The sequence below is a fragment of the Gossypium arboreum genome, chromosome 4 (assembly GCF_025698485.1).
Source record: "Gossypium arboreum isolate Shixiya-1 chromosome 4, ASM2569848v2, whole genome shotgun sequence".
Taxonomy (NCBI): domain Eukaryota; kingdom Viridiplantae; phylum Streptophyta; class Magnoliopsida; order Malvales; family Malvaceae; genus Gossypium; species Gossypium arboreum.
In genome coordinates this window covers 100,631,058-100,703,146 of record NC_069073.1, presented here as the reverse complement: position 1 = coordinate 100,703,146, position 72,089 = coordinate 100,631,058, and the positions used below count along the sequence as shown (strand labels likewise).

Below are 72,089 nucleotides of genomic sequence, written 5' to 3'. Positions count from 1 at the left end.
CTAATATATATATATTATGTACATTTTTTATTTCTATTTTATTTTTATTTGTCAATATTAATTATTATTATTCTAATATTTTGATATTTTAATATTTTATATTTTATATATTTTATTATTTACATCATTATTCGCATTTTTTTGACAATAATATTCTTGGATTTTTTTTACTATCATTTTAAAAACTTTTTACATTTTAATTTTAAGAATAAGGCAATGTACCGATTTTAACATTAAGTCATCGATTTCATCGCTATGTTGGGTGAAATTAATCTACCGTGTTAAAAACAGGACGTCCTTCTAAAAACCAAAAAAACTTGCAACTTCTCATTTCCTTCAATCGGATCACACTTAAATGTCAAATTGAATTCGTATTTTTGAAAATCAAGACAACATGTGTTTAATAAGATACCAATTTTGGGCGTCGCGGGTGCTAATACCTTCCTCATGGAATCAACTCCGAACCCTAAATTTTCTCTGGATTTTAACGTAGACCTAAACTTAGCCTTTTATTTGTTTTAATAAGAGATCTAATAGGTGTCCGATCACACCTAGGAAAAAGGATCGGTGGCGACTCCCTGTTTATTTCAAAAATCAAACGTCAAATTTCAAACTTTTTTTCAATAAATCGCCACAATTAGCGACCAAGCTAAGCTAAAATTTTTACGTCGCTACACTGATCAATTCATCACATCCTAAATCACATGTATATAAATGCACTTTTAGCTAATATTTTACCTTTTTACCATACAATCATAAACCAAATCACCCCTCAATCATATAAGGCAAATAAGTGACTAATTTTAACAAAACACATATAGGCCAACATTGACCAGAATACCTATACATGCCCTTATAACCAAAATCAAAACATCTGAAAGTACCGATAGAATTGATGGATAGTGTGATATATCTCCAACAAGCTTCCAACCTAATCGAGCTTCCAATAATCTGGAAAGTAAAGGAAAACAACTACGTAAGCAATAAATGCTTAGTAAGCTCGTATAAACTTTAATCATATCAATTCATTTCAAATATGAAATTTATTCATATTTTGAATAATCTAATAATGATACTACAATATTCATGAACCTATATTCATCGACTCACAAGATGAATAAATCCACAGTATTACTTTTACATGTTATCCTAGTATAGTAGGATGTTAAACAACTTTAAACTCTTCTAAATTTCTTTATCTTCATTTGCATTTCTTTACTTTTCACACTTATTCCATGTGCATAACACACAAGTCATAAGCATAATATTCAACCATAGCCACAAGTTAGTGCATTTAACGTAGCCTTTCTTGAATTAATCCCATGATAAGTAGTTTCATAAATAATTGCACAATTTAAACCTTACCACTCTTTCATGAGCACTTATATATTTTCTCTTGAGTACTTACCATTTCAATGCATCATGTAAATAAACATATTACCATTCAATCAATAGTTCGGCACTTGCATAAGCATCAACAACAACACTTGTTAGCGTACTTTCACATATTCCATATAAATCAACATTGATAAATTTATTTTCTCTACGTGTCACACTTGAGGTTATTATTCGTCTCAATTTACATAATTTCCTTGTATCAACATCTAAAAGATATTCACAAATGTACATATCATGATGCATATCATTCTCTTACTGTTTCTTTATGAATATATATGTCATTCTTTTCTTTATTTCAATTACCATGTACCACCATTTCCATGTATTTTGTATCCATATATATTCTAGTAATAGTTTGTAATTACTAATATACTTAGTCATCAGGCAAGTTTCATGCACATGTATCTTCTATCTCATATTTCAACATGTCATGTAATATCAGTTTCATGTATTTCAAGTATATACGAGTAATAATTCATTTCGTACTCATATTTTCTCATGTCAGAATTCTGCCCGTTGAATCATTTAAAACATCGATAGATACATGGGTAGTACACACAAAGTCTACAAATCTATAATTCGTCAATTCATATTCGGGAATGCTCAAACGAGCACATAAACAGGAAGCTCATATGAGCCATGTAACAGAAAGCTTATCCAGCTGTATAACGGGAAGTTTATAAAGCCATAATAAGGAATTTCATGCAAGCCAATAATGGGTAGCTCCGAAGAGCCATTAATCAAGAAGCTCCGGATAGCCATATATCGAGAATTTCAAGCGAGCCAATATCGGGAAGCTCTAGAGAGCCATTAATCAGGAAGCTTACAAAGAGCCTTTAATCAGGAAGCTCACGAAGAGCCATATATCAGGATGCTCATAAAAGTTGTGGTGTGTCTACAACCCATGCAGAATCACAACCAATCGGGATGCTCTGAAGAGCTATTAACAGGAAGCTCACAAGAACCATATAACGGGAAGCTCGAGAGAGCCATATATTGGGATGCTCATGAGAGCTAATAATAGGACGCTCTTTCGAGTTGTGGTGTGTCCGCAACATATGCAGGACCACAACCAGTTCGGAACCCTATATCTATCGAATTTTATTTATTCAAACGTGACTTAATACTTGTCGGGCATTATCAAATATGTGACCAATTTTCATATATGGAAATTACACAACTCACATACACAACATTCAATTCAAAACATATGAATATACAATTTAATTACACGAACTTACCTGGTTAAATTGCAGAAATACCAAAGTTCAGGGGTATTTTAGAAATTTTCTATTTTCTTAGATTTTCCATTTAATCTTGATTTAAATTAATAATTTCATTCAATATGTTAATTTATATGACAAAATAATTTATTTCATACAATTTGGTCATTTTTTGACATTTTTACAAAATTTTCCCTTAAGTTTTACTTTTATTCAATTTAGTCCCTAAACCCAAAACATGAAAATTAACCATTTTTAATGCAAAATCATGCTAGCTGAATATTCATGGCATTCAATACAACCCATTTTTGCAATAATTTCATAACAAACCCTTGTATTTTTACTATCTTAACAAATTAATCCTTAATAAAAAATTCATCAAAATCACTTAACAGAATACTTTTAATTAACAACTAATATCTCAAATTCATCATTTAACATCAAAAATCATATAGATTCATCAATGGAAACATCCAAAATCTTTAACAAAATAAAAAACAAAGGTGATGTTTAGTTGGACCTAATTGTAACAATATTAAAAACATAAAAATTACAAGAAAAAAAGGACTAAATTGACTAACCAATTGAACTTGGAACTTTGTAACACCTAATAAAGGGTATAAATTGTAATTTCAAGAATTAAATGGTATATATTGTGAGATAAAATAAAATTGAAATGAATGCTAATTAATGAATGATTTTGCAATTATAGATCAAGAAATTGAAGTGAATTGTGGAAAAGGAGAAAATAGTCGAATAATTTTCTCGAACTTCTACAACTATTGTAAATTAGCCCAGGTAAGTTCATGTGGCTAAATTTTAGTGATCATTGTTATTTTTATGAATTTTATAATGAGTTATACTATACAATTATGATAAAACCATGAACAATGTAAAAATATGAAATTGAGGAAGTGATCAAATTGAATGAAACATCAGATTGAGTACTTCTGTCCAGTGGCAAACGATGAATTGATGGAAAAGACCATGGTTGGACTATGGCAACAAGTGATAAGTGATATCCGTATAAGACCATAACTAGGCTATGGCATCGAAAAACAAGTGATAAGTGATTCCCGTATAAGACCATGGCCAGGCTATGGCTTCAGATTAAAGTGATACAAGTGATCCGTATAAGACCATAGCTGGGCTATGGCATCAGAGAAAAGTGATAAGTGCTCCCGTGTAAGACTGTATCCGGGATATGGCATCGGTATGATATATGATTCGTATAAGACCATGACTGGGCCATGGCTTCGGAAAGCGAAACATGATCATGTGCAAGTCCATAGTTTTACTATGGCAAAGTGAAATGAAGTACTCAATTCTGTATAGTTTCTTAATTTGAAAAGAAATGATAAGCGATAAATGGGCCCAAAAGAATGAAGTTTAAGTGTGAATAATATTAAGTGAAATTGACTTGGTTTGTGAATGATAGGAAAAATTAGTGAATTGTATAATATACGAATGTTTTACCATATTTGGTAAGTTTACGTTCTAAGCCTATGAACTTACTAAGCTTTCACAAGCTTACTTGAATGTGAATGTTATGTCTTGTAGATTAATGTGGAGACGGACGATCGGATCATCACCAAGAATCACACCATCCAGACGTTCTCCGGTAGCTTTTGGGATAATATCTTTTGATTTATATGGCATGTATAAGTATTTGGTTGGATAAAGTTATAGATGGTTAAAGTATGTAAAAGGGTTGACATATGTGTATGAAACTTAGTTTAATGGTTAAATAGTAGTGTGTTAATATAAAATGCGTATTATGGGCATAAATTGGTTGGTTGGTTGGTTGTAATTTGTATATAATTGTGTTTAAGTGTAGGTAATGGATGAAAGGGTGAGAAAAGTGGCCTAAAATGGCCTATTTTTGTCCACATGGTTAGACACACTAGCTTGTATCTAGGCCGTGTGTGACACACGGTAAGCCCACGGGCATGTGATTTGACCGTGTGTCCCCTACATCCTTAAATATGAAGTCAGGATAGTACACGGGCTAAAGTCACGGCGTGTGTCTTAGTCGTGTGAAGGACACGGGTTTTTAGCATGGCCGTGCGTTAAAATCGTGTAAAAATGGCTTAAAAATGGTGAAAAATTAGTTTACCACACAGCCTAGCCACATGGGCGTGTGCCCAGGCCATGTGCCCCTTTGATGCTCAAGAAATTGCAAGTCAGAATTACCCACGGGCTGGCCACACGGCCATGGGAGACACACGGGCTAGCCACACGAGCATGTGCCCCTAACTTCAAGAATTTTTTTTAATGTTTTCCAAAGTTACCAGTTTAGTTCTAAATCACTTCTAAAGCATGTATTGGGCCACGTAAGCCCATATTAGGGTCCTTATGGTGAAATTTGAAAAATTTTGATTTGGAATGCAAATTTATGACTCGATTTTGTACAAATGCTAAAGTATTAGTTCGATGATGCCTCGTAACCCTATTCCAGTGACGTATACGGGTTAGGGGTGTTACATTTAGTAGTATCAGATCTAGATTTAGTCGATTCTCAAAATGATCGTGTTATGTAAAGTGATTAGAAATACATGCCATATAAATTTGTGATAGTGTGATGTGTATGATCCGATCTAACTCCTGTTATTTTTATAGATAACTCTTAATTATAAAGATATCAGATAAACTAGAACGTATAGAACAAGAAGAAGAAGTAAATAGTAGATTACAGACTTCTGAACATGGGACCAGTAGTGAAGTTTCGATTTCTTTGATGAGGGAACGAGAACTTAAAGATATAATTTATGGAATTATGAATCAATGGTACAATGAAACAATGTAAGAAAGAAACTCGGCTCGACAACCCTCTCCCCCTACTGCACCATCCGTAGTGCCCCCGGTTGTCCCTCCACCTCCTTCGACAACTGAATCTAGTAAATGTACTCCGTTGGAAAAGCTCAGAAAACTCAGAGCTGAAGAATTCCGGGGAAGATCAGATGATGATCCGGTTAAAGCAAAATATTGGTTACAGAGTTTGATAAGTTTTTTTAAAGAAATGGCATATTCACCAGATGATTATTTGAGATGTGCTGTGTCGCTACTGAAAGAAGAAGAGTATAATTGGTGGGAAACAATCGAGGCAGTGGTACCAATAGAGAAAATCACGTGAGAATTCTTTCAAAATGAGTTCAAAAATAAATATGTGGGCAAACTGTATCTGGATAAAAAAAGCGAGAATTTCTAGATCTACGACAGGGAAGTAAATCATCAGCTGAATATGAAAGAGAATTTGTTTAACTTAGTAAATATGTCCGGGATATTATGCCTATAGAGGAGGAAATGTGTATCAGATTTGAAGAAGGGTTGAATGATGATATTAGAATGATGATAGGAGGTAATGAATTACGAAAGTTTGTTGTTTTATCAGATTATGCTCAGAAACTTGAGGAAGTGTATAATCGAAAGATGCAACGAGATAAAAAGAGCAAAGAATCATTTAAAAGAGGTGCATCCAAGTCATTTTCGGCTTTACCAGTGAAGAAATCCAGAGAAGAATTTAGTCGGGCCACTTCAATGCCGAAAATATCGGGAAAGAGTAGATCAAGACAATTTGATTCCAGGACATTTGATATACTTGTAGCTAGTATGAGTAGAGTTCAAAATGCCCTTCGACCTAAGTGTTAGTATTGTGGAAGAAATTACCTTGGTGAGTGCCGGAGCAAGACAAGAGCTTGTTATAGGTGTGGATCTACTGTTTATTTCATTCAAGATTGTCCCCAACTACAAAGAGATAAAGTAGAATAGAAAGAGAAACAAAAAGTTACTCTTCAACGAAGTAAACGTTCGGGGCAGAGTAGTGCTACAGGGGCTATCCGTTCGGGTATGAGAGAATCAGCTAGTCGATCAGATGTTAGAACACCTGCACGTACCTACACTATTCGAGCGAGAGAAGAAGCGACAGCTCTGGATGTAATTGCTGGTACTTTTTATCTTTATGATGATACTGTGTATGCATTAGTAGACCCTGGGTCTACACATATTTGCACCATGTTAGCATCTGAAAAGAATTTATCTGTTGAGCCTACTGATTTCGATGTTCAAGTTACTAATCCCTTAGTCCAGTGTGTGATAGTTAATTTAATATGTCGTAATTGTCCACGGAGAATAAAGGGATGTGAGTTCCCTATTGATTCGATGTTGCTACCCTTTCAGGAATTTGATATTATTTTAGGAATGGATTGGTTAATGAAGCATGATACAATAGTGAACTGTCGTTAAATACAGATCAGTTTGAAATGCCAAACAAGGGATATGATTTCAGTTGGGTCTGAAAATTTGGATGATACTGTTAGTATTATTTCAGCCTTCTCTGCTCAGAGATTGTTACGTAAAGGAAACGAGGCATTCTTGGCCTATATTCTTGATACTCTGGGTTCCAATTCAAAGTTAGAACAAATGTCGGTAGTTAATGAATTCCCCGATGTGTTTCCTAAGGAGTTGCCAGGTTTACCACCTGATAGAGAAGTAGAATTTGGGATAGATGTGATCCCGAGAATAGCTCCTATTTCAGTGACACTGTATAGAATGGCCCCAGCTGAATTAAAAGAGTTGAAGACACAGTTATAAGAGTTGTTAGATAAAGGATTCATCAGGCTGAGTATGTCACCTTGGGGAGCATCTGTTTTATTTGTGAAGAAGAAAGATGGTTCTTTAAGGTTATGTATTGATTACAGGCAGTTGAATAAAGTAACGGTAAAGAATATGTATCCCCTGCCTCATATTGATGATTTATTTTATCAGTTGAAAGGTGTAGCAGTATTTTAAAAGATAGAACTCCAATCCAGGTATTATCAATTGAAAGTAAAAGAGTGCGATGTGCCGAAGACTGCTTTTTGAACTCGGTATAGACATTATGAATTTTTGGTAATGCCATTTGGATTAACCAATGCCCCTGCTGCATTTATGGACTTAATGAATTGGATCTTCCAACCCTATTTGGATAGATTCGTGGTTGTGTTTATTGATGATATATTTATTTATTCAAAGACGGAGTTGCAAGATGAAGGCCCGAAATTAGTGTTGAAATTACAAATGGTCTTGGATAAGTTGAGCTTGGAGTATTCCATGGATGATAGTGGTATGTTATACTATCGAAATAGAATTTATGTTCCAAATAATCCAAATTTGAATAATGATATTTTATCAGAAGCTCATAGTAGCATATGTTCTATTCACCCGGGTAGTACGAAAATGTATTGCGATTTGAAGAAAATGTATTGGTGGCCCAGTATGAAACAGGAAATTTGTGAATATGTAGCAAACCGTCGATCATCAGTGAAAGTGAACATCGTGCAAACCGGTTTATTGCAACCCATTATGATTCTGGAATGGAAATGGGAACATGTCACGATGGATTTTGTGTCCGAGTTACCGGCAACACCGAAAAAGAAAAATTCAATATGGGTGATTGTTAATCAGTTAACTAAATCAGCACATTTTATTCCAGTCAGGGCAAACTATCCAATTGAAAAGTTGGTAGAAATATATGTTTTAGAGATAGTGAGATTACATGGGGTGCCGACATCTACTATTTCTAATTGAGATTCGAGGTTTACCTCAAGATTTTGGGGTAAATTATGAGAAGCTTTAGGCACCAGGTTAAACTTCAGCACAACTTTTCATCCCCAAATAGATGGGCAATCAGAACAGGTAATTCAGATATTATAAGATATGTTGAGGTGCTGTGTACTTGAATTGGGCGGCAGCTGGGAAAGGTATTTACCTTTAGCTAAATTTGCTTATAACAATAGTTATCAGACTAGTATCAAAATGACCCCGTTTGAAGCTTTATATGGAAGGAAATGTAAAACTCCATTGTATTGGACTGAATTGAGTGAATCAAAGTTAGTGGGAGTAGATTTGATTCGAGAAACAAAAGAAAAAGTTTGTATTATACGAGACAGATTAAAAGCTACTTCCGATCGTCAGAAGTTATATGCATATTTAAAAAGATGAGATGAGAGTTTAATGTGGGCGACTGAGTATTTTTAAAAGTGTCACCGTGGAAGAAAGTTTTGCGGTTCGGCAAAAAGGGAAAACTGAGTCCACGATTTATCGGGCTATACAAAATCACTGAAAGAATCTGTCCGGTAGCATACAGATTGACTTTGCCTCCGGAACTTGAAAATATTCATGATGTGTTTCATGTGTCTATGCTAAGACTGTACAGATCAGATCCATCACATGTAATTCCTCATACGAAGATAGAGCTTTAATCGAATATGACTTATTCTGAGGAACCAGTGAAAAATTTAGTACTGGAGATTAAAGAATTAAGAAATAAATGGGTACCGTTAGTTAAAGTATTGTGGAATCGTCATGGGTCAAAGGAGGCCACCTGGGAAACGGAGGAATTAATGAAATCTTAACATCCACACTTATTCCCAGGTATGAAATTTCGAGGACGAAATTTCCTAAAGGAGGAGAGTTGTAACGGCCCAAATTCCAGTGGTGTCGGAACAGTAATTCGAGATCACTAAATCCAAAAAATGAGTAGAAAATATTATTAATTTAATGAAAATAAGTTAGATGTGAAGTTAAGAAAATGATTGAAATAGCGAATAGTATTTTATAATAAATACTAAATAATTTGGAAGTGAAAACGAGGTATCGAGACCTCATACTATTAAACCGAGCCATAAATATTTTTATAAATATTTATGGAGTGTTAGTAAGTTAGTATTAAAGTTTCATCAGGAAATTTTAAGGTTTCGGTAGTCAATTGGGTAAAAAGGACTAAATTGAATTAAGTGTAAAATTGTGAAATGTGATTAAATAACTCGAGTAATAATTAAAGGAGGACTAAATAGGCAATTAAACACCAATTATTGGGCTGGATAGCATGTGTGTGCAGGAAATATTGAAATTAGGTGTGAACTAGGGGTAAAATTGGAAAACAAGTAAAAATTGAATAGTTAAAAATGGGATGTAATTGGAAATCTAAAGATTTCTTCAATTTTCTTCATCCTCTTCAGCTAAAAGTAGCCATTGAAGAAACCTTAGAGCTGGTCTTTCATATTTTTACTGCAAGTTCAAATCTTTATTATTTCTTCAAATTTTTTTTTGTGTTTTTGGGACTTTTACAACTACGTCCTATCATCTAATTAATTAGTTTTTGATTTCATGGTTGATTTTGAAAGTTTCCATGACTAAGTACTGGAATTTTATGCTGATTTAGCATGGAATTAAAGCTTAAATTTGTTTATATGCTGATTTTATTGAAAGAATTATATAGAAAGTGAATATTTAGGGACCTAAATGTAAAAGAGCTTGAAATTAGGGTTTTATGTGGAAATTATAAATTTCAATGATTTTAAAGTAATTTAAAATGTCTAAGGAAAGTTTTAATTGAGAAGAAAAGGTTCTATTGATGAGTTAATTGGTCAGGGACCAAATTCTGAAAATTGTGAAATTTAGGGTAAAAGTGTAATTTTAAGAATTAAAGGGTATAAATTGTGAGATAAAATAAAATTGAAATGAATGCTAATTTATGAATGATTTTGCAATTATAGATCAAGAAATTGAATTGAATCGTGGAAAAGGAGAAAATAGTCGAATAATTTTCTCGAACTTCTACAACTATTGCAAATTAGCCTAGGTAAGTTCATGTGGCTAAATTTTAGTGATCATTGTTATTTTTATGAATTTTATAATGAGTTATACTATATGATTATGATAAAACCATGAACAATGTAAAAACATGAAATTGAGGAAATGATCAAATTGAATGAAACATCGGATTGAGTACTTCTGTCCAGTGAAAAACGATGAATTTACAGAAAAAGACCATGCTTGGACCATGGTAACAAGAGATAAGCTATATCCGTATAAGACCATAGCTGGGCTATGGCATCGAAAAACAAGTGATAAGTGATTTTCGTATAAGATCATAGCTGGGTTATGGCTTCGGATTAAAGTGATACAAGTGATCCATATAAGACCATAGCTGGGCTATGGCATCGGAGAAAAGTGATAAGTGCTCCCGTGTAAGACCACATCCAAGATATGGCATCGATATAATATATGACTCGTATAAGACCATGACTAGGCCATGGCTTCGGAAAGTGAAACGTGATTATGTGCAAGTCCATAGTTTTACTATGCCAAAGTGAAGACGAAGTACTCAATTCCGTATAGTTTCTTAATTTGAAAACAGATGGTAAGCGATAAATGGGCCCAAAAGAATGAAGTTTAAGTGTGAATAATATTAAGTGAAATTGACTTGGTTTGTGAATGACAGGAGAAATTAGTGAATTGTATAATATACGAATGCTTTACCATATTTGGTAAGTTTACGTTCTAAGCCTATGAACTTACTAAGCTTTCACAAGCTTACTTGAATGTGAATGTTACATCCTGTAGATTAACGTGGAGACGACGATTGGATCATCACCAAGAATCACACTGTCCAGACGTTCTCCGGTAGTTTTTGGGTTAATATCTTTTGATTTATATGGCATGTATAAGTATTTGGTTGGATAAAGTTATAGATGGTTAAAGTATGTAAAAGGGATGGCATATGTGTATGAAACTTAGTTTAATGGTTAAGTTGTAGTGTGTTAATATAAAATGCATATTATGGGCATAAATTGGTTGGTTGGTTGGTTGGTTGTAATTTGTATATAATTGTGTTTAAGTGTAGGTAATGGATGAAAGGGTGGGAAAAGTGGCCGAAAACGGCTTGTTTTCGTCCACGTGGTTAGACACATGGGCGTGTGTCTAGGCCGTGTGTGACACACGGTAAGCCCACAGGCGTGTGATATGACCGTGTGTCCCCTGCATCCTTAAATGTGAAGTCAGGATAGTACACAGTCTTAAGACGCGGCCGTGTGAAGGACACGGGTTTCAAGCGTGGTCGTGTGTCAAAATCGTGTGAAAATGGCTTAAAAATGGTGAAAAATCAGTTTACCACACGGCTTAGCCACATGGGCGTGTGCCCAGGCCATGTGCCCCTTTGATGCTTAAGAAATTGCAAGTCAAAATTGCCAATAGGCTTGCCACATAGCCATGGGAGCCACACGGGCTAGCCACAAAGGCATGTGCCCCTAACTTCAAGAAATTTTTTTTAAAGTTTTCCAAAGTTACCGGTTTAGTTCCAAATCACTTCTAAAGCATGTATAGTGCCCCGTAAGACCATATTAGAGACTTTATGGTGAAATTTGAAAAGTTTTGATTTGGAATGCAAATTTATGACTCGGTTTTGTACAAATGCTAATGTATAAGTTCGGTAATGCCTCGTAACCCTATTTCGATGACGGATACGGGTTAGAGGTGTTACACACAATGAGACTTGGAAAAGGTCCTCCCTCTTCTCCAATTAATGGAACACAAGTAAGTGGTTGTTAAAAGTCCAAAGGCTATCCTGAATAACTCGTACAATATCCACTTCAGCATAAAACTGAAAAAGAAATCTTTTCTCGCCAAAATTAGAAATGGAAATTCTCCCAATCGGGTGCCATAAATTGGTCCGAAACCAAGCTTCATCTTCATCATCCTGAAGAGTGATACCAACAATGTTTCTTCCATACTTAGACCAGAAGCACAAAAAACAAACCAAAATTGCAGAAAATCGCTCAAAACACAAACTTCAATAGAGAAAATGACAATACGTGCCAAGAGAAAAAAAAAACGAAGTCATATATATTTTTAAAATTATAACTATGTGAAAATTTTAAAATAAATCATAACGTTATTTAAAAAAAAATCTAAAAGCCGCCTAAAATTTCAAAAGAATCAAAATGAGAGATGCATCAATTATCACAACTCAATCCAATCAAATAATGCCTTTTTCCCTTTATTTCTCGTTTAGTATGCAGTTACAATTAATAAATAATAAATGCAAACATCATTGAAGGGTTAAAATATGTAATAGAAATTTAGTTTTTATGTTTTTATTGTTAAAATTTTAGTTTTTTTAAGATTTTAAGATTTAAGTTTAATTATTAACACATTAATTTTTTTTAAAATTTGCTGATTAAATTTATTGGTATGACATTTAAAAAAACTTACTTTTATTACAACTTTTTCTTTTTAATTTTTAAAAATAAAATTTTAAGTTATTAATATAAAAATTATATGTAAATTGAATTTTATTGAAAAGTAATTAATTATTTAAATTTTTGTTTAAAAATGTAATAGTATAACTTAAAAATGTAATAATATCGATATATTATATTTTACTAATTATAAAAATTAAATAATTTTTAAAAATAAAAATATCTCACAAGGCAACTATTCAAATCATGGTTGGACGCACACAAGTCCTTTAAATTTATCATTTAACAATTTTTTTAAAACCCTTTTTCGCAAGGAATCAAATTGGGACCGTAAATCAACATGAAATAAATGTGTATACTTTTTTAAAAATATGTAATTTAAAAATAATATAATTAATAAAACTATGTATTTAATCAAAATATATTTTTTAATTAATAAATAAACATAAGTGATGGCATAAGAAAAATACCTACAATGGAATTTAAAAAAAATGAGTAAGACACCAATATATGAATATATTAAAATATATATAAAAAATATCAATGCATAGAAAATTTGCATATACTTATAAAAATAAAATTATAGTACTTTAAATCTAAAAAGTAGTACAAAATCAAACACAAACTCATCTATTTTTCCCTTTATTTCCTTTCTCCACTCTTATTTTTCCCTTCATTTCTTTTCATCCCTTTTTCCATTAAAAAAACATAATGATTTATTTAGCACTCTAACTCTATAAAAAGTTATTTTGGTCATTTATTTAATTTTTCCCCTCTTTAGGCCCTTAGACTTACATGATTTGTCAAATTACTCCAAAATTGATGGAAAAATTAACTTCTATTACCTTTGCTGACATGGCATACATTAATTAATTTTGAAATTTTAAATTATTAAAAATATTTTTATATTTTTAAATTTTACAAAATTAATTAATTGTTGACATGCCATCCACATGTTTTCCATTCATTTTGGAGTAATTTGACAAACATCACAAGTTTAAGGATTAAAAGAGACAAAAAATTAAATGAATGACTAAAATGAATTTTTTTTCAAATTGGAGGGTCAAATAACTCATTATGCTAAGAAAAAAAAAAACTAACTCCTACCATGTTTTAAAGGCATCACTACTATAGTGCTAAATGTTTTTTTTTTTTTTTTGATAATTGAGAATAAGGGTGGAGTTATTAGGGATTAGATCTAAATTCTTGTACAACATACATATTTTTATACCACTAAGTCAAGGGGTTATTAGCAAATATATTTAATTTTATAATGTTTATAGATGATAATAATATTTGTTCTAAAACTTTAAACACCTACACTCATTATATTTCTTTTTAACAATGAATGTCATAAAAGAGAGAAAAAACTGGAAAGATAGTGAAGAGGTTATCGTATGATTTTTTTACTTATTATTTATTATTTATTTTTTTTAATGAAAAGAAAATGAATAAAATCAACTACATAAGACAACCATTGTCTTTATCTTCCTGTAGCAAATCTATTATTTACTTGGGAGCCTCATTAAAAACTTGTAAACTTGATTTCCAATCCAGGTTAAGTTTAGCAAGATGATCTGCCACCAAATTCTGGTTTCTTGGAATATGTTTAACCTTCCAAAACCCTTTCGCCCTTATGATGCATTAAGTCCTTCTGAGTATAGTAATCCCGAAATCTTCCAAATCCAAGTTAGACAAGATTTGGGCAACTTCAGGTCTATCAGTCAATATAATGGTTCACCTATATCCCTTATTTAGCAAAATAAGAATTCCATCAAGGATACCCCAAGACTTCAGCCTCAAACGGAGAACAAACTCCTAAAAAATGAGTAAATCCCATTATCCAATGGTCTCTGGCCAACCTCTTGTAGCAGCATATCCAGAATCTCTGGCCACAGCTCCATCCATGGATAAAAAAACCAAAAGTATCCTCCGAAAAATTTGCAGAGTTTGAACTGTGATTATTTGTTTTACTGCTCCTAATACGTAATTCGTATTGTCGAGCCCAGTAGCTAGAGGTTTTACTATTAAATTTAATTTTTTAAATATAAGAAAATGAATCTACCAAACACAAATAAATTTCCTGCTAAATTTTAGAAATTCCCTCTCAATTGTGACAATAAAGTTATTTGGCAAACAATTCTCTTTTCTTTTTTTCTCATTAACTACTAAAACTCAAGTACTAACAAATCTATCGTGAGATACTCATAGTATTAAGGATGATAATGGAATGTGATAGGACCGAATATTTTTAAATTTATTGTCTCTTCATAATTGTCATGTTCTACTTCATCACCCGTCCATTCTCATTCCACCCCATCCCAACCCACTCTACTTCATTATGGATGTATAATTTTAAAAATCACTATCACTTCCATGGGATGTTGGTGCATCCATTCTAACCCCACCCCACTCCACTTTACTATGGATATATAATTTTGAAAACTACTACCATTTCCATGGGATGTTGGTGCATCCATTCTTACCCCACCCCACCTTGCTCCACCTCAATTTAATTTTTGCTACTTATTGTTTTAATTTAATTTTTGTTACTCATCTTTAATGTTTTCGATATTTTAAATAAAAATAAATATTAAATACAATTCTTAAAAAAATTGAATATAAAACAAATGATTTTTTCTATAACACATTATTACAATTTTACAATTTTAATAACACATATATATAATGATAAAATGATAATTTCATATAGTGCAGCGGGGCAGTGTAGGGTAAGGCAAGTAATTATCATAATCGCTCTATATATCCAAAAATAATTCCACCCCAATTTGCTCCATTTCCACTTTTCAAAATAAAAGCATCCACTTGATTCAAAATGTATCAATTCAAAATCCATCAAGCAATTCAGGTTTTGCCATCCTTACCTAGTATCAGTTAATATGCATTTTGACTCTTGTGTAGAAATTTGACAACTAGAAGATGTTAATATCCTCATTTTCACCTATTGAAATATGTTAATAGGCTTTTTTAAAGATAAGCTAAAGAAATTGTCTCACTCTTTGTGGTGCTTTAAAGCTTCATACCTCAAGCAAATTGTCATCAATAGTAGTCATATATGTTTGGCAAGCTATTTGTAGATTTTAGAGGACCCCTTAAATGATCAAGTGGGTGGTGGTTCTTGGAACGAAGGGTCTTATGGTGCTTTATAAAGTAAGTTATTTAATAATAGAAAGATAGAGGAATTTTCAAATGATTATGGTTTTCAAAGGAGGATTAGCGTACGAATGTGCTTGCAAATCAAAGAAACTCGAAAGAGGAATGGTCATAGGGTAAATGAAGACATAAGAAGGGAACAACAGCATATTAAAACCACTACAACTAAGGTTCAAGAGAATTCTACAATTTTTTTTGAGAAAGTTGTGGTTGATTTGTCCTCTCGTGAAATTAAAAGGAATAGAGAAGAAGATGTGGATGATGCAATTTGGAGTTTGAGTCTCTAATTAGGGTCACAAGAAGAAAGGTCTGTTGGATCTAGTGCCCTAAGTGTAGTATATTCATTTGTAAACTTGTAATTTTTTCAAAGAGATTGGTTAATAAAATAATTCATGGATTACATTAATATACTTTGCATAATGTCCTCATGCAATGCGAAGCAAAATAGAAGCAAATATTGACTCATTAGTTGTCTAATGTTTAAACTAATACTAAGCAATATTTGTGGCCGGATCATCATACGAAAAGACAACTTATATTAGTAGATGAACCTAAACATGTCCTTAGTTTAATAAAAAAAATGAGCAAATCAATTGAAAGACTAATATGTCGCTTATAAAGTCCAATTGGAGAGATATCTTATCTTGGGTATCAAAGCATATGACTCATAGAAGATAGAGGCATATATATGATTGATTGGACTAACAGTACATCAGCTTGGACCCAAAAAAAATAGATCTTAAATCCGTTATAGATTTATTCACTTGTGACTTTCAAATTTTGGCATACCTTAATTCTGATAGGATAGTGGATTATATATGCATGACTTGTATACTTTGATGTAAGTAAAAGCCTGAGTTCAAACAGATAAGGAACCGGAAGCTGGTGCATTAGGTATTCGACTTCTACAGTATGTAACATCATTCACAATGGTGAAATTCATAGCCTCAGAAATGGGTAAATGGTATCCTCTCAAGATATATGTTTCGCAATAGGGTTGGTGAATTGATATCAGGTGAATCCAGGACTAAGACACTAGCAAGCAATTGAGCATAATACTCAAGTTTTTACGGAGAACGAGAGATTATAAGCTTCTGTATTCTGGAGGAGATCTTACTCCTATCGGGTATACTGATTCTGACTTCCAAACATGTCGAGATTCAAGGAAATTAACATCGGCTTGTATTTTTGCCCTAAGCGACGGGTCCATTTTGTAGAAAGTGTAAATCAGAGCTGCATTGTTGAATCCACTATGAAGGTCAAATATGCGATTGCTTCTGAGGCTACAAACGAAGCAAAATGACTTTAAAAGTTCCTTTCGGATCTTGAAGTCGTTACTAGTGTGGAAAAAGTTATTACACTGTATTGTGATAACAGTACGAAAATAGCAAATACCAAGGAAACCAAAAACCACAAGAGGATAAAACATATTGATAGAAAGTATCATATCAAAATGGAGATGGTTGTAGAAAAAATATTTGATGTAGTTAAAGTTGCGTCCGAGGACAATCTTTCAGACTTGTTTACCAAGACTATACTAGCTAAGAGTTTTGAGAAACACATGGACAACATGGGAATGCTGAATATGATTAATCTACTTCACTAGGGCAAGTGGGTGACTGTTGGATTTGGTGCCCTAAGTGTAGTATATTCGTTTGTAAACTTGTAATTTTTTCAAATAGATTGGTTATTAAAAATTATGTTGGATTAACATTAATATTCTTTGTATAACGTCTTTATGTGGTTTTTAGATGCAAAGCAAAATAGAAGCAAATATTAGCTCACTGGTTGTCTAATGTTTAACTAATACTAAGCGGTATTACGTGGTCAGATCGTAATACATAAAAATAGCTTATATTAGTAAATGAACCTAAACATGTCCTTAATCTAAAAGAAAATGAACAAACTGGTTGAAAAACTAATATGCCTTCTATCAAGTTCAATTGGAGAGATGTTTTATCTTGGGCATCAGAATGGATAACTCCTAGAAGATAAAATTACAAAAGAATAAACTAATAACACATCAGACTGGAGTCAAGAAGAATAGATCCTGAATCTGTTTATGGATTTATTCACTTGTGGCGATCATAGTGTGACATACATTAATATTGAGTGGATGATGGACTATGTATGCGTAACTCATATACTTTGATGTAAGTAAAAGCTTGAGTTTGAAGATAAGGAACTGAAAGCTAGTATGTTGGGTAAACAACTTTTGTAGTATGTAGCATTATTCAAAACAGTGAAATTCATAGCCCAAGACATGAGTAAATGATATCATCTCTTTGGCATTACATGGTTAATGAAAAGTAAACGTGATCACAGGTCGTTTGTCTTTGTGATGAATGACTTAATTACTATTTGATAGTAGTTGACTTTTCATGAAGGAAGATGTAATGATTACTAAGAGATAAAATAATATCATATTGGGAGAAAAATTTTATCCTAAAGAGAATAAAGATATCTCGAGGGTAACAAACTTATGAAAAGGTCATTGGACAAGCATTGGTCGAGTAGCTTTCGTAATGGTATGTAATTGGGGAGAGCTCAATCACGATACTATAGTGGAATGACTTTGTGACTAAATGAGTTTATAATTAGTATGCGAAAAGTTAGAACTTAATTATAAATTATTTGAGCCCTAATCACATATGTCCAATCAACCCCTTTCACTAGCTCGTTGAAACAAAAAATGAATTGAATGATTAATCAAATGAACAAAATGACTAAAAGTGATAAAGTTAGGGAAATAAGTTACATTTAGAAATGGATGTGGTTTCTCACTTAGTAGGGAAATGACATGAGATTTAATTTAATTTTTTCAAATTATTATTTGATTAAATAATCAAGTTCAAAATGAAATTAAATTAATTAATCATTATGAAATTCATTTAATGTAGAAATTAAATATATTTCCTTATAGATTCTTTTACGGTAAAGTTGTCATGATTTTAATAAAATTAGAATTGGGTTGAAAAATTATTTATTTGGAAATTAATAAACTTAAATTAATTTAATAAATAATGTCCATTTTGAGAAATAGAAAAGTATTGTAACGCCCCCACGCCCGAGACCATCGCCAGAGTCGAGTATGAGGTGTTACTAAGCTTAATTTAACATTTTTAGAACTTTGGATTATTTGTTTCTACATTCACAGCTTTTAAGCTACTTGCGTCACAGTCACAAGAAAAATCATATCTCGAGTTACGAAACTCAAAATCAAGATCCATAAATTTTCCCTGAATCTAGACTCATATACCTATCTACTAATTTTTTTTATAAAATTTTTGGTTGGGCCAATTAGTATAGTTTATTAGTTAAAGTTACCCCTGTTTCAGGACTTGACTGGTCTGACCTCTGTTTACTACGAACCACATTTCTCTCTGTAAAAAATTCATATGACTATGAGGTTTATTTATCCTAAAACTAGACTCAATAAGGATTCTTAGGATATAAAACAAACCACCTAATTATATCTTTACAATTTATGGTGAATTTATAAATTAGGAACAGGGGATTCAGAAACTGCTATGACTCTGTTTCACTAAAATTCAAATATCTTCTAACTTATACTTCCTTTACTTGTTTCATTTGTTTCATGTGAAACTAGACATAATAAGATTAAATTTGATATATAGTTCACCACCAAATTCAATTTCTATGATTTTTAGTAAATTTTCAAACTCGCATTAGTGTTGTTGCGGTATTCTGTTTATGGTAAATTTCATCCTTTTTATGAGTTTTTATGCACTAAGTATCTTAATAGTTTTCCTTAACATCAAACATAATCTAAACTAACCATTTTCATAATTTATCATTATCAAATATTTTCTCAACCATTCTGTCACCATATCATAAAATCATTTACACAAAATAAGTATATTGCTATACATGCCATACTTAAATTTACAAGCCATTTACCAAAAATCTTCCTGATAGTGTGACTGAGCCTTCGGCCTATCCCGACTCCTGAACTGGCTTGTCCAAAACTAAAATGAGTAAGAAGGAGGGAGTAAGCATAAATGCTTAGTAAGTTCATATGTAAATAATAAATAACATAACAAACAATCAAACTAATCAACATTAGCATATATCATCAACACACTTATCACATTTTTTAATCATTTTTCATCGTCTTATTACCTTATCGTGGTTGTAATCAACACTCAACCCGACATACCTGTCCAAAATATCCATTTCTCATCACTTACCAATACGTCTCTTTTCATCTCGAGTATTCCTCCATTTGAGTAAAACTTTACCCGTTGAACACATCGGAATATAATTTGGATACATGGATAATTTGCATATAAGTGCCACATATTCAATCAAGCAATCATGTAACCCGCCCATAAGCGAACTCGGACTCAACTTAATGAGCTCGGGCGTTCGCATCCATAAGTGAACTCGGACTCAACTCAATGAGTTCGGATGCCTAGTTACATCTCACGAACTCGGACTCAACTCAACGAGTTTGGACATTCGCATCCATAAGTGAACTCGGACTCAACTCAACGAGTTCGGATGCTCAACCATCCTAGTGACATGTCACTTGTATCCTAATCTATTCCTAAGGTTCAAACGGGATTTTTCTCGAACATTTATCCTTGCCGTCTTCCGTAGAATGCCGAAATCAATACTCGGTAACAATTATATTTAACAAGTAGCTCACATAATTTACATATTATTTGAAATTAACCACAAAGCATACATTTCATAATGAAATTCAGCATAACACATAATTAATATCAATAACTTAAAAATAAAAATTATGCTACATTATTTACACATGAACTTACCTTGGTACCAAAATACAAAGATTTTGCAATTTAGTCCACAATCTTTTCTTTTCCTCGATTGAGGTCGATTCCATGTCTTTCTTGATCTAAAATAACACATTTAGCTTATTTAATACTCACATTATCAAATTAATCCTTAACTCAAATTTTGGCAAAATTACAATTTTGCCCCTAAACTTTTGCATAATTACACTTTTGCCCCTAGGCTCGGGAATTAAACTTTATTCCTTATTCTTATGTTTTATAACATGCTGATCACTTTTCTCTTCTATGGCAACATCAAATTCTCACTCTAACATGTACTTGTGACTATTAGGTATTTTTACCGATTAAGCCCTTTTACTCGTTTTTGCTTAAAATCGAGTAGTACAAGTTGTCTAACATAATTTAAAAATTCATATTCTATCATAAAACATCAAAATACACAAATTTCACCTATGGGTATTTTTCCAAATATAAACCCTAGGTTAAATTATTGCTAACATAAGCTTTATCGAGTTAAGGGATCTCAAAACGTAAAGAACATTAAAAGCGGGCTTGGAATCACTTGCTATGGAGCTTGGAAGCTTGAAACAAACCCTAGCTATGGAGAACCCTTGAAATTTTGGCCTAATGAAGAAGATGGACAAAAATTGGCTTTTAATTTTGTTTTTAATTCATTTTAATAACTAAATGACCAAAATACCCTTACTACTAAACTTTCCAAAAATTCCTTCCATGTCCAAATTTTTTCCATGAACTTAAAATTGGTCAAATTGCTATTTAAGACCTCCTCATTAATATTCCAAAAAAATTTCATACTAAAAACTTCTAGAATGCAAGTTTTGCAACTTATTCGATTTAGTCCCTACTTTCAATTTAAGCACTTTAGGCATAGAATTTCATCACGAAATTTTCACACAATCATGCAATCATATCATAATCATCAAAATAATTATAAAATAATTATTTCTATCTCAGATTTGTGGTCACGAAACCACTATTCCGATTAGGCCCTAATTCGGGATATTACAAGTATACTTGGGTGAATTAAATTATAAAGTGTTGGGTTAAAAATCCATGAAGCACATATAATTAGATCCAATACAGGAGAGACTCGAATCCCCATTATAATACATATGAGGGGAGACACACCCTATTAGTCACCCCTCTCTCCTAAGACAACTAGGGGATTGGTTTTTTCTATTAAATATGTATTAAATTCATTCTACTAATTCAACTAAGGTTTCACTTCCCCTCCCTATAAATAGATGGCACCAAAAGGGCTAAAAATACGATAAGTTACACATAGCTTTTGAGATATTGTTATTCTACTTGAAAATAGTGAGAATTTATTTCTAAGTATAAATTCTATTTTCCAAGAATACCAATTCTATCGATTTCTATAAGTGAGATTTACTTTCCTACTGAAAATAAGAAAATTATTTTTGGTTTAGTGTTTGATTCACAATGGTTCGAGTCCACACTTGAAACAATTCGTAGTACAAAAATAGCAGAGAAGATCATTTGGTTGAAAACTAGGAACATCTAGGATCCGTCTCGCTCAAACACATGTATTATTTAGGGAAAAAGTTTATTGCTATAAATATAACAAACAAGCTCTGTTTTCAAAATTCTTAATTTTTTTTTTGCTATGCAAGAAAATATTTTTCAAACTAGATTTTGTTCCAACAAAATGAAGTGTTTATCAAGTGGGTTGCTCTAACAACCACAATGAGCTTCGGATCCAATCAGATTTTCAAATTGAATTATGAGGTGTTACAAATACATGAAACACTTTTATAATATAAATTCAATAATCCTAAATTTTAATATTTAATTTTCAAAATTTAAAAAGAGGTTGAGAAGGAACCTGTCTGTATATTTATACTGGCACCTTTCGATGTTTTAAGGCTATTGAATAAATAAGAATATAAGGTAGTCAAGATAGTCCTTGCATGTGATTGGTTATGGTGTGTGCCATTGTTTTTAGGTTGATTGTTATTACTTGGGTACCAGCAAGACATTTGTTAGTTTAGGGAAGTGTTCTTAGCATATAAAAGTTATAGATTTTTTATTTACTTTTAAATTTATTATTTTAGAAATATTTATAAAAAATATTTTGAAAATTTACCAAGTAATATCCGAAAGAAATAAAATAAAGCTTATTTTATTAAAAAACCTAAAATAAAAAAATTTAATATGAAAATATTGGGAACCAAATTGAATCAAATTATGATAAATGATTCAAGAAATTTAAAAATCTAATCGAACTAAACCAACCACACCGCAGGTATAACAAATACCATATGCTCATGACTTACAGATATATTTAAATATTCATGATTTGGATTGAAGCACGTGTCATATTTGAAAAGAATTATTATTCTAGAACAAGACTTAATCAAAAGTTTATTTTATTATACATATATTTAAAATACTAAAAAATATATGTTAATTTTTTATATTTTATAGTTAAATTTCAATCGATGTTATTAATTAATATTTTAATATTAAAAATAAAATATATAATATTTTTTGATAGAAAATACAATTATTAAATATTAAACTTGTAGGGTGTGCCTCGTATTTATTAGAAAGTTTGTAGGTACTTAAGACAACAATCAACCAACAACTGAAGGAAAGCCAAAATAGGCCCTGTGTCATGACAAGCAGGTAGGGCTCATCGGGACGATGCAATGTAAATCCTAGGCAAATGTGACATCGACGTTGTGACAAGGAGAGCCGGCACGTCACGACATGTTGTCCTATTTGGTAGCCACGTTTTAGACTTCAAGCAGAACTTCTTCTCCCAGTTAAACTCTGATTACTCCAAGTATATTTTAGTATGATGAGAACTCTAATATTAACCTATTTAAATGGGTCATTGTATTCTTGTTTTGATATGTCAATCAGAAAGGGCTTTTCTTGAGGGTGTATGAGTTTGGGTGTGAGTTTCATGATAACTATGGAGTGAATTTTGTTCCCAAGTTAAGACTTCTTTTTCGAGGTTTAGGTTTATATGTTTAGAACATTTAGGTTTATTTTCTCCATATTGTACTCTTGTTTTTTTACTTATTTAGTTAAAAGCCGAAACCTTCTTTGCTTGTGGTTTTTCCCTCTTTGAGGTTTTTCCACGTAAAATACTTGTGTTCATTATTTTCCACTTTTAATATTTCGTTGTTTATATAGGTCGATCCCCAATAAATTGGTATTAGAGCTACAATTTAACCTTTACAAATTGACGCATTTGGTGACACAACAACATTTTTGGATATCAAAAAGTTTGACGGATCACAAAATTCAATTTCTAGTAGTTTCAGATAATTACAAAGGTAGTTGATGTGGCCGAGGACAAGGTTGATGATTTGTTGCTCTCCACATAATCTAGTTGAAGGTGGAGTCGTATCGAATGTCAAGCATGTGCTTGATTTAGAGAAAAATCTCATCCCCATTTTTTGTCTTTAGGACTTGAATGGTTCAAAGAGTGTTTGAGGCAATATTGGTCACAGAGGGTTACAATCAAGTGGAGAGAGTTGATGCTTTCTCTCATGTTCAGGTATTACTGACCATTGTTTCATTATACAACTTTGATTTGAAGACTAAAAGTCTTTTACTTTCCAAGTTCAAGCATAGTTTAGACTTGGTTAACATTATACAAAACCTGCGTTTGTCACGTGACAGGGCAAAGAAAAGGAGGCGTGATAAATATGAGTCAAGGCAGAGATTATAGGTGTGACTTGCATTTACTAGAAAGTTTGTAGGCACTTAAGATAACAATCAACAAAAAATCGAATAAGGGCCAAAACAAGTCTGGAATCGTGACAAGCAGGTAGGCTCGTCGAGATGATGTAATGTAAACCCTAGCCAAATGTGGCATCGATGTCATGATAAGGAGAGCTAACACGTCACGACGTGTTCTCCTATTTGGCAGTCGCATTTTAGACTTCATGTAACATCTTGATTTTGGGCTTAGTCGAAATAGTGGTTTCGAGACCACAAATCTGAAGTAGAAATATTTGTTTTATGATTGTTTTGAGGTCCATGACATGTTTGCATGTTGTGTAAAGGTTTCATGAAGAAATTTTTTGAATAAGTGTCCAATTTAACTTTTAGGACTAAATTGCTAAAGTTGCAAAATATGAGTTCTAGAAGCTTTAAGTATGAAATAGTTTTGGATTATTAATTAGAGGTCCTTAAATAGAAATTTTCCTACTTTCTAATTTTATGCCCAAAAATGGGCATGCATGGATAAAATTTGAAAGTTTTAGTAAAAATTGCATTTTAATTATTTGGTTAATAAAAGATTAAAAAGGGAAAAATCAAGCAAAATTTGCTTATCTTTCTCATGTGGGTCCCGAAATTTCTAAGGAGCCGTAGTTAGGGTTTCTTCACTTTCCAAGCTTGATAGTAAGTGCATTCTAGCCCCGTTTCTAATATTTTTTTGTATTTTTGAAGTTGTCATCAACCGATCTAGCTATTTCCACCATTATTTTGAGCTAGGGTTCATGTTCAAAAACTTATCCATGTGTGACATGTATGTATTTTGATGTTTAATGGAGGAATATGAAAGTTTGATGTGTGATAAACATCTTTTACAAAGAGATTTTTCATGAAAACACCTAAAAATGACCTTTTTGTAAAACTTGTAAAATAAGTGGTAAAAATTTGATTTGAAAGAAAATCTGGGCTAGTATAAGTATGATATAGGTTTAGCTAGGCATGAATAACAAAGAAAATAAGTACATTTCATTTTATAAGCCTAGGGACTAATTTGTAAATATGTAAAAGTTTAGGGGTAAAACTATAATTTTTCCAGAGTATGATATATGGGATATTTTGAACAATGTGGTAATTAAATAAGTGAAATTTACTATTATAAATCAAGAAAAACAGAGTCCGAATCTAAACCGAAGGAAGAACAAAGTTGTGGACTAAATCGAATAGTTAGCCATATTTTGGTACCGAGGTAAGTTCGTGTGTAAATAATTCAACATCATGTTATTATGTATCTAATGTTTTGATATTGCATGAAATGTATATTTGTCTCTATGGATTTGGTTAATGATGACTCGATGACGATTCGACGAAGATTTGGTACTTCAAAATCCCGGTTGAACCTTAGGAATAGATAGGATACAAATGTCATAACATTAGGGTTATTTAGATTCTATATAAGACCATATCTGGGATATGGCATCGGCATGTAATTTCGTGTAAGACCACGTCTGGGACATGGCTTTAAAAATAAAACTTTGTATAAGATCATATCTGGGATATGACATAGATATGAGACATCGTGTAAGACCATAGCTGGGCTATTGGCATCGATATATGATCCCATGTAAGACCATATTTGGGATATGAAATTTGCATCTTACTATGTGTATAAGATTTCTCAGGTATCCTTCAGTATTCCAAGTGGTTCAACGGGTAATCCAAAGATTATGTCAAGAAAATGACAATGTACGATCATGTTGGAATGGTACATCTATGTACACAAAGCTCATAAATATTGAGATTATGAATCGATGAGACCTCGGTAAGAAGTGAATGAATGAATCATGATCATGATTTTTATTGTACACTATGTAAATGACATGATTTAAGATGTATCTATGATACTCGATGACATTGTGATAAATTATATTATGTTATGTGTATAATAATGCATGACTAATGTTCTTAATTATTTACATGCTAACTTACTAAGCTTAAAGCTTACCCCCTTTCTTTTTATCCCTTATAGTGACGTCAAGCTAGCTCGTGGATTGGAAGTCATCAGAGCATCAATCACACTATCAACATGGTCATTTGGGTATAATTGGTTTTGATACTTTGAATATGGCATGTATAGGGCACTTGGACTTTTTGTTTATGTGTCATATTAATTTGTCTAAGTGTGTTGGCTTATAATGATTTGATGATTCATTTTGTTTATGGCCATGAGATATGGTCTATATTGATTATTAGGTTATAAGGCTAGTCATATACACATGCATGTGCCAAGGTAATACATGATGTGGCTAAAATATTTTGGCATGGTTGAATTATGGATATGATTATGGATGTTTGATGATGGATTTGTGAGTATATGGCATGATGACAACTAAGATATGAATGTATAAAAATGGAGTAAATTGAGGTTACATATTGCATGTGATATGGTAAGCTTGGATTAATAAGGTTATGGTAACCTGAGCACGTATAAGTTAATATAATGTTGCCAGGAACATGGCTTATTTGATTATGTTTAAGTACTTAATTATCTCATGTTAAGTGCCCTTGATGTCTTGTATGTGTTGGTGCAAATAAGGGTGGCAATTGGCTTGGAAAATAGACTCAAAGTTTTCCAAACGGGTAGACACACGGGCATGTGTCTAGGCTGTGTATGAAACACGGTCTGCCCCATGGGCGTGTGATCTAGCTGTGTGTCTCTTGCATCTTAGTTTTAAGAAATAGAATGTCCAGTAGTAAACATACGGACACGAGACATGGTCGTGTGTCTCAACCATGTGAGGGACACTGCCTTAGGACATGGGTGTGTGCTCTAGCTGTGTGAAGTCTACACCTTATTCATGAAAATTCATGAAAATTTAATTCGCCACACGGCCTAGCACATGGGCCTGTGACTTGGCCGTGTGACCCTATTATGTTGATGACGTCATAAACAGAGAGTTACACGGGATGAGGACACCGGTGTGTCCTAAGCTACACGGGTGTGTGTGTGACCACACGGCCTACCCACACGGGCGTGTGACCCTCCAAATCAAGAAAATTTTTTTAAGTGTTGTAAAAGTTCTGAAAGTTCTCAGTTTAGCCTTGAGCCACACCCAATGTAAGTTTTAGGCTTCGTAGGCTCGTATAAGGGGACAATATGCATGTTAATGAATGGTTTTAATTTGGACCGAATTTTATAGCTCTGTTTTATATGAATGTTTATGTTTTAGTCTGGTAATGCCTCAAACCCTGTCTCGGCGTCGGATACAAGTAAGGGGTGTTACATTTAGTTGTATCAGAGCTACAGTTTAGTTAATTCTCAGACTAATGTAGCGTGTATACGACTCTAGCTATACATACCATGAATGAATTATGATAGTGTGATGACTCTTGACCTTTTTAAATTGTGTTTTCATATGATAATGGATCTCGATCGAGCTATGGTGGATGAAGTCAAAAGTAATGAGCCGGCTCCCGCTCAAGGGGCAGCACTGTCTGATAGTAGACCCTCTACAGTTAGTCAATGAGAATGAGGCAGGGAAGCCTTTCTCCACATAATAAACGCATGGTATACGAAGTTCGTTCGAATAAACCCCAAAGCTCAACCCTCTCCACCCTCACCTATTCCTTAACCCAACCCTATAGTACCCAAGGTATGGACTTCATGAGATTGAGTAGACCTTCAATTGATAAGATTTGAAAACAAAGAGCCGAAGAGTTCCGAGCGGGTATAGATGATGATCCTGAAAGGGCAGAGTTTTGGCTTGAGAATACCATAAGGGTATTTGATGAATTATCATTCACACTAGAAGAATGTATGAAATGTGTTGTGTCACTCCTGAAAGACTCGGCTTATCAGTGGTAGAACATCCTTGTGTCGGTTGCACCAAAGGAGAGAGTTAATTGGGAATTTTTCCAAGAAGAGTTTCATAAGAAATACATTACCCAAAGGTTTATTGACCAGAAACAAAAGGAATTCTTTGAGTTAAAACAAGGTCGGATGATAATAACTGAGTATGAGCGTGAGTATGTGAGACTGAGCAAATACGCTTGAGAATATGTTTCTACCAATTCCGTCATGTGTAAAAGATTTGAAGATGGTTTATACGAAGACATCCGATTGTTGGTTGGCATTCTTGAACTGAAAGAATTTTTTGTGCTCGTTGAGAGAGCTTGCAAGGCAGAGGAATTGGCTAAAGAGAAAAGAAAAACTAAGTTTGAGTCTCGAGACTCGAAAAAGAGGCAGATGGGTAAGTTACTTCAGTCCTCATCTAAGAAACAAAGAGAGTTTAATACTCAATCAAGTGCTTCAGTTGGGTTTTCCAATAGAAACCATGGGAAGCAGTATTCAGGTTATAAGGCTCAGACTACTTCGATAGGGAGTGTGGGTAATGCTCAACCTAGTAGACCTAAATGTCCACATTATGGTAGACGTCACCCCGGTAAGTGTCGGGTGAATGATCAAACTTGTTTCAAGTGTGGTTCCTAAGATCACTTCATTAGAGATTGCCTCGAGATGGTTAAAAAAGGGAAATTTTAGAGTGCAAGATCGGGTAATATTACTTCTAGAGGGAGGCCACAGAGAAACTCGGAGAATAGAGTAAGTAGCAAGAGTGCACCCAGCGATCCAGCTGTGAGCTCTGAGGGTAGAGCACCTGTGAAGACTTATGCCATTCGTGCTCGAGAAGAGGCTTTATCTCCTGATGTGATTATGGGTACTTTTTCTCTCTATGATACTCATGATGTTGCTTTGATTGATCTGGGATCAACCTATTCGTATGTTTGTATGAAATTGCTATCTAGTATGAATATCCTGTTAAGTCTACAGAATTTGTGATAAAAGCGTCGAACCCTCTAGGTAAGTATGTGTTAGCCGATAAAGTATGTAAGATTTGTCCTTTGATGATTAAAGGTCACTGTTTTTCGGCTAATCTTATGCTTTTACCATTTGATTAATTTGATATAATTCTTGGTATGGATTGGTTGACCGTTCATAGTGTGGTAGTAAATTTTGGAAGAAAAATTATTGAGTTGAAATGTGAAAGTGGTGAAAGTGGTGATATTCTTCGGATTGAACCAAATGAGTTGGATTACTTGGCTGTAGTAATTTCTTCTATGTCTACTCAGAAATCTATAAGAAAGGGTTATAAAGCTTATCTTGCCTTTGTACTGAATAAAAAAGAGTCTGAGTTGAAAATTGAATTAGTACCGGTAGTATGTGAGTATCCAGATGTGTTTCCGGAAGAGTTGCCCGGATTGCCTCTTATTAGAGAAGTTGAATTTGGTATTGATTTGATTCCTGGTACTGCACCTATTTCGATTGCTCCGTATAGGATGGCTTCGACAGAATTAAAAAAGTTGAAAGTTCAGTTACAAGAGTTAACGGATAAAGGTTTTGTGAGACCTAGTTATCCTTCGTAGGGTGCACCGATACTATTTGTGTAAAAGAAAGACAGTTCAATGAGATTGTGTATAGACTATCGGCAGCTCAATAAGGTAACCATAAAGAACAAGTATCCCTTGCCAAGGATCGATGATTTGTTTGACCAATTGAAGAGAGCCACAATGCTTTCAAAGATAAACTTGAGGTTCGGTTACTAACAGTTGAGAGTTCAGGAGCCAGATGTGCTGAAAACTAAATTTCAGACGAGTTATGGTCATTATGAATTTCTTGTCATGCCTTTTGGTTTAACGAATGCTCCTGCTATATTTATGGATTTGATTAACTGTATTTTTCAACTGTATAAATTTTTTGTTGTTTTTATTGATGATATACTGATTTATTCTCGTGATGAGACAGAGCATGCCAACCACTTAAGAATTGTTTTGTAAACTTTGAGAGACAAGCAGTTGTATGCTAAGTTTAGTAAAAGTGAATTTTGGCTTAGAGAAGTTGGATTTTTGGGCCACATTGTTTCGGGCGATGGTATTAGAGTTGACTTGAGTAAGATTTCGGCTATTATTGAATGGAAACCGTCGAGGAATGTCTCAGAGGTTAGAAGCTTTCTAAGCTTAGCCGGTTATTATAGACGATTTGTTAAATGATTTTTCATGATTGCTACTTTAATGACGAGGTTGTTACAGAAAGATGTCAACTTTAAATGGACAAAAAATTCCAACAAATTTTTCAGAAACTAAAGGCATTGTTGACTGAGGCTCCAGTTTTAGTACAGCCTGAACTGGGAAAAGAATTTGCAGTTCATATTGATGTATCCTTGAATGGATTATAGGTAATAGCTTATTCCTTGAGGCAGCTGAAACCACATGAGAAGAATTATCCGACACATGATTTGGAACTAACCGTCATTGTGTTTGCGTTGAAGATTTGGAAACATCATTTGTATGGTGAGACATGTCATGTTTATATTGATCATAAAAGTTTAAAGTACTTAATGACTCAAAAGGATTTGAATTTACGACAAAGGAGATGGTTGAAATTGTTAAAAAATTATGAGTTAGTGATTAACTACCATCCGAGAAAGGCGAACGTGGTCGTTGATGCCTTGAGTAGGAAATCCTTGTTTGCATTGAGGGCTATGAATACACGGTTGGCTTTATCAGATAATGGTTCTATTCTAGCTGAGTTAAGAGCTAGACCGATGTTTCTCCAAGAGATTTATGAAGCTCAGAAAAGTGACAGTGATTTGCAAGACAGGAGAGTTCAGTGTGAGTTGGGTATTGAATCAGATTTTCAGATTGATTCCAATGGTTTCTTGATGTTTCGAGATAGGATTTGTGTTCTTAAAAATACTGAGTTGATTCAGAAGATTTTGTATGAGGCACATAGTGGTTGTTTGTCTATTCATCCGGGTAGTATGAAAATGTACAATGACTTGAAGAAATTGTATTAGTGGCCGAGTATGAAAAGATATACTTCCGAGTTTGTATCGAGATGCCTGATTTGTCAGCAAGTAAAAAGCTGAACACCAAGTACCTTCCGGTTTACTTCAATCTGTGATGGTTCCGGAGTGGAAATGGGATAGAATTACTATAGACTTTGTGACGATTTTACCCTTGACTCCCAAAAAGAAAGATTCCATTGGGTTGTGGTTGATAGGCTAACGAAGTCGGCTCATTTTATTTCGGTACATACCGACTACTCACTTGATAAGTTAACTGACTTGTATGTCTTTGAAATTGTGAGATTGCACGGAGTGCCTTTATTGATTATTTCGGATAGAGATTCGAGGTTCACTTCGAGGTTTTGGAAAAAGTTGCAAAAAGCTTTAGGTACAAAGTTAAACTTTAGTACTGCTTTCACCCATAGACTGACGGTCAATCTGAGAGAGTAATTCAGATTCTTGAAGATATGCAGCGGTGTTGTATTCTTGAATTCGAGGGTAGTTGGGAAAAATATCTACCATTGGTAGAATTTCCCTAAAATAATAGTTTTCAGTCGAGTTTGAAAATGACACTTTATTAGGCTTTATACGGTCATAAATGTCAGACACCATTGTATTGGACCCAACTCAGAGAGAATTAAATTCATGGGGTCGATTTAGTTAGAGAAATCGACGAAAAAGTAAAGACAATTTGTGATTGTTTGAAAGCAGCTTTGGATAGGCAGACATCCTACGCGGATTTGAAACGGAAAGAGATTGAGTTTCAGGTCGGTGATAAGGTATTTCTGAAAGTGTCTCCGTAGAATAAAGTTCTTAGATTTGGCCGGAAGGGCAAGTTGAGTCCGTGTCTTATCGGACTGTATGAGATTACCGAAAGGATAGGGCCGGTAGCATATCGGTTGGCCTTGCCATTTGAACTGGAAAGGATTCATGATGTGTTCCATGTGTCTATGTTGCGTTGATACCTATTAGACCCTTCACATGTGATTTCACCGACAGAAGTTGAGATTCGACCGGATATGACTTATGACGAAGAACCAGTTAAGATTTTGGCTCGAGAAGTCAAACAATTGAGAAACAAAAGTATTTCTCTTGTGAAAGTGTTATGGAAAAAACACGGGGTTGAAGAGGCTAGATGGGAGCCTGAGGAGGCCATGAGAAAGCAATACCCAAACCTTTTTACCGGTAAGATTTTCAGGGACGAAAATCCCTAAGGGGGGAGAGTTGTAACATCTCGATTTTGGGCCTAGTCTGAATAGTGGTTTTGAAACCACAAATCCAAAGTAGAAATATTTGTTTTATGATTGTTTTGAGGTCCATAACATGTTTGCATGATTGTGTGAAGGTTTCATGAAGAAATGTTGTGAATAAGTGTCCAATTTAACTTTAGGACTAAATTGAAAAAGTTCCAAAATATGAGACTCTAGAAGCTTTAAGTATGAAATAGCTTTGTATTATTAATTAGAGGTCCTTAAATAGTAATTTTCCTAATTTTTTATTTTATGGACAAAATGAGCATGCATAGATAAAATTTGAAAGTTTAGTAACAAGGGCATTTTGGTCATTTGGTTAATAAAAGATTAAAAAGGGAAACATCAAGCAAAATTTGCTCATCTTTCTCATGTGGGTGCCGAAATTTCTTAAGAACCATAGCTAAGGTTTCCTCACTTTTCAAGCTTGATAGTAAGTGCATCATAGCCCTGTTTTTTTTTTTTTTTTTACATTTTTGAAGTTGTCATCAACCGATCTAGCTATTTCTACCATTATTTTGAGCTAGGGTTCATGTTCAAAAACTTATCCATGTGTGACATGTATGTATTTTGATGTTTAATGGAGTAATATAAAAGTTTGATGTGTGATAAACATCTTTTACAAAGAGATTTTTCACTAAAACACCTAAAAATGACCTTTTTGTAAAACTTGTAAAATAACTGGTAAAAATCTTATTTGAAAGAAAATGTGGGCTGTTATAAGTATGATATAGGTTCGGCTAGGCTAGGTAACAAAGAAAATGAGTACATTTCATTTTACGAGCCTAGGGATTAATTTGTAAATATGTGAAAGTTTGGGGGTAAAATAGTAATTTTACCATAGTATGATTTATGAATTGTTTTGAACAATGTGATAATTAAATAAGTGAAATTTTTTATTATAGATCAAGAAAAACAGAGTCCGGATCTAAACCGAGAGAAGAACAATGTTGTGGACTAAATCGAATAGTTAGCCATATTTTGTTACCGAGGTAAGTTCGTGTGTAAATAATTCAACATTATGTTATTATGTATCTAATACTCTGATATTGCATGAAATGTATATTTGTCTCTATGGATTTGGTTAATGATGACTTGATGACGATCCGACGAAGATTTAGTACTTCGAAATCCCGATTGAACCTTAGGAATAGATAGGATACAAATGTCATGACATTAGGATTATTGAGATTCCATATAAGACCATATTTGGGATATGGCATCGGCATGCAATTTCGTGTAAGACCACGTCTGGGACATGGCTTCGAAAATGAGACTTTGTATAAGACCATATCTAGGATATGGCATCGATATGAGACATCGTGTAAGACCATAGCTGAGCTATTGGCATTGATATGTGATCCCATGTAAGACCATATCTGGGATATGGCATTGAGATCTTACTATGTGAATAAGATTTCTCAAGTATCCTTCACTATTCCAAGTGATTCAATGGGTAATCCAAAGATTATGTCAAGGAAATGACAATGTATGATTATGTTGGAAGGGTACAGGTATGTACACAAAGCTCATAAATATTGAGATTATGAATCGATGAGACCTCGGTAAGAAGTGAATTAATGAATCATGATCATGAGTTTTATTATGCACTATGTAAATGACATGATTTAAGATGTATCTATGATACTTGATGACATTGTGATAAATTATATTATGTTATGTGTATAATAATGCATGACTAATGTTCTTAATTATTTACATGCTAACTCACTAAGCTTAAAGCTTTCCCCTTTTCTTTTCATCCCTTATAGTGACACCAAGCTAGCTCGTGGATCGAAAGTCGTCGGAGCATCGATCACACTATCAACTTGGTCATATGGGTATAATTTGTTTTGATACTTTAAATATGGCATGTATAGGGGACTTGGTCTTTATGTTTACGTGTCATATTAATTTGGTCAAATGTGTTGGCTTATAATGATTTGATGATTCATTTTGTATTTGACCATGAGATATGGCCTATATTGATTATTAGGTTGTAAGCCTATTCATATACGCATGCATATGCCAAAGTAATACATGATGTGGTTAAATTTTTTTTGCATGGTTGAATTGTGGATATGATCATGGATGTTTCATGATGGAACTATAAGTATATGGCATGATGACAACTAAGATATGAATGTGTAAAAATGGAGTAAATTGAGGTTACATATTACATGTGATATGGTAAGCTTGGATTAATAAGGTATGGTAACTTGAGCACGTATAAGTTGATATAGTGTTGCCAGGAACATGGCTTATTTGATGATGTTTAAGTACTTAATTATGCCATGTTAAGTGCCTTTGAAGTCTTGTATGTGTTGGTGCGAATAAGGGTGGCAATTGGCCTAGAAAATAGCCTCAAAGTTGTCCAAATGGGTAGACACACAGGCATGTGTTTTGGCCTTGTGTGAGACACAGTCTACCCCATGGGCGTGTAATATGCCCGTGTGTCTCCTGCATCTTAGTTTTAAGAAACATAATGCCCAGTAGTAAACACAAGGGCACGAGACATGGCCATGTGTGTAACAGCCCAATTTCAGTGAAATTGGAATAGTGGTTTCGGGACCACAAATCCGAGTCCAAAAAATGAAATTATTTAAATTTCATAAAATGATAGGTATTATGATAGGAATATTGCATGAAAATTTTTATTGAAAAATTTTATCAATTATGTGTCTAATTGCAAAAAGGACTAAATTGAATAAAATGTCAAAGTTGAATTCTAGTAGTTATAAGGATTAAATAGCTATAGAATTAAAAATGAGAAGTCTTTATATGGCAATTAGACCATTGATGAAAAATATGTAGATATTTTTAATGAGTCATCCATGGAAAAATTGAAAAAGGTTAAGGACTAAATTGGAAATTGAATTAAACAAAGTATGATAAATGATTAAATAGAATTAAATCCATTTTATATCATATTCTTCTTCATAAAATACATGGAAACCCTAGGAGAGAGAAATAAAATTTCTCAAGCTTGATTTGGTAAGTTCTATGTCCCGTTATTAGTGATTTTTATATTTTTGAGATCAAGACAGCTTAATTTCTTTATTTAGGTGATTAAATTGAAAGAAAATCAAAGTTTAGAAAATTACCCATGGATGAATATGCTGTAAATTGAAAGTTTTTTTATAGGAAATGAAAGATTATTGATAGATAAATCACTTTTACAAGGTGATTTTTAGTAAAAACAAGTGTAGGGACTAAATTGCAAGAAATTCTTGGAAAAATTCTGAAAATTATGAAATGCATGTGCTGTAAAAGTTATATTGAAATTTTGAATAAGCTTGGAATAAGGAGTAAATTGCATGAATTTCAATTTTCGAGCCTAGGGACAAAATTAGAATTAATCAAAAGTTTAGGGGCAAAATGGTACTTTTTCCTAAAATGTGAAGTGGGCTTGATTGAATGTAAAAATTATAGAATTGATGATCAAATTTATTTATATAGATCCGAAAGTGTCGAACAAAGAAAAAGATCGAGGGAAAGAAAAAGTTTCAGATTCGTAGATACAATCAATTGTCGAGGTAAGTTCGTATAACTAAATTAAGCATGTAAATATGTTGAATTGATTGTTGAATATTGTGCATTATGATTTTTAATTGGTATGTACATGTAATAAATCAATCTTGATTTGTGATTTACATGTAAATGATGAAATATTACATGAATCCGTTTGAATATTGATTTCTGATTGGACAGGTGATTACTGTGTATATGAGATCCTGCATATGTTGCAGTAAAGATTGTGTAGCACCCCAAACCCGGCCCAGACGTTATGACCGGATCCGACATGCCACATCGAAGCGTTCAAAACATTTTATACTGTTGATCCAGAAAAAACTTACTTAGTGTTTTAAAAGATAATTTCATTATAGGTTAAAGTGAATGGAAGCTGTGCACCAGGTAGGAAACCGAAAAAGGGGTGGTGAGTCCATCGGACTGCTTAAGTACCAAGCTCCCTTTGGATCCAATCCTAGACATGCATACCGCCATTGCCACACCTTAACATCATAGATATTTCTAGGAAACCGATTTGATTAAGTCATTTTTAGGAAAAGTGATTAATTTTGGAAAATACTTTCATTGCGGAAGCTTTGCTTGTTGTCGTGTTATTTTGAAATCAATTGTTGTTTTTGAAAACGTGCCCTAAAGCTATCCAATTTCAATAGTTAAAATAAGTAATACCTATCCTAGTAATACATATTAAAACCATCAAAAATAATTAAGCGGCCTTATTACATTTAAAAACCCAAAACTTCAAGCGTAAATAAAAGGATGTCCAGTTCACCAGAAGAAAATCAAAATTTCAGAACGGGTGGCCACTCCGAATTCCCTCACAGCTCCAAGCCCACTATGGTTGGGGATTACCTGCGTGGATGAAAATAAAAGTGGTGAGTTTGCGGAAACTCAGTGTGTAAATTAACCCAACCATAGCCTATATCACTCAAACCACGAAAATAGAATAAGTTGGCCTTAGCCTAGAATGAATTCGAATAAAGCCCATAGGCCCATAACGAGCGTAATGATATTACATGTTTATGCGAAACCCAACCCAGATTCATCCATAACACCCCGCACCAGCCTTACACCATGTGGGAGACTACTCGACCCACCCAACCACTACACACCACGTAAATCGCAATGCGAGGTGCCGGATATTGTGACGAAGTCACCAGATCTGAATATTGTAGCAGAGCCACCGAGCAGATATATGTGGCGAGCCACCAGATCGAGATAATTGTGGCATAGCCACCAGAGCGATATATGTGGCGAGCCACCAAATCAAATAATTGTGGCATAGCCACCGGGCGCTTCCTCCATAGTATAACCCAAGTCCCCATGCAATGATATATAATCATGGCATACATCATACGTAATCGATCGTCATGCTTTTCACAAAAGTAACCCTAGGGGTATAATGGTAATTTTGCATACATAGGGGTATTCAAGTAATTTAACTATTCTTAAGGTTTTCATACATAACATAGCCATTTACGTCGATCGAAACACTTACCGCTTTTTCTTACCAATTTGGGCCGTTGGCCCATTATCCGTTTTGGCCCATTAAGCCCAAAAATATCGAAATGCACGAACCGCGCACTCTGCAGTCTTATCACTTTAATTTACCATATACATCAAACTATTAATCTCATGAGCATTCACACACTCGCAAGATCTCAAAATACCGGCTTTTCGGCTTGTGCCGATCTAGTCTATAAGAGGGTGTTAGTTACACACTTGTTTGCGACGATATGCTGACAAGATCCACACACGAACCGCCTACAATTGGATTACTAACACGTTAATCTAACTATTCAAATACGAACTACGTATTAACCCCTTACAATATTCGGCCAACCACACCTACAGATCAGAGTAAGCTTATAAGAAATCAATAAGCAACTCATTAACAAATTTTTGTCAGTGTTCACCACATAATCATAATTTCACTGCAAGCTGTCTTCCTGAGCAACAGTCACTAAATCATTTATAACTGGAGCTACGAAACTCCAAATCAAGTGCCATTAATTTTCCCTGAAAATAGACTCATATATCTTCTATCCATAAAATTTTCAAAATTTTTGGTTTAGCCAATCAATACCAGATTTTTCTCAAAATTTCCCATGTTTCACTGTTTGACTAATCTGACCACTCTTTATTACGAATCAAATTTCTCATTGTAAAGAATTCAAAATATGTTCTTGTTTATTTCATTTGAAACTAGACTCAATAAGCTTTAATTACATAATTTATTCAGCTTCTAATTCATCTCCCACAATTTATGGTGATTTTCCAAAGTCACGTTACTGCTGCTGTCCCAAGCAGATTTATTACCAAATCACTCTTTCACACATACCTTGCATGCATGTTATTTAAACATGTATATCACCAATCAATCATCACATATCTATGATTTTACTTAAGTATAATCTCCATTTCATCATTTTAAAGCACAACATGTTAGCCAATTTTTCTCTTTAGCATCTAAGGCACATGCATGCTCATTTGTTTGGCTCAACTTCACCTATCTTTCATTTTTCATCAAAAGAACATGAAACAACAACCATTTCCTTCATTTTAATTCATGACTAAATGCTCACAACACAACTAAAAACCAAAATATGCTTCAAGAGTTAAGGTAGAATCAAGAAGAACTCATGAACATCAAGATAGAAGCAAACTACCATGAACTTACCTTCAATTTTCTTCCCCAAGTGACCGAACATTCAAGAGCTTTCTCCTCTCCTTTCTCTTCTCTAACTTTAGGCTATGATGAACAAAGATGGACAAAACTTTGTTCTTTTCACCCCTTTTTATTTTAATAAAATTTCATATTTTATCCATTTAATTCTTTAATACAAAAGACATGAAATGCCCATCATGGAACATTTACCTAACCCATTATCATGGAACATTTACCTAACCCATTATCATGGAATATTTACCTAACCCATTATCAATTTTTATCAATTTGTGCCATAAACTATGGATATCAAGTGCACATATTGTCTACAACAACATGATGACCGGCCACTTCTTGTAAAATGGGAGGTTTGACATGCAAATCCTCCTATTTTGCACTACTATTTATTTGGCCATTACAAATTAGCCTATAGCATTTTTAAACATTTTCACATAGGTTCTATTTCATAATTTCACTCACAAATGACAAAAATCAAAGCATGAAATTTTGCCAACATTCACAGAATTACCGAAAATCGGGGCGTTACAGGTTGTTCCGAAAGGGATAATCTTTTGATCTCATTATGAAAAGGAATGTAACCCGAAAGGGTGATACTTGAAAATGATTTATGTATTCAAATGGTACAACTTGAAAAGGTTATGTACACTTTGTGTATACACTTGAAAAGGAAAGGTATACTTTTTGTATGCCATATGAAAAGGAAAGGTATACTTTGTATATACCACTTGAAAAGGAAAGGTACACTATATGTGTACACTTGAAAAAGTTATGTGCATTTTGAGTGTACAAATTGAAAAGGGTATGTACACTTCGTGTGTACCACTTGAAAAAGGAATGTGCACCTCGAATATACAATGAAAAAAAGAAAAGTCCATCAAAAATTCAAAAATTCAATGGAAACGTATTAACAAGTGAAATAAGAAGAAATGTCATGATGAGCTCATCTATGCATAATAATATTTTTGTACTAACCAATTTTGGTTGAATGATTGTGTATAGGTCATATTTGCTAGTTTGCTAAATTGATGGATAAATTGCTTTATGTGTGATTTACTTGTTATATATGAGTGGCAAGTGTAGTTTGGTTATATGAACTTACTAAGCATATAATGCTTACTAGGTTTATTTTTCCCTGTTTTATAGTGCTCGAACCTCGTAAAGGTTGGATCGGGTCGGAGTATCATCACACTATCAACTTCTTAATATTTGTATAAACGATAAACTCATTTTGATATAATGGCATGTATAGGCTAATGAGGCCAAATGATGATGTAATATATTTGTTTACAACTTAGCCATTGGAATGGCTAGTAATATGTATTTTGTTGTAATGTGGTATGTTCATGTTCAACAAGATACAAATCACCTGTCATAAAACTTGATTTACAAACCAATGTAAAGGTAAGATTTAAAGTATGTTTAAAGGTTGGAAATGTTAGATTGAATGATGGAAATTGGTTGAAATGGATGGTATATATTTATAAGTTTTCATGCAGGAAAATGGTTAAGCTTGGGTGAGAAATAGGGCTAAGAAATGGCCTTATTTCATCCATGCGAGTAAGGCACACGGACGTGTGTCTAAACCGTGTGTGACACACAGACAGCCCACGGGCGTGTGAAATGGCCGTGTGTCCCCTGCATCTTTAAATATGAAGTCAGGATAGTACACGGGCAGAAGACACGGTCGTGTGTCTAGTTCGTATGAATGACACGGGTTTCAAGCATGGTCGTGTGTCAAAATCGTGTAAAAATGGCTTAAAATGGTGAAAAATCAGTGTACCACACGACCTAGCCGCATGGGCGTGTGCCTAGGCCGTGTGCCCCTTTGATACTTAAGAAATAGCAAGTCAGAATTCCACACGGGCGTGTGCCCCTATCTTCAAGGAAAAATTTTCCAAGTTGTCGGTTTAGTCCCGAACCATTTCCAAAGCATGTATTGGGCCCTGTAGGCCCATATTAGGGACTTTAAGTTTAATATTTGAAAAGAATTTATTTGAAATGCATATTTATAACTCGGTTTTGTATAAATGTTAGTGTATAAATCTAATAATGCCTCGTAACCCTATTCTGATGACGGATACGGGTTAGGGGTGTTACAGTGTGTCTCGACCGTGTAAGGGACACGGCGTTGGGACATGGGTGTATACCCTGGCCATGTGAAGTCTGCACCTTATTCATGAAAATTCATGAAAATTAAATTCACCACACGGCCTAGCACACGGGCGTGTGACTTGGCCGTGTGACCCTATTATGTTGATGATGTCATAAATAAAGAGTAACACGGGCGTGTCCTAAGCTACATGGGCGTGTGTGTGACCACACAGTTTACCCACACAGGCGTGTGACCCTCCAAATCAAGAAAATTTTTCTAAGTGTTGTAAAAGTTTCGAAAGTTCTTGGTTTAGCCTCGAGCCACATCCAATGTAAGTTTTGGGCCTCGTAGGCCCGTATAAGGGGACAATATGCATGTTAATGAATAATTTGGATGAAATTTTATGGCTCGATTTTGTATGAACGTTTATGTTTCGGATGAAACAAGGTTGACATTAGGATGGGGAAGAGCTGACGACATGAAATCGACGTCACGATGAGAAGATTTGCCGCGTCTCGATGACATGATGAAGGACATCCCGACGAAGCAACATGCCACGTTGCGACAAGGCGACGTGTTCCCTATTCAACCGGGTTTCTTCTTCCAGTTAAACTTGGTTATTTTTTCCCAATTAAACTCTGATTATTCTAGGGATATTTTAGTCATATTTGTACACAAAATTCAGCCTATAAATAGGCCTCTTAGCAACCCTAAATAGTTAAGAATAACAGCAACAAAATTAAAAGTGTTTGTGGGAATTTCAAGAAAACTTTGTATTTCTGGTTCGAGTTTATTTGTTTCTTCATCTTGTACTCCAATTTTCAGCTTTTTACCGTTTTAGTGAAGTTTTCTCTGCTCATAATTTTTTATCCTATTTGGAGGAGTTTTTCCATATAAATATTTATGTTAATTTTCTTTTTAATTTTCATTTATGTTCGTTTCATAATTCAAGTTCGACTCAAAAAAGTACGATTATTCTGTGTGTAATAACATTGTTAAAATCATCCATAATTAGTCGATTAAGTTTCGATGGAGTTTGTGCAAATTTGTCAACTCCAATTACTTGTGAAAACTCCAAGTGTGAATTTGAAGAATTCAAAATTAGTAGATTTAAAAAATTCAAATTTAACGTATGAGATAAAAATTCAAAATCAAAAAAATTATTGTATTCGTTATATTGCAATTCTAGAAACGAAAATTATTGAAAGTTGGATGAATAATATATGGACCAATCGTTAAACAGGTTTACCGACAAATAAGTTATATCGTGTAATTAGGGTGAGGAGGTGGAGACTTGCTGGGCCCATTCTTGGCCCATATTTTGCCTTAGGACGTTACAATTACTTACGGGTAAACTAAAGATATCAAAGTAAAAATAAATTAATAGTCGAGTTTGGATAGGTGGGACAGTACGGTGTGTTGCGTTTAATTTAATTTTTGTCCAATACTATAGTATTGTTACAATATTTAATTTTATAATTACCGTTGTTTTTACAATAACTATAGATAAACGCACCACTCACCTTTAGTTTAATTGGCATCGTCAGGGTTGGGGGGACTATAAATAATACTAGGTATTGTATAAAAAATGACAGAAATGATAATAAAAAAAAACTATAATGAAATTAATGTAAAAAACACAAACTAATGGTCTAATTTTGGTTTTAGTCCATATTCTAGGTCAAAATTTGAAATTTATTCTTTTGGTTTTAATTTGATTCTTTCGACTTTATATTATACTAGTTTTATTTTAGTAGGAGAGGCGGAAGGGGATTTCAAAATTTGAAGTTGAATGAACCCAAGTTTTTAATGATTACACATAGTAGGTTAAAATTAATGATAATTATAGTGTATGCAAATTATTATTACTAAAATTGGATCATAAAATTAAGGACAATGTAATGTAAAACTAATACTAAATTTTTACATTCACCCAATGCTTTTGGCTTTTCAAATTATTACTTTAATTGGCTATGAGTTTGGATTTTATAAAAATAGAGACCAATTAAAAATGAATGACTAAATCTGGAATTTTAACATAATCCAGGGACTACAACTAACTTCACGCCCATTGGTCCTTATAACAAAGACCAAAACCTTTTTTCTTACGTTTTCCCTAACAAGTTTTAGATCCATTTCTTGGAATCCAAAAGAAATGGCCAACAACAACAATCTAGAGGAATCGAGCCCTCTTTTGAGCAAACATGTTGGTGTTGAAGAAGATGAGAAGAAGAATCTAAATGTTAACAACTCAACCGACGTGGCAGCTTCGCCGGAAGCTAGGACCGGAGCTGGGTTTGGTTGGACCGCAGATGGTCTGCCCTTGGTCCACGGGAGTGTCGTTGGAGAACCAATGGGCCGGTCTCAGTGGGATTCCTCCCTCCTCGCTTGTCTTGGTCGTAACGATGAGTTTTGCAGCAGTGACGTTGAAGTTTGTAAGTTTTTATATAGTTTTATTTGAGAAATTCCTAATTCGATCTGTTCAATTTGGAATTTTCCTGCATTTAGAAGCCAAATCATAATTGCTAGGCTTAACTTAAATCTTTAATTCTGCTTTCTTTGTCTTTTTTTTTTTTTTTCCTGAAAAAATCCACCTTTGGAATGAGAGGGGAAAAAGAAGAAAAGAAAAGGAAAATCAATAGGTCATTTATGATTATGCACGAATTGGGTTGCAACGATTAAAAGAATGGGTAGGAATTGTAATGTTGTTCATTGTTTTTAAATCCATGATCAATTAATTTCTGGTTAATGTTATCTTTTTATACAATCTCATAAGATTTGTTAATCTGACTACTGTTTTTTAATATTCAAGTCTGACATATATATCTTTTTAGGTACATAAATATGATCATATGATTCTTCAAACACCATAATATTTGTATCACACAAAAAATTTCATGTAATTCGAATAACATGTACGAAGCTTGAAAGTTAGCACATTTTCTTGGTCATTTGTTTCTAAAAGAATGTAGAATAAAATGTTCTTGATTTGAAATTATGATATTTTGGTCAGGTCTACTAGGAAGCGTGGCCCCTTGTGTGCTGTATGGAAGCAATGTTGAAAGACTTGGATCTGCACCTGGGACCTTTGCAAATCATTGCTTGCCTTATTCTGGTCTTTACCTGATTGGAAATTCCTTTTTTGGCTGGAATTGTCTTGCTCCATGGTTTTCATACTCTACCCGAACTGCAATTCGGCGCAAGTTTAATCTGGAGGCAAGTGAATCTTATTGAGACCATTTTTTAACCAGCTCATTAAGCATATATTATGGATAACTTTGGGTTTCAGTTTTTCGTATACCCTTGTTTGATGTGGTTTTCAGAAGTTTCTGACATTCTGTGATGTTTTTGCTGGGGAAGTCCAATGTTCTATTTTATCCTCATTTTCATACGCATTGTTGACCTACAATGGACTGCTGAGTTTGTTGATCTCTAGAGTTAATTTGTGTTTTTGTTATGCATAGAATCAACTATGGAAGAGCTTTCAATTGCAAAGATTTATTTGTTGTGATTTTCTTTGCAAAAAACAGGGTACCTGTGAGGCACTTAACAGGTCAGGTGGATACTGTAGAAGCTGTTTGGAAGATGAAGTGCAACGTGAACAGTGCGAGTCCACCTGTGACTTTGCAACACATGTTTTCTGCCATGCATGTGCTCTTTGCCAGGAAGGCCGTGAGCTTCGTCGAAGGTTGCCTCACCCAGGGTTCAATGCTCAGCCTGTGCTGGTCATGATCCCTCCTGGCGAGCAGACCATGGGCCGTGGTGACTGAGTTCATGCTGGTCACGTGCTGAATTCGAATAGCTTGTTGCCGCCTTGTCCATGTTTTTGTCAGCGTGATGTCATGCGATAAAATAGTGTTGAAGGTTATCTACGTTGTTCAAATTCTTAAGTACCCACTGAAGTATGATCGCTAGTTGTGGTCAAGCACAATAACATATTGACGGACATATGGTTTTTACGTATTTTGTGTATAATATAGTAAATATTACACTTCTTTTCTATCTCATTTTTCTTAAAAGGAAATTGGTGCTTTCACAATTCACAGTTAATACTTTTTTTCTCTCTTTTTCACTTCTCCTAGTTCTTGAATGAACTCATGTTGGATTCATAGGGTTGAATTTAACTGATAGAATCCATGTTACTCATCTAATGCAAGTATACTTAATATATTGTTTTCAGGTTTCTCGTATATATATATAAAAGGATTATATCTTAGTTCGAACATGTATAGGAAGAGAGTCCTTTCTGTATAAGAACACACAAGTAGGCATTGTTTGGGGTGATTTGTTCCTACGATTAGTTCACATGGAAAATGAAAAGGAAATAAAGAGGGCAATAGAAATGAGACAAATAAACTGCAATTAATGAAACAGATCAGTATTTTACTTCCTAGTCTACCAAATATGAGATTAAGATGTTTGTTCAACCAAGACAACTCTCTGGAAACAAAACAGGAAGAAAATTGTAAACAAACCATTTTGATATACAGATCAGAGGAAACGAGGCCTCGAAATCCTCATTCTCCTGGTGCAGAAACTCCTTGCTTCAGCCTCTCTTTCTTCATCTTCTTCTTTGATATTGGCTTCTTTTTCTAGGTGGAAGAGTCTTCTGTGCATACGAGTAAAGTACATAGTTCCCAACAAGAAATGTCAGCAGTAGCCCCCCAACAACCAGCAGAACTATCAAGCCAGGATTGAATCCTTTGCCCTCAGTTTCATAAATAATCTTGTTTCCCTATTGCATTAGCAGAAACTAAAATCATCACGCATGTAATTTTATACTAAACACAACTAGCTGCTCAATACTTGTCTTCAGCCTGTTAATCTTTTCAAAAGGCCATAGAGAGCAAATAGGAAAACTTAGCCCTACTACAAAAGATCCTTGCTACATGAAAGATTCTATAAAGTATACGTGCATACAAACATTTCTGCAAAACATATACATCTATCATCAAGATTTTAAGAGATCACACAAGGTTTACATTGAGACCCCAGAAATTTATCCATGGATACTGATGACTCATATACCTATGTCTGTGTTTTAAGTAGATTGTTGACGAAATTATAGGATGTATCGCAAACTGAGTGAAGATTTTTCAGGCAGTCAACTAAAGCTTTCATCTTTCACTGTTCCTTTATGTTTTTTCAGTCAGAATTATGGAGAGGTATGGATGAACAAAAAGAACCCAACCAAATTGACTGATCAAATCCCACATAAAGATGGTGTTAATAGTTTCAATGATGCTGCAGCTTTATTTCAATCAAAATATCGAGAAGAAGAAGAAAAAAAAAAGAGGATAGTTTGATAAGTTTGCATGCAAAAATAAACAAGTAACAGTATCTTAATTAAGCATGAGAAAGAGCAAGAAAAAGTCTAAAAAAATTGGAATTAATTTGAAAAAGCACCACTGCACTAGATCGGAACTGTAACAAGTAATAAGCAAAGGAAACAAAACCAGATCTCTAAATTTGAACTGATTTAGCACGGATCTCAGTGAAAAGCCATTGAAATTTAAGGGGAGAAAAACCAAGCGATCAAAGGAGAGATGGACCTTATCGGCGAACTCGAACTCGTCTGACATTACTGCCAAGTCCAAGTGCGAACTCGTTTAAAGGAGAGATAGAAACATTGCCCAGTGAATTGGGTAAAATCCAGTGAGTTTTATGGGACTTGGAGGGTTACTTTTACTTTTATTGTTTTTAGGATTATTTATCATGGCAGAGTACCTATTACAAATAAAAGGATGTTTATTTAATCAAACATAATAATTTTCTAAACCCACACATTTACAAAATTATTTTATAATTATTTTATTTAATTAAGTTCATCTTACTGTTTCAATTATTCTAGTAATATATAAATTATTGCTTTTACATCAAAATATCTCATCGTTATTTTAAGCCATAATGATCTTATTTTATAAAAAATTATTTTAAATTTCTATTTTTTCGTATTTTTAGCTCTTAAAACTTGACAACCCAAAATTATGAAAAAGTTGATGTTTGTGCATTATGCTAATGTGGCATATGCCACCTACGCATTCAATTGATTTTTTTAAATTTTAAAAATTATATTTTTACACTTTTTAAATAAATATTTTAAAATTTAAAATTTAATTAAATGCTAATGTGTCGTCCACTTAATAATTTATGTGTATGTCATGTCAGTAAAATAAAAATGTTTAATTTTTTATTTATTGTAAGGTGATTTAAAAAAAAAAACATAATTGCCTCTAACAGAAAGAATGTACATATCTCATCAGACAGGGACTTGAAAAAAGACAATAGTACTAGTTAGTATTAAGAGATGCTTAATCCAGCAACTGGTTGTGGGTATTGTGGGCAGCTTTGACTTTTTCTGTTTTGTCCTAAACCCCATCCTCCTTTTAAAACATTAAGATTGATATAATGAAAAGCCAGCCTAATCCTACTTTCCCAAGCATTGAGAAGATACAAAAAGAGACGTGCTTCTGAATAAAAGTCTTTAAAAAAGAAGTAACCAGAAGTAAGTTTAGAATCAAGTTTAGTACATACTTTTCTCCCAAACAACCCACTCCATGTAATTGCTTACTCATTTTCCTTATTACCCAATTAAACAATTTTATAAAAAATGATGATTCTTTCCTTCATTGCTTTGATCCATCACCAACCGCCACTCAATAAAGTTTCTTAATTAAAAATAAAATAAAATAATAAATATGAAACATTTTTCACTCTACTTTACCAAGTGTCTACTCAAACTCCCACGTCTGCCCTTTGACAATGGGGATTGCTTGTGGAATCAACTAGGCAACCTTCAATCACTCCCCCCACCATTTTTCTTTGTCCCCAATCCCCTAAAACTTGTGCTTTTACATGTTATTGGGAACCTCAGCCCTTTTATTATTTGTTAGACAAGGTCCTGACCAATGTGGCTATTTTCTGACGAGGAACTGAAGAAGTTTATCATATCGTTGCAGTCAGATACACTGTCCTGCAAGCTCAACAATAGATGAGAGGTGCTGAAACTCATTGAGGGTTTAGCTTTTGGAACAATTGGAACCTGGGCTTCCCCCACCAGCATTTGGACCACTCCTCTCATTGTGGGTCTAGCCAGTGGATCAGGGTGTGAACATGCTAACCCCACCAGGAGGACCCTCCTCATCTCACCCTCATCGAAATCACCTTCCAGCCTGGCATCAGCTGCAGCTAACAATCTCCCTTCTCTACGCAAACTCCAAACCCATTCCACCAAATTCCCATTAGCTCCAACTTTTGCAGCTGCATTGGCATTTCTCTCGATTGGTCTTCTTCCACTAGCGACCTCTAGAACCACAGCTCCATAGCTAAACACATCCGTTTTCTCGGTCGCTCTCCCAGTTTGAAGATATTCGGGAGCCAAATATCCCATTGTGCCGGCAGCTACCGTGGCATCAGGCGATTTATCATGCTCAATTTGCCTTGCTAAACCAAAATCGCCTAGCTTTGCGTTGAACCCTTCATCCAGCATTATGTTGCTGGTCTTAACGTCTCTATGAATAATCTGGTGATCACACTCTTGATGCAAATAGGCCAAAGCAGAGGCAACTCCTAACAAAATTTTCTGCCTATGAGCCCATGGTAATGGCGTTCTGGCTTCAAATAATGCTTTATCCAGACTCCCATTAGGCATTAAATCATAAACTAATAAAATTTCACCTTTCTCATGGCACCATCCTTGCAACCTTACAAGATTTCGATGCCTAAGGGTCCCAATTATTGACAACTCAGATAAAAACTCATTCTTGCCTTGACTAGTATGAATACATCTCTTGACAGCCACAATGTCGCCATTATCCGGTAAAATGCCTTTATAGACAGTCCCAAAAGCACCGTGACCGATAATTCTATTAGCATCGAAGCATCTCGTAGCTGCTTTCAGCTCTTTGTATCTGAACTCTTTTGGCATTTTGATTATCTCCGATGGAAAAGACTCGGATTTCTTCACATGCTTCAACTTTTTAGAGTAAACCCATATGAGAGCCCCAGCAAATAAGGCTAAAACGAAAGCCCCAGCCGTTACCACCCCTGCAACAGCCCCTGGACCTTGCTTACAAAACTGGTTATGACAAGAAGAAGAAGACGAAGACTTACTCAAATGAGAATCTGAAGGAGGCAATGAAGGTGGCTTTGATTTAACAATATTAGCCGTTGGGTTCATTAAAGTAGCCGTTGGAGGCGGCGGAGAATTTGAGTTGAAAGAAGAGCTAAAACTCCACCATTCAATGCTATGGACCTCGGTGCTTCCTTGTGTTGAGCCTGAAAATCCTACGTACATGAAATCATTAACATAATGATCGAGATCTAGAGGGAATGATAACATGGGCTCTTTAGGCTTCAAGGTTGAGTAAGAAACGGAGATATTGAAAATCCCAGATGAAGCATCGTATTCGACCCATGAATTAACGAGATCCCCACTTTTTAGATCAACATCTAAAGCCCCCAAGTCACCAACTTGAGAAGAAACCATGCTGTTGAGATCCAAACCAACATGGTTCCCATTAAAGTCATCGAATTCTACGTCCATAAGAGTGTCGAATTCAACAGCAACGAACCCCGAAGCCCGACCCTTATCATCTAAGAGTCCCAAAGAGCCGCCTCCGGCGCCAATGAAATCACCATCCGGGGAAATGACAAAGGCTAAACCACCGCCGATGGAAGACGGGTTGAGGTTAGTAATGTAGAAGGAGAAGAAGGTGGAGAAGCTACAAGGAGAATGAGTCTGGGGTTCCCGGAATCTGACGGGTTTCGAGTACAAGGCTCTGCCGGCGCCGGAAGCGGGTACTTGGAGGTCGCGAGTGAGTCTGACGCTCCCATTGTTTAAGTGAGCGTCACCAAGGAGCTTCAAGCTGCTGAGGTTTAACGTACCGAAATCGAATTCTGTGGCAGCAAAGATTCCGTTAAAGCTTGAGATAAAACAGAGGAAGAGAGGCAATGAGTAAGAAAATGACAACATTGTGGCTTCCCTTTGCAGTTTCTGATTATTCTCGAATGCCCCCAATATAAAAAAAAAAGACTGAAGATGATAATGCCTTGTTTGGGTGGGGAAATTTGTTGATGGTAAAATTGAGGAGATCTGAGGGAGGGATAACGAGGAAGAGTATATTTCTTTGGCTTAAAACATACCAACAAGGAATGAATGGTTTGCAGGAGGAAAGAGTGAGGGAATCCAATGAGCAGTGAAGAAGACAGGTGGCTACCCACGAAGGAAACACGTGTATTTCTAACGGTTATTTTTCTTTTTCGGTGTTTGTAAAAGAAGTAAATTTTAAAAAAAAAAGATGCTTTTTACCAGCGTTCCCATTCCCACATCTCAGTTTCGTCGCCCCCTTTACAAGGAAACAACATTCAGTTGCACGTGTCTGCGTGATGTTAACGCGCTGATATAAACCAGACCCCGTGAGTTATTTAGACTTTTGATTAAAAAAAAATTAAACTTGATCTTCTTATTATTAAGTTATGACTTATGAGTCAAGTTTCAGCTTTTGGGTACTTCATTGTTTTTAAATTAATATGGGAAAGTTGGATATTTTTTAATGGTGGATTGGGTTTGAAGATTACTGGTGGAGGATAATGGATGGCTTCGCAAGTTAAATAATAAAGCAGAGATAAGGAGGTGAAATAGTGTGAAATAGTAAGAGACAGAAAATATTGATGTTTAGCGTAAGAGTCATACATAATAATGTATGGATTAATCCAAGGGTTGAACAAGTGTCACGGGCCAGAGTTTAAAGCTCGTGACCATCGAGCCAAATGCATCCGATGGAGGTCTATTACTCAGATGGGGATCATTTGGCCCACGTGAGCTGGCCCGGTTCAAAGAACTGTTGGAGAAGCCTGTCAGATTAACGTCTGGTTGGCCCAATCGGACTGGCCCATTGCTTGAAGAGATTGAAGGTCCATCTACAAATATGGAAACATGATCTTAAAAGATATGATTTTATAATCTTAGAGATCTTAGATATGATATGGAATCTTATAAGATATATATATTATAATCTTAGAGATCTTAGATATGATATGGAATCTTATAAGATATTATATTATATTCTTAGAGATCTTAGATATGATATGTAATCTTAGAAGATATGATTTTATATTCTTAGAGATTTGATTTGTAGATACCCTTTAATTATAGCCGTTGATGTACTTGATTTGTACCGTTGGATTTGGAGAGGCTCAACTATAAATAGAGGCCTGTCCCCTCATTTGTAGGGGACTCCATTCATTGTTTCATTATTCTTTGTGAATAAGAGAATAGAGAGCATTTACTCAAACACTTTGCGAGCGTCCCTTTCTGTTGTTCTTTTAAGCTTCTTTTGGCATAAGTTTGCTTCCGCTGTACGAGTTGGTGCCTTGGAGGAGTTCTTAAGGAACCCTCATTCGAGTAAAGGTTGACTTGGGCGAGTTTAGACGAGCAAATCGCCTAAGGCCGCACGGATTGCGAGACGAAAGGTCTAGCCCCGTGACAAGTGGTATCAGAGCTATTGGTTCGAAGGCACTGTTGGGATGTCGAAAGAAGAGTTCGAACAAAGATGGGCGAGAAAGTCTTTGAGGGAGATGCTGTCGGCCGTAGAGGTACGCGTGGGTAAACTTGAGGAGTCCATGGAGGACGTTAAAGAGTCTGATAATGCTCGTGGGGAAAGCATTGAAGACATGAAGGAACAGTTTAGGGACTTTGTGACCACGTGTCTAACTTCCTAAAGGGATAACGTGCAAGCGTTGCTAGATTCCCAAAGGAAGAAGCTGACAGAGAGGAACAATGCTCTCGAAGCCATGGTGAAGGCTTTGAAGGAGGAAATAATAGCCACGACGCTGGCTTTAAACACAAGAATAGAGGAGCTCGAGGGAGAGCTAGCCTTGTGTTGAGCAGCAGTGGGGGAAGGAGTGTCAAGTGCAGCACTCAGTAGCGAGTATGTCCCGAAGCTGAAATAGTTTGTGGGGACAATGTCTGCATGTGATGTGGACAATTTCTTGTGGAGGATGGAAAACTACTTCCGTGCCAAAGGTATCGTGGATGATGCGGGTAAGGAACAAACTGCTTCATTATTTCTTACTGATATTGCGCTTTTATGGTGGCGAGGTAGGACCACAGATAAAAGGCAAGGTGAGATTGGAACATGGGAGAAGTTCCAATGCGAGTTGAAGGGACAGTTTTACCCGGAGTTTGTCGAGGAAGAAGCTCGGGCAAAGTTGCAAGGGATAACGCAATGGGGCACAGTGGGGGAGTATGTTCGTGAGTTCAAGGAACTCATGCTCCAAGTTTTAGATGTGACCGAGAAAGAAGCAATACTTACTTTTCAAGAGGGATTGAAGCCATGGGTCAGACAGGAGGTGGAACAAAGAGGTGTCCAAAAGTTGTTGGAAGCCATGAAGGTAGCGGTATCCGTGGTTAAGCTTGGTCTAGGGAAAGATAAGCTTGGATCTTCCAAGCCCGATGGAAGGGGCGTATGTGAAGGGAATCACAAGGAAGATACGGATAAGTATGGCAATGGCAACGGCAACAATGGTGGTAATGGGAAACCACGAGTTGGAAAGAAGAAACTCAAGAGGAAAAGGGACAAGCTGAAATGCTTTCTCTACGACGGTCCGCACATATTAAAGAAGTGTCCGATGAAATCCGCGCTTAGGAAGAAGCCGGTGAGTAAGACCTTGGGACTTGGTTCGAGCGCAAGGGGTGTCGAAGCCAAGGAGGCCGAAAGCGAGAAGAAGCCAGTCGAGTGCTTCTTATGTAATGGTCCTCATAGGTTGCGAAAGTGTCCAAGGAAGTCTGTTATTGATGGGAATGATCGAGCAGATACGGAGCCCAGGAAGCTTGGTTTGAGCAAGAGAAAAGCCGAAGCCAAAAGGGCAAAGAGGAGCAAGTCTGTCATCGAAGGGAAAGATGGAGCAGACAAGGAGCCCAAGAAACTTGGTTCGAGCAAGCGTAAAGCCGAAGCTAAGAGGGCTAAAAGGAGCAAAAAGAAGCGAGTAAAGTGCTTCTTGTGCCGTGGTCCGCATGAGTTGCGGAACTGTCCAAAGCAAGCCGTAGTCAAAGGAAAGGCAACGTCCGAGCATAGGGAGTCGTCGGAGGGGCTTCCACCCAAAGGAGAGGTGAGTTTGTCATTGAACTTAGAGGAAGAAGTTGCGATGAAAACAGTGAAGCTGGGACCAATGAGGCTCGAATCGAGTGAAGCGTCGGAGTTGGCCGAGTCATCGACAAGGCTTCCACCTATGAGAGAGGTGGGTGGTGCATCGGACTTCAAGGAAAAGAATTGATGCATATGACCCGAGTAAATGCAAAGGTACATTCGAAACACTCTGATAGTGTTTTGCATTCTAACTTGTGTACTTGGCGAGAACGTAGAGGCCCTTTCGAAGTCCTTGAGCAAGGAGGCCGAGAGACTGTGGGTAAAGCGAAGCCAAGTGTTGTGAATCATGAGGATTCTGTTTGAGGGAAGTTAGAATATGGGCAAGGGAGTGACATAACTCATTGTCGTCGAGATGTACAAATGAGTAAGATGGCTCGAGTTAAGAAGCAACGGAAGTCGAGGTAAAAGTCCCGAAGGAAGGGAAGAGCTAAGGCAACGAGTGGGATCCAAGGCGAATCAAGTCAGTGCCATTCAGGAGTCGCAATGAGGACGTTGCGAGAATGGGTGGGGGAGAATGTCACAGGCCAGAGTTCAAAGCCCGTGACCATCGAGCCAAATGCATCTGATGGAGGTCTATTACTCAGATGGGGATCATTTGGCCCACGTGAGCTGGCCCGGTTCAAGGAACTGTTGGAGAAGCCTGTCAGATTAACGTCTGGTTGGCCCAATCGGACTGGCTCGTTGCTTGAAGAGATTGAAGGTCCATCTACAAATATGGAAACATGATCTTAAAAGATATGATTTTATAATCTTAGAGATCTTAGATATGATATGGAATCTTATAAGATATTATATTATAATCTTAGAGATCTTAGATATGATATGGAATCTTATAAGATATTATATTATATTCTTAGAGATCTTAGATATGATATGTAATCTTAGAAGATATGATTTTATATTCTTAGAGATTTGATTTGTAGATACCCTTTAATCATAGTCGTTGATGTACTTGATTTGTACCGTTGGATTTGGAGAGGCTCAACTATAAATAGAGGCCTGTCCCCTCATTTGTAGGGGACTCTATTCATTGTTTCATTATTCTTTGTGAATAAGAGAATAGAGAGCATTTACTCAAATCCTTTGCGAGCGTCCCTTTCTGTTGTTCTTTTGAGCTTCTTTTGGCATAAGTTTGCTTCCACCGTACGAGTTGGTGCCTTGGAGGAGTTCTTAAGGAACCCTCATTCGAGTAAAGGATGACTTGGGCGAGTTTAGACGAGCAAATCGCCTAAGGTCGCACGGATTGCGAGACGAAAGGTCTAGCCCCGTGACACTAGCACTAGTTTGTTGGTCGGCAACTTTGGCTTCGTCCTAAGCGTAAACCTACTATTATTGCAGCATGAGGCCCGTGACTTGAGATATCACAAACAATCCATCCAACTCCAAGTCAAGTATGAAAATGAAATATATTTGCTGATTACACTACACGTGACCTTATATGGGAATGCCTTGCTCATTCGTTAGTAAAGTCGAATTAGACTTTCAGCAATTAATATTCAGAATTGCACTTTTATATCTTTAATATCACTTAATTTAATTTTACTAAACACTTTCTTTTTTAGTCTAAAAATATAGTTTACTTTTTGAACGGTGTAAAAATAGAGTTATGAATATGGGAGAAAGCATTTATCTCCTAAGTGTGCCTTACTAAAAAAAAAAAAGGCGTTTGACTTCATAAGCTGGGATTTTAATCTTCAAGTTTTGCGGGTTCTTGATTCCTACTGTCTTTTGCAATTGGATCAATGTGTTGTTCCAATAGGGTAGGAAACGTGTAAATTATTTTATTAAAAAATAAAAAAAAATTAATTCTCAAGAAATAGAGGTGAATCACAAAAATCTCTTAAGTACCAAGTCTTTCCTTAGTCAGAATATCCCTTCTATCGTAATTTAATAGCACAATTAAATATTAATATTATACCCTCAAATATTGAAAAAAAAATAGAACAAGAAAGAACACAGAAGTTTTAACAAGGTTCGGTAAATTATACCTACGTCTTCGAGCACTAACACCAGATGATAACTTCACTACCTCTAAAATATTGTAAACAAATAAAATTCCTTAAGAATTCTCAAATGGGAGAAGAGAGAAAACTAAAAGAGAAAGAATGGTTGCGATTTTTTTGAAATGAGAGATGGGAAGGCCTATTTATAGTTGAAGTTCAAGGATCAAACCATAAATAGCCCGTTATCTCAAGGACCAAAAAGGAAATTATCCCATGCCAATTATTCCAAGTCAATTTTTAGTGTCAAACCTCACCCTGCACGTCCTATTTTTGACATTTTAGTCAATATTAATGGCTGCCATAAATGTTAACACAATGTATGTATCACTCAACCCAAATACTCACTAGCTTTAAATGGAGGATTGGTTGGATATTTTTTGGGTTTTTTTATCAAAATAGGACAAAAAATAATAAAATACCAAAATAATACAAGAAAAAAATTATGTACCAAAATGGTACATCCAGGGTGGTCACGCCACTGTCATAGGCCGCACCACCCTGACTCTGACAAAAATTTTGACTTTTCTATTTAAAAAAAGTTAAAAATGAAAAAAAATAAAAATCTGAAAAAAAAAGGGGATGGAGGGGGTGCCAAAGGCGGCACCGGTTGTGCCTCTGGCCCGGCACCGATTGTGCCTCGGGCAGGGGCGACACCGATTGTGACTCTGGCAGAGGCGGCACCGTCTATTAGACCCCTCATGCAGAGGTTTTGTTTTTCTTTTTAGGGGACCATAATATATGGTCCCTAAACTTCATTTTGGGAAGAAAAGAAGGAGAAGAAGAAAAGAAGAGAAGAAGAAGAAGGAGAAGGAGGTGGCACTGGTGAGGGAGGGAAGAAAAAAGAAAAAGAAAATGAAAAGGAGAGGGAAGGAAAAAGAATGAAAAAAAAGGTAATTTTTTTATAAATTTGAGTAAGTAATGTTAATTTAAATAAATAATTTATTTATTTTAGGTGTTATTATTATTATTGTTGTTGTTGATTTTGATTTAATTGATTTAATTTTTAAATTTATTTTTTGCAAGGTGTTATTTGGTTAAAAGATATATATATTAAGATATGTTTGTATTTATTTTATATTTTCATTCATTCCTAATTTATTTTTAATTTTATTGAAGTAAAAAGCGAATGTATGTTATGTGCAAAGAATGTTTTATTATTATTATTTTATATGATTTATTTGTTAAGTGTGTTTTAGGTTGATTAGATATATTTCTTATAAAATCTATTTGGCATGTTATATATTTTGATTATTTTAAATTTTTATTTTTTATGTGATGGGGTTTTAAACATTTTACAAAAATAGTATAAAAATAAAAATTTAAAAATATCTTAATGAAAAAAAATACTAAAGGAAATAAAATACGAAAAAATTCGAAACTGGTGTCAAGGGTTTTTACTAAAATAATATAAAAATAAAATACAAAAATTGTATATTTTAAAAATAAAATCCAAAAATTTGAAAAATACAAACAAAAGGCTAAAATCAAGGTTATTTACTAAATTATTAAAAAACACTAAAATAATACATTTGAAACATTATGTACTAAAATAATACAAAAATAAAATAGGAAAATAGTATATTTTATAAAATAAAATCCAAAAATATAAAAAATATAAACAAATGGCCAAAATCAAGGTTATATACTAAATTATTAAAAAACACTAAAATAATACATTTGAAACATTATGTACTAAAATAATATAAAAAATAAAATACGAAAATAGTATATTTTAAAAATAAAATCCGAAAATAAAAAATACCAACAAAGTGCCAAAATCAAGGTTACTTACTAAATTATTAAAAAACACTAAAATAATACATTTGAAACAATATGTACTAAAATATTATAAAAAATAAAATACAAAAATAATATATTTTAAAAATAAAATCCGAAAATAAAAAATATCAACAAAAAGTGTGAAAATCAGGGTTATTTATTAAATTAATATAAAAACACTTAAATAATACATTTGAAACATTATGTACTAAAATAATATAAAAATACAATAAAAATAATATATTTTAAAAATAAAATTAAAATAAAAAATACCAACAAGTGCCAAAATCAGAGTTATTTATTAAATTAATAAAAAACATTTAAATAATACATTACAACATTATGTACTAAAATAATATAAAAATAAAATAAGAAAATAATATATTTTAAAAATAAAATCTGAAAAAAAATACCAACAAAGGGCCAAAGTCATCGAATAAAAAAATAAGAATATTGCAACATAACCCTCCTTATTTTCCCATCTTTTTATTTCCTAAAGAATTTAATTACATATTATAATATATTTAAAAATAATATTGAAAAACTTATCATGTTTTTTAATTATTATTGCATCACTCATATTATTATTATTAAAAATTAATTTAAAATATATTGAACTACATGTTGGGTATATTATATATATTATATTTTAAACAAAAATATTTTACTTATTATCATTTTAAAATAATAATAAAAATATTTGTATATGAGTTGGATATATTTATTTTTTAATGTAGTATAGCAAAAAATATGTTGTCGAAAAAACTGTTTGGTATTTTTTGTAATTAAAAGAAATATATAAAATTTAGTTATTCTAATCAATATTTAAAATCTATCGAATATTAAAATTAATAACCGAAATTTATTTTGAAATTGCAGGCATCGCAATGGCTTCATTGATTAGGGAAGATCCTCACATATCTGATACAGTTAATAATATGGTAATATATTGTTATTTGTTAATCACAGGTTCAATTAAAAAAATATCTACGTAATTTAAGGAAATAAATTATGTTATTAAAGCTATTTTCCGTAATTTTACATTGTCAGGGCCTGTACCACGCATTAAGGGACCGGGTGAATAGTTTAGGATATTCACCGGATGCACAACTGATGCCCTACTTAGAGATAACTGGATTTGGGTCAGCAGCATTGACCCGGACATTCGATTTGCAGTACAATTTAATATCCGCATTGGTCGAGCGATGGCGCCCAGAGACTCACACTTTTCATTTGCCGTGTGGGGAGTACACTGTCACTCTGGAGGATGTTACATTGCACTTTGGGCTCCCAATTGACGGGAGTGTCGTAACGGGCGTAAGTGCGATAGCTGAGTCGGATGCACTTTGTTATAGCCTACTAGGAGCCTCGCCCGGCGATGATGAGTCTAATTTTTCGGATTTGAAATTTACATGGTTGAAAGCCAAATTTGAACATTTATCAATTAATGCCACTGAAGAAGAGTTGATATGCGCAGCTCGAGCATACATTATGCATATTATAGAGGGTGTGCTGATGCCCAATGCGAACAACAAAAGAGTTCATCTCCAATATTTACCTCTATTAGCTGATTTGCGTAATGTTAGCTTGTATAGTTGGGGTTCCGCAGTTCTGGCTATATTGTATCGTGAGCTTTGTCAGACGACAAAGCCTGATACCATAGATATAGGCAGATGCCTTGTATTGTTGCAGTCATGGGCTCTTTATCGGATGTCATTCTTGGCATTGGTTAGTCACCAACCATATCTATTTCCACTAGTTAACAGGTGATAAAATATTACTTGTTATTAATTGACAATTTCTTTATAATGGTACTATTCTAATGATACTATATTTACTTGAAAATTATTTTCATAGATGGAGTATTTATCCAGGTATCGGGAGGTCGTACACTGTCCCGATATATCGTCTGATGATTGAACAACATGCCGAAGAAGGGGTAAGCTATTCCAATATTCGTGACATGTAATTACTTTGTATATCTTACTCGAACTGTGTTAAATTTTAACCATGGTATTTGTAACACCCCTTACTCGAGTCTGAGGCTGGGACTGGGCACGAGACATTATTTGACTTAACCATATGCATACAATCATTTCCGAGTTATGAAAACTAGGTCAAACTTAAAACTTTTCTCTTTTAATCTAAAAGTTTTCAATATGGACCTATGAGACCCAAATCACATTTTGAAAATAACCCGAGATTAATCCCAACAACTTTAAAAACTTTGAAAAATGCCACTTGAAGCAGGGCACACGCCTGTGTGGATGGGCAACACGCCCGTGTGGCCATTATGACATGGTCGTGCTAAAGGCCTGTGTGGTTCACATGGCCTAAGCACAAAAGGACACACCCGAGCCCTGAGCCCTGTGAATTAAATTCCAAATTTGAACCTACAAGGGTTTTCACACAGCCTGACACATGCCCGTGTCTCTCACACGGCTATGACATGCCCGTGTCCTAGCCCGTGTCTAAAAATCTTTACATTCTGTTTCTGATGTCAGAAACAACTTAAGGGCACACGGCTAAGGCACACGCCCATAGACACGGCTGAGACACATGACCGTGTCCCTGCCCGTGTGTTTACTACCATGCATACTAGATTGCAATTTCGAGGTGCACGAGACACACGGTCGAACAAACACCTATGGGACTAACTGTGTGTCACACACGGCCTAGACTCATGCCTGTGTGTCTACCCGTGTGGACGATATAGGGCTATCTACCGAGCCCCTTGCCACCCTGAAACACAATCTATCATACCCAAGTCTATCACAACATGATTTCTCAACCAAGCAACAATAACTAAGGCCTATATACATTTCATACATATACGACCATGCCAACAATTTTCATATTCATAAAAGACTTTCTGGCATTCATAAAACAACTTTCAATATCAGCCATTATCCATGGTCTTATACAAAATGAGTCAAGTACTAAATTAAGCCAACACATTTGGCCCCAAAACAATGTGACACTTTAACAAAATCAAATGATCCTGTACATGTCATAATCAAAATAAAGGAACTAACTATACCAAGTGCTTCAAAATTATAGTGTGACTAACTTCTCCGACGTAGGCGATGATCCACGAGCTACTTTGGCGGCACTATAAAAAAATGGAAAGGAAATGGGGTAAGCATAAAGCTTAGTAAGTTGCATGAAAATAAACGTCAACTAATTATCATAGAACAATATGCTCATAACCTTTCATAGCTTGTTCATGAATACCATAAGTAGATATAAGCACAACTTACTCATCACCATCCAATACAATTCGTATGGCATATATCGAGCCCATATCTCATACATTTCAAATAGGTACCTGTACCACTCACCACATGGTCATAACTTTTCTCATTTTGATATAAATCATAAATCTTTCGTTGAACCATTTAGAATACTACCGGATAATCAATAGCCCCAAACATGTAATAAAATGCCAACGCCATGTCCCAGACATGGTCTTACACTGACTAGCACATTAAATTCGATGTCGTATCCCAAATAGATCTTACACTGACTTTTATATATCGAGGCTGATGCCATGTCCTAGATAGGTCTTACACTAGCTCTCATCTATCGGTGTTGTTGTCATGTCCCAAATAGGTCTTACACTGACACACAACAAGCTGGCGCCATGTCCCAGACAGGTCTTACACTAACTTGTATATCCTGAGGCCGATGCATGTCCCAGACATCTCTTACCCTGGCACTCATGATGTGGCCGATGCATGTCCCAGACATGTCTTACACTGGCTCACATACCACCCAATGTCATGGTATGAATATCCAAGTCTATTCCAAATGTTTAACCGGAAATCTTTACTACATTAATTTCTCAACATGTATTCTCATATTCACAACCATAACAATTTTTGCAATATTAATTCAATCATACATCATAACATTATAGTTGCATTATTAACATACAACTTACCTCGGATTATAAAATGTAGGCGACTAGATGATTTAATCTACTTGTTTGGATTTTCCCCGGTCTAGGTTCGGATTTAGTATTTCTTGATCTAAAACAATAAAAATTCACAAATTTAACCATTTTATCTATCTAGGTACTCAACAATTTATAATTGGGCAAAATAACTATTTTGCCCCTAGACCCGAAAATCGATTTTTATCACATTTTCTCATTAATCAAGCCTAGCTGAATACCTTTTATAATAGGAGCAGCCACAATTCTCATTATTTCATACATTTATTACCTATTTTATAACTTATGCAAAATGATCCTTAGTTAGGGTTTTCATGAAAACTACTTCACAAAAGTTGTTTATTTCATAACCATGATTCATTTTCTTCCATAAAATTTTAGAAAGCAACATGAACACTCTAATGGTAAAATTATAAACTTTTAACCATTTTGCAAAATAATCCCCTCATTTGAAAGCTCATGCTACAAGGGTTCTAAAAGTACAAAAATCATCAAGAAAGATAATCAAAATCACTTACTTGTGAGGGTTACAAGTTGCTGAAATTTTCAAGCTTTCAAACCTCTATTTTGCTAGTGTTTTTCGGTGGAGAAGAAGATGAAAAAGGGATGATATTATCTTTTATTTTATTTTATTTTATTTTTGGCCAAATAAGTCACTAAACTTCACCTAACATTTGACTATTCTAATTTCCTTGTCTAATGGCTGGCCAAGCACCATCCTAGGGTCTATTTGCACTTTAAATACCCCTATTTTATAATCCATTGCCATTTAACACTATTTTCTAGCAAATCACAACTTTTTTCCTTTATGCGATTTAGTCCTTTTTAGCAATTAAACTCACAAACGCTAAAATTACTTCACAAATTTTTTCATACACTGACATAATCATGCTATAACACCAAAATAATAATTAAATAATTTTTATAAATTCGGATTTGTGGTCTCAAAACCACTATTCAAACTAAGCCCAAATTTAGACTGTAAATCTTGCCGGTGAATAGATTCGGATATTGATCTCTCATGGTCTCCTCAGGTTCCCATGTGGCTTCTTCGACTCCATGTCTATGCCACAAAACTTTCACAAGTGTCATACTTTTATTCCTTAATTGTTTGACCTCCCGACCCAAAATCTTAACCAGCTCTTCGTCATAAGTTATATCCGGCTGAATCTCAACTTCAGTTGGCGCGATCACATGCGAAGGATCTAATCTATATTGATGTAACATGGACACATGAAATACATCGTAAATCTTTTCCAACTCTGAGGAAAAAGCCAATTAGTAGGCAACAGGCCCTACTCTCTCGGTAATCTTATAAGGTCCTATGAAACGAGGACTCAGCTTGCCCTTTCTACTTCAAACTCAATTTCCTTTCGTTTCAAATCTGCGTAGGATTTCTGTCAATCCGAAGTGGCTCTCAAGCAATCACGAATCACTTTAACCTTATCTTTGGTCTCTTTGACTAAATCTGTAACGCCCCTTACCCGAGACCGTTTCCGGAGTCGAGCACAAGGCACTACTAAACTTATTTGAGCACTTAACCAAATTTAGATAATTTATATAATACTTTTCAGACAAGCTGTCCAACTGTGTCATAGTTGCTAAATAATACATATCTCGAGTTATAAAACTCGAAATCCAAATCTGTAAATTTTCTCTGAATTTATACTCATATATCTACTTACCAATTTTTTTCTAGAATTTTTGGTCAAGCCAATTAGTACAGTTTATTATTTAAAATCTCCCCTATTTTAGGGTTTGACTACTCTGACCTTTGTGTATTACGAATCATATATCTCTCTGTACAGAGCTTCAATGACTATGCCGTTTGTCTCTAATAAAACTAGACTCAATAAGGAATATGTACATATAAAGTATGACTTCTAATTATCTTTGTAAAATTTATGGTGAATTTCCAAAGTCAGAACAGGGGATCCAGAAATCGCTCTGGCCCTGTTTCACAAAAATTTAAACATCTCATAAAATATAGCTCATATACCTGTTTTGCTTCTTCCATATGAAAATAGACTCATCAAGATTCGATTCCATAATTTATTCATTATTTAATTCCATTTATACTATTTTTAGTGATTTTTCAAAGTCAAACTACTGCTACTTACTGAAAACTGTTTTAGTACAAATATTGTTAACTAGTTTATAACATCTTTACTTCAATTCATTCAAACTCTATACATGCCATATAAATCTTTAAACATAAAACAAAAACTACCGAATTGATCTGAATAGTGTGCCTGTTGTGTTGATCCGATCTACCCACTTCACTTCAAGTCAATCTACATAAAAATATTAAACACACACAAGTAAGCTTATTGAAGCTTAGTAAGCTCATAGGCATATAAACACAAATCATATCAAATATCGTACACAATCATATATCTATTAGTTTAACTATTTCATCCTCCAAATCACAATTTCATTAATAACTCATTGGAATAATTTCCATATGCCAACTCACAATTTAACTCCCTTAGGCCCATTTCTCATTTACTTCATTGTCAAATTAGGGAACAATAAGGGAATTGAGTGCTTCATTATCACATTGCCATAGTAAACCATGGACTTTCACATTGATACGCATCACACACCGAAGCCATAGCCTTGCCATGGTCTTACACGGTTCACATATCATCTGAAGCCATATCCTGACATGGTCTTATACGGAATCACATTATCACATTATACCGATGCCATAGCCCACTATGGTCTTATACTGAGTCACATTATCACATTGCACCGATGCCATAGCCCAGCTATGGTCTTAAACGAGCACACTTGTCACATATGTTTCATCAACTCATCGAGGTCACGCGAATAGAAGCACTCAAATCCATTGTTCCTACTAATTTGTACTTTTAGTTACACATTATTCATTAGTTAATGCAAATTGATAGTATTCATCAACAAGAAAATACTTTAACAATCATAATATTTTCATATCAAAACATTGAACTTTGCCATATGAACTTACGGACTAATTTGTAAAAGTCGTAGAAATTGGGGACTATTCTTGAATTTTCTCCTTTCCACCATTCAGTTCGTTTTCTTGATCTATAATTATAAAATCATTCCTTCATTAGCATCCATTTCAATTCTATTTCACTTCACAATTTATGCTGTTCAAATTTCGAAATTGCACTTTTACCCCAAAATTTACAATTTTCACAATCTAGTCCTTCTCAATTCACCCATCAATTGAACTAATTTTTCTCAATTAACACTTTATTTTATCATTATAAACTATTTCAAAACCTTTTATATTCTTAATTTCAACAGAAACCTTCAATTCACAACTTTTTCACAATTAGGTCCTAAATATCATTTCCTATCAAAATCACTTAATAAAACCACCTTAATATAAAATTAGAACTTAAATTTCATAATAATTCATCATAAAATTCCTTATCCATCCAGGGTAACTTCCAATTTCACCCATAAAATCAAAAACTAATGAATTCTACAAGTGGACCTAATTGTAAAAGTCATAAAAACATAAAATTATCAAGAAAAGTAAGAATTAAACTCACATGATGTAAAATATGAAAACCAGATTTCTCCAGACCTTCTATGGCGTTTTAGCTGAGAAAATATGAAGAAATGTCTAGATTTTTCAATTACATCATTATTTAACTATTAACTTTTATGCTATTTCCAATTTTGCCCTTGTTCACATTGTTTTCTTGCTTATTTCATACCCAAACCGTCCAGCCATTAACCTTTGGGTCTAATTGCTCTTTAAATCCATCTTTTAAATACTTAAGCTATTTACTCACAATTTAACAAATTTTGTGCTATTTTCAATTTAGTCCTTTTAATTAATTAGCCATCCAAGCGTTAAAATTTTCTAACGAAACTTTAATACTAACTCAATGACACTCCATAAATATTTATAAAAATATTTATAGCTCGATTTTCAACTTTGAGGTCTCGATACCTCATTTTTGACCCGCTTTGACCTAATAAATTCTTTTAATTCACTAATTTCACCATTTCACAAATTCTTCTAAATTCTTACTTGACTCATAAATATTAAATTACTATCTTGTTCAATCTTATTTGTCGAATTTAGTGATCTCAAATCACCATTCCGACACCACTAAAAATTAGGCCGTTACAACTCTCCCCCCTTTAAAAATTTTGTCCTCGAAATTTGTTACACAAAAATTTTGGATATTGTGATCTCATTGACTCCTCTGTTTCCCGGTTGCCTCCTCCAATCCATGTCGATGCCATAACACTTTTACTAACGGTACTCGTTTATTCCGTAGTTCTTTAACTTCCCGAGCTAATACTTTCATTGGTTCCTCCGAATAAGTCATATCGATTGTAGCTCTATCTCGGATGAGGAATCACATGTGAAGGGTCCGATCTATATCGTCTCAACATAGATACATGAAATACATTATGGATCTTCTCAAGTTCGGAGGCAAGGCCAATCTATAAGCTACTGGACCGATCCTCTCAATGATTTCAGATGGTCCGATAAATCGTGGACTAAGCTTTCCTTTTCTACCAAACCGTAAAACTTTCTTCCACGGAGAAACTTTCAAGAACACACGATCACCCACATTGAACTCTATATCTCTTCTTTTCAAATCGCATACGACTTTTGACGATCGGGCGACTTTCAAACTTTCCGAATAATCTGAACTTTCTCTTTAGTTTCCCGAATTAAATCCACTCACTAATTTCGATTCACTTAATTACGACCAATACAACGGGTTCGCACTTCCTTCCATACTGAGCTTCAAACGGTGCCATTTTGATACTAGCTTGATAACTGTTATTGTAAGCAAATTCACTAAAGGTAAGTACCTTTCCTAGCGCCATCGAACTCGAGTATACAACACCTTAATATATCTTCCAAAATCAATCACTCGCTCGATTGTCCATCCGTGCGAGGGTGAAAAGTCGTACTAAATTTTAACTTAGTACCTAAAGCTTCTGTAGTTTATTCTAAAATCTCAAGTAAACCTCGGATCTCGATCGAAATAATTGATGTCGGCACCCCATGTAATCTCACAATTTCGACACATATAATTCCGCTAACTTATCAAGTGAAAAATCTGCTCGACCGGAATAAAATGCGCCGATTTAGTTAATCATCTACTATCACCCAAATCGAATCTTTTTCTTGAGTCACCGGCAATCCAGATACAAAATCCATCGTCACATGTTCCCACTTCCATTCGGAATCATTACGGGTTGTAACAAACCAGAGGCACTTGATGTTCAACTTTTACTGCTGATGATTAAACATTTTGCCACAAATTCACAAATTTCCGTTTCATACCGGGCCACCAATACAATTTTTCAAATCACAATACATCTTCGTACTACCGGATGAATCGAGTACATACTACTATGAGCCTCGATAAGATATCCTTCTTCAATTCTAGATTATTCGGGCACAAATTCTATTACGATGGTATAACATACCACTATTATCAATAGAGTAATCTAAGTTCAAATTATCCCGAACCATTTGTCGTTTCAACACCAACTTCGGATCTTCATCTTGCAATTCTCGAATTCGTTGAAAGAATACTGGTTTTGTCTTTAATTCAACTAATATAGAACCATTTTCATTAATGCACAAATGAGCATTTAACGCTCAAGAGCAAATAATGATGATTTCCGACTAAGTGCATCCGCCACTACATTTGCCTTACCGGATGATAATCAATGATAAGATCGTAATCTTTCAACACTCTAACCATCGCCTCTGTCTCAAATTCAGCTCTTTCTGCGACATTAAATATTTCAAACTTTTATGGTCTGTATACACATAACATTTCTCTCCATATAGGTAGTGTCTCCAAATTTTTAAAGCAAATACTATGGCAGCTAACTCAAGATCATGTGTAGGGTAGTTCCTCTCATGTGGTTTCAACTGTCGAGAAGCATATGCTACAACTTTTCCTGACTGCATCAATACACAACCTAAACCATTTAGAGACGCATCACTATATACTACATATGGCACACCTGATTCAGGCTGAGTTAACACCGGAGCCTCTGTCAACATTTTCTTTAATTGATCAAAACTTTGTTGGCACTCATCAGACCATACAAACTCAACATTCTTCTGTAATAATTTAGTTATCGGTGAAGCAATCAGTGAAAAATCTTTCACAAATCGACGATAGTAACCAGCTAATCCAAGGAAACTTCGCACTTCCGTAACATTCTTTGGAGTTTTCCAATTAATCACCGCTGACACCTTACTCGGATCTACCCGTATACCATCAACTGACACAATGTGACCCAAGAATCCCACTTCATGAAGCCAAAATTCACATTTACTAAATTTTGCATATGACTGTTTTCCCCTTAATATCTGTAGTACAATTCTCAAGTGCTGAGCATGCTCGGATTACGTCTTTGAATAGATCAAGATATCGTCAATAAACACAACCACAAATCTATCTAGGTAAGATGGAAAATTCGATTCATTAAATCCATAAAAGCAGCAGGAGCATTTGTCAAACCGAATGGCATAACTAAGAACTCATAATGACCATACCGAGTTCTAAAAGCTATTTTCGGTACATCACATTCCTTTACCTTTAATCGATAATACCGGATCTCGAGATCTATTTTTGAAAACATCTGTAGCATCCTTAAGCTGATCGAATAAATCATCAATACGAGGCAAAGGATATTTATTTTAATTATTACCTTATTCAAATTTGCACGTAATCTATGCACGACCTCAATGAACCATCCTTCTTTTCACAAATAAGACAGGTGCACCCACGGCGACATACTCGGTCCGATAAACCCTTTGTCTAATGACTCTTGCAACTGCGTTTTAACTTTCTTAATTCTGCTGGAGCCATTCTATACGGTGTCACCGATATGGGAGCTGTTCAGGAAGCACATCTATCACGAACTCAACTTCTCTATCGGTGGTAACCACGGTAATTCTTCAAGAAATACATCCATGAATTCATTTACAATAGATAGTTGCTCTAAATTTGATTCAGAACTTCGAGTATCAAGAATATAGGCTAAATAAGCCTCATTTCCTTTACGCAACAATTTCGAAAGCGGACATAAAGGAAATCATTCTAACCATGTCATCCAAATTTCCAGACTCAACCAAAATAATGTCTCTGTTTGACATTTCAAACTAATTCGTTTTTCTCGACAATTCACTATTGCGTCATGTTTCATTAACCACCATGCCCAAGATAACATCAAATTCCGAAAGGGTAGCAACATCAAATCGGGGAAATCACGACCTTAACTTTCGGTGGGCGGTTATGACATATTAAATTAACTACCACACTTTGACCTAACGGATTTGTAACTTGTACATCATAATCGTGAGGCTCAACAAATAAGTTCTTTTCGATGCTAACATAGTGCAAATATATGAATGAGTAGACCTGTGGTCTATTAAAGCATACACAGAACATCATAAAGATAGAAAGTACCAGCAATTACATCCGAGTGTTGCTTCTTCTCTCGCCGAATGGCATAAGTACGAGCAGGAGCCCTAACTTCGATCGGCTAGCAGATCTTTCATACCCGAACGAGTAGCCCTCAGTAGTAATCGCTTCCGACCAAAGCGTCTTCCTTTTGAGGAAGAATTTTGGTTTCTCCTCTGCTCCACTTCTTCTACTTGTAATTGGGGACAATCACGAATAAAGTGATCGGTGGCCCCACATTTATAACAAGCCCTAATTTACTTCTACATTCACCGGGTGACTTCTTCCACAATGTTGACACTTGGGCCTTTGGGTATTTTGTACACTACCCACACTAACAAAGCAGTCTGTCGGATGCTTTGTAATCAGATTGTCTTGGCGTACTTTTCCGATCTTTCGGTAATCAAGTGGCTCGATGAATTCCTCTTTAGATTTCTTCACCGGTAAAGCGAAAATGACTTAGATGCACTTCTTTTGAAAGATTCTTTACTTCTTCTATCTCGTTGCATCTTTTATTATATACTTCTTCAAGCTTCGAGCACGATCGATAGAACAACAAATTCTCGTATCTCAATGCCCCTATCATCATTTTAATCTCATCATTAAGCCCTTCTTCAAATCGATACACATTTCTTCTTCATGGGTACTATATCTCGAGCATATTTGCTCGATAAACAAATTCTCTTTCATATTCAGCCACCGACTTGTTTCCTCGCAAGTCGAGAAATTCTCTTTTCTTCTTATCAAGATATCTTCTACCGACATATTTCTTCTTAAATTCATTTTGAAAAAATTCCCAAGTGATCTTCTCAAATAGGTACAACAGCTTCTATTGTTTCCCACCGTTATAAGTTTCTTCTTTCAATAATGACACGGCACATATTAAGTAATCATCTGGTGAGCACGCCATTTGCTTAAAACCCTCATTATACTTTGTAACCAATATTCACTTTAACGGGTCATCGTCATTTCTTCCCCAAATTCTTCAGCCCCATGTTTTCGAGCTTTTCAAATGGAGAACGTTTGCCAGATTCAGTTGTCGGAGGAGGTGGAGGAGCAACCGGGGGTACTACAGATGTTGAGATAGGGGGAGGAGGTTGTGTAGTCTGATTTCTTTCTCGCACATTCTCATTATACCACTGATTCATGAATCCATAAATCATATTTTTGAGTTCTTGTTCTCGCATCAATGAAATCGGAGCTTCACTACTTGTTCCTTGTTCAGAGATTTGTACTCTACTATTAACTTCTTCTTGCTCAGTTTGTTCTGGTCTATCTGACATCTTTTCAAATCGAAGATAATCTATAATAAAAACAAGGATTAGATCGGATCATACACAGCACACTATCACAGATTTATATGGCATGTAATTCTAGACACTTTTCACATCATACATATTCCGAGAATCGGCTAAACCGAAGCTCTGATACCAATAAATGTAACGCCCCTTACCCGAGACCGTTGCCGGAGTCGAGCACAAGGCACTACTAAACTTATTTGAGCACTTAACCAAATTTAGATAATTTATATAATACTTTTCAGACAAGCTGTCCAACTGTGTCATAGTTGCTAAATAATTCATATCTCGAGTTATAAAACTTGAAATCCAAATCCGTAAATTTTCTCTGAATTTATACTCATATATCTACTTACCAATTTTTTTCTAGAATTTTTGGTCAAGCCAATTAGTACAGTTTATTATTTAAAATCTCCCCTGTTTTAGGGTTTGACTACTCTGACCTTTGTGTATTACGAATCCAACATCTCTCCGTACAGAGCTTCAATGACTATGATGTTTGTCTCTAATAAAACTAGACTCAATAAGGAATCTGTACATATAAAGTATGACTTCTAATTATCTTTGTAAAATTTATGGTGAATTTCCAAAGTCAGAACAGGGGATCCAGAAATCGCTCTGGCCCTGTTTCACAAAAATTTAAACATCTCATAAAATATAGCTCATATACCTGTTTTGCTTCTTCCATATGAAAATAGACTCATCAAGATTCGATTCCATAATTTATTAATTATTTAATTCCATTTCTACTATTTTTAGTGATTTTTCAAAGTCAAACTACTGCTACTTACCGAAAACTGTTTTAGTACAAATATTGTTAACTAGTTTATAACATCTTTACTTCAATTCATTCAAACTCTATACATGCCATATAAATCTTTAAACATAAAACAAAACTACCGAATTGATCTGAATAGTGTGCCCTGTTGTGTTGATCCGATCTACCCACTTCACTTCAAGTCAATCTACATAAAAATATTAAACACACACAAGTAAGCTTATTGAAGCTTAGTAAGCTCATAGGCATATAAACACAAATCATATCAAATATCGTACACAATCATATATCTATTAGTTTAACTATTTCATCCTCCAAATCACAATTTCATTAATAACTCATTGGAATAATTTCCATATGCCAACTCACAATTTAACTCCCTTAGGCCCATTTCTCATTTACTTCATTGTCAAATTAGGGAACAATAAGGGAATTGAGTGCTTCATTATCACATTGCCATAGTAAACCATGGACTTTCACATTGATACGCATCACACACCGAAGCCATAGCCTTGCCATGGTCTTACACGGTTCACATATCATACCGAAGCCATATCCGAGACATGGTCTTATACGGAATCACATTATCACATTATACCGATGCCATAGCCCAGCTATGGTCTTATCTGAGTCACATTATCACATTGCACCGATGCCATAGCCCAGCTATGGTCTTAAACGAGCACACTTGTCACATATGTTTCATCAACTCATCGAGGTCACGAATAGAAGCACTCAAATCCATTGTTCCTACTAATTTGTACTTTTAGTTACACATTATTCATTAGTTAATGCAAATTGATAGTATTCATCAACAATAAAATACTTTAAAAATCATAATATTTTCATATCAAAACATTGAACTTTGCCATATGAACTTACCTGGACTAATTTGTAAAAGTCGTAGAAATTCAGGGACTATTCTTGAATTTTCTCCTTTCCACCATTCAGTTCGTTTTCTTGATCTATAATTATAAAATCATTCCTTCATTAGCATCCATTTCAATTCTATTTCACTTCACAATTTATGCTGTTCAAATTTCGAAATTGCACTTTTACCCCAAATTTACAATTTTCACAATCTAGTCCCTTCTCAATTCACCCATCAATTGAACTAATTTTTCTCAATTAACACTTTATTTTATCATTATAAACTATTTCAAAACCTTTTATATTCTTAATTTCAACGAAACCTTCAATTCACAACTTTTTCACAATTAGGTCCTAAATATCATTTCCTATCAAAATCACTTAATAAAACCACCTTAATATAAAATTAGAACTTAAATTTCATAATAATTCATCATAATTAAATTTCATAATAATTCATCATAAAATTCCTTATCCATCCAGGTAACTTCCAATTTCACCCATAAAATCAAAAACTAATGAATTCTACAAGTGGACCTAATTGTAAAAGTCATAAAAACATAAAAACTATCAAGAAAAGTAAGAATTAAACTCACATGATGTAAAATATGAAAACCAGCTTTCTCAGACCTTCTATGGCGTTTTAGCTGAGAAAATATGAAGAAATGTCTAGATTTTTCAATTACATCATTATTTAACTATTAACTTTTATGCTATTTCCAATTTTGCCCTTGTTCACATTGTTTTCTTGCTTATTTCATACCCAAACCGTCCAGCCATTAACCTTTGGGTCTAATTGCTCTTTAAATCCATCTTTTAAATACTTAAGCTATTTACTCACAATTTAACAAATTTTGCGCTATTTTCAATTTAGTCCTTTTTAATTAATTAGCCATCCAAGCGTTAAAATTTTCTAACGAAACTTTAATACTAACTCAATGACACTCCATAAATATTTATAAAAATATTTATAGCTCGATTTTCAACTTTGAGGTCTCGATACCTCATTTTTGACCCGTTTGACCTAATAAATTCTTTTAATTCACTAATTTCACCATTTCACAAATTCTTCTAAATTCTTACTTGACTC

At 34.5% G+C, this 72,089-nt stretch overlaps 4 protein-coding genes, 1 long non-coding RNA gene and 1 pseudogene across 5 annotated transcripts; 3 read left to right on the top strand and 3 right to left on the bottom strand.

The window, feature by feature from the left end:
- Positions 1 to 5,906: 5,906 nt before the first annotated feature.
- On the top strand, positions 5,907 to 7,211 carry LOC108488157 (uncharacterized). Its single transcript, XM_017792456.1, has 3 exons — positions 5,907 to 6,221; positions 6,438 to 6,686; positions 6,870 to 7,211. The coding sequence occupies exons 1-3, from the start codon at positions 5,907 to 5,909 to the stop codon at positions 7,209 to 7,211; spliced, it is 906 nt and encodes a 301-aa protein (XP_017647945.1).
- A 29,424-nt stretch (positions 7,212 to 36,635) lies between these two features.
- On the bottom strand, positions 36,636 to 38,732 carry LOC128291715 (uncharacterized). Its single transcript, XR_008281534.1, has 2 exons — positions 38,613 to 38,732; positions 36,636 to 36,784 (listed from the first exon to the last, which is right to left on the bottom strand). It is a non-coding gene; the product is annotated as an uncharacterized LOC128291715 (long non-coding RNA).
- Positions 38,733 to 42,741: 4,009 nt separating this feature from the next.
- LOC108489685 (cell number regulator 8-like) lies at positions 42,742 to 44,737 on the top strand. The gene is made up of 3 exons (XM_017794384.2): positions 42,742 to 43,148; positions 43,727 to 43,929; positions 44,244 to 44,737. Exons 1-3 carry the CDS (start codon positions 42,869 to 42,871, stop codon positions 44,481 to 44,483), a joined length of 723 nt encoding a protein of 240 aa, XP_017649873.1. The 5' UTR covers positions 42,742 to 42,868; the 3' UTR covers positions 44,484 to 44,737.
- A 319-nt stretch (positions 44,738 to 45,056) lies between these two features.
- LOC108489686 (DNA-binding protein S1FA-like) lies at positions 45,057 to 46,453 on the bottom strand (annotated as a pseudogene).
- A 794-nt stretch (positions 46,454 to 47,247) lies between these two features.
- LOC108487280 (L-type lectin-domain containing receptor kinase VIII.1-like) lies at positions 47,248 to 49,955 on the bottom strand. The gene has a single exon (XM_017791580.2). The coding sequence runs from the start codon at positions 49,685 to 49,687 to the stop codon at positions 47,603 to 47,605; it is 2,085 nt and encodes a 694-aa protein (XP_017647069.1). The 5' UTR covers positions 49,688 to 49,955; the 3' UTR covers positions 47,248 to 47,602.
- A 7,576-nt stretch (positions 49,956 to 57,531) lies between these two features.
- LOC108488156 (protein MAINTENANCE OF MERISTEMS-like) lies at positions 57,532 to 58,564 on the top strand. The gene is made up of 3 exons (XM_017792455.1): positions 57,532 to 57,585; positions 57,695 to 58,372; positions 58,502 to 58,564. Exons 1-3 carry the CDS (start codon positions 57,532 to 57,534, stop codon positions 58,562 to 58,564), a joined length of 795 nt encoding a protein of 264 aa, XP_017647944.1.
- The last annotated feature ends 13,525 nt before the right edge of the window (positions 58,565 to 72,089 follow it).

Coding starts and splice junctions, on each gene's coding strand:
- LOC108487280 (XM_017791580.2), bottom strand. CDS start 49,687: ATGTTGTCATTTTCTTACTCATTGCCTCTCTTCCTCTGTTTTATCTCA.
- LOC108489685 (XM_017794384.2), top strand. CDS start 42,869: ATGGCCAACAACAACAATCTAGAGGAATCGAGCCCTCTTTTGAGCAAA. Junction 43,149..43,726: donor CAGCAGTGACGTTGAAGTTT/GTAAGTTTTTAT, acceptor TATTTTGGTCAG/GTCTACTAGGAAGCGTGGCC. Junction 43,930..44,243: donor GGCGCAAGTTTAATCTGGAG/GCAAGTGAATCT, acceptor TGCAAAAAACAG/GGTACCTGTGAGGCACTTAA.
- LOC108488157 (XM_017792456.1), top strand. CDS start 5,907: ATGCCTATAGAGGAGGAAATGTGTATCAGATTTGAAGAAGGGTTGAAT. Junction 6,222..6,437: donor CCAGGACATTTGATATACTT/GTAGCTAGTATG, acceptor CGTTCGGGGCAG/AGTAGTGCTACAGGGGCTAT. Junction 6,687..6,869: donor CTACTGATTTCGATGTTCAA/GTTACTAATCCC, acceptor CGTTAAATACAG/ATCAGTTTGAAATGCCAAAC.
- LOC108488156 (XM_017792455.1), top strand. CDS start 57,532: ATGGCTTCATTGATTAGGGAAGATCCTCACATATCTGATACAGTTAAT. Junction 57,586..57,694: donor CTGATACAGTTAATAATATG/GTAATATATTGT, acceptor TTACATTGTCAG/GGCCTGTACCACGCATTAAG. Junction 58,373..58,501: donor GGATGTCATTCTTGGCATTG/GTTAGTCACCAA, acceptor TTATTTTCATAG/ATGGAGTATTTATCCAGGTA.